The sequence below is a fragment of the Hemiscyllium ocellatum genome (assembly GCF_020745735.1).
Source record: "Hemiscyllium ocellatum isolate sHemOce1 chromosome 40 unlocalized genomic scaffold, sHemOce1.pat.X.cur. SUPER_40_unloc_4, whole genome shotgun sequence".
NCBI lineage: Eukaryota > Metazoa > Chordata > Chondrichthyes > Orectolobiformes > Hemiscylliidae > Hemiscyllium > Hemiscyllium ocellatum.
Window position 1 is genome coordinate 199,723 of NW_026867532.1, and position 51,967 is coordinate 251,689.

General features: G+C 56.1%; 2 protein-coding genes across 2 annotated transcripts; one reads left to right on the forward strand and one right to left on the reverse strand.

Annotated features, from left to right (window-relative positions):
• The first annotated feature begins 28,895 nt into the window (after positions 1-28,895).
• med19b (mediator complex subunit 19b) lies at positions 28,896-40,612 on the forward strand. Its single transcript, XM_060822271.1, has 6 exons — positions 28,896-29,231; positions 31,101-31,223; positions 31,457-31,590; positions 32,403-32,499; positions 39,391-39,485; positions 40,244-40,612. Exons 1-6 carry the CDS (start codon positions 28,985-28,987, stop codon positions 40,310-40,312), a joined length of 765 nt encoding a protein of 254 aa, XP_060678254.1. The 5' UTR covers positions 28,896-28,984; the 3' UTR covers positions 40,313-40,612.
• Positions 35,327-40,325, reverse strand: LOC132808831 (uncharacterized). The gene is made up of 2 exons (XM_060822270.1): positions 40,244-40,325; positions 35,327-39,485 (listed from the first exon to the last, which is right to left on the reverse strand). The coding sequence occupies exon 2, from the start codon at positions 39,280-39,282 to the stop codon at positions 37,564-37,566; it is 1,719 nt and encodes a 572-aa protein (XP_060678253.1). The 5' UTR covers positions 39,283-39,485; positions 40,244-40,325; the 3' UTR covers positions 35,327-37,563.
• Positions 40,613-51,967: the final 11,355 nt, after the last annotated feature.

Genomic DNA, 51,967 nt, shown 5'->3' on the forward strand with positions numbered 1-51,967 from the left:
TGGGTGTGTGTCGGTGTGTGACGGTGTGTCGGTGTGTGACAGTGTGTCGGTGTGTGACAGTGTCGGTGTGTGACAGTGTGTCGGTGTGTGACAGTGTGTCGGTGTGTGACAGTGTCGGTGTGTGACAGTGTCGGTGTGTGACAGTGTGTCGGTGTGTGACAGTGTCGGTGTGTGACAGTGTGTGACAGTGTCGGTGTGTGACAGTGTGTCGGTGTGTGACAGTGTCGGTGTGTGACAGTGTGTCGGTGTGTGACAGTGTGTCGGTGTGTGACAGTGTCGGTGTGTGACAGTGTGTCGGTGTGTGACAGTGTGTCGGTGTGTGACTGTCGGTGTGTGACAGTGTCGGTGTGTGACAGTGTGTCGGTGTGTGACAGTGTGTCGGTGTGTGACAGTGTGTCGGTGTGTGACAGTGTCGGTGTGTGACAGTGTGTCGGTGTGTGACAGTGTCGGTGTGTGACAGTGTCGTGTGTGACAGTGTGTCGGTGTGTGACAGTGTGTCGGTGTGTGACAGTGTCGGTGTGTGACAGTGTGTCGGTGTGTGACAGTGTCGGTGTGTGACAGAGTGTCGGTGTGTGACAGTGTCGGTGTGTGACAGTGTGTCGGTGTGTGACAGTGTCGGTGTGTGACAGTGTGTCGGTGTGTGACAGTGTCGGTGTGTGTCGGTGTGTGACAGTGTCGGTGTGTGACAGTGTGTGACAGGTGTCGGTGTGTGACAGTGTGTGTGACAGTGTTGACAGTGTCGGTGTGTGACAGTGTGTCGGTGTGTGACAGTGTCGGTGTGTGACAGTGTCGGTGTGTGACAGTGTGTCGGTGTGTGACAGTGTGTCGGTGTGTGACAGTGTGTCGGTGTGTGACAGTGTCGGTGTGTGACAGTGTGTCGGTGTGTGACAGTGTCGGTGTGTGACAGTGTCGGTGTGTGACAGTGTGTCGGTGTGTGACAGTGTGTCGGTGTGTGACAGTGTGTCGGTGTGTGACAGTGTGTCGGTGTGTGACAGTGTCGGTGTGTGACAGTGTGTCGGTGTGTGACAGTGTCGGTGTGTGACAGTGTGTCGGTGTGTGACAGTGTCGGTGTGTGACAGTGTCGGTGTGTGACAGTGTGTCGGTGTGTGACAGTGTCGGTGTGTGACAGTGTGTCGGTGTGTGACAGTGTGTCGGTGTGTGACAGTGTCGGTGTGTGACAGTGTGGTGTGACAGTGTCGGTGTGTGACAGTGTGTCGTGTGTGACAGTGTCGGTGTGTGACAGTGTCGGTGTGTGACAGTGTGTCGGTGTGTGACAGTGTCGGTGTGTGACAGTGTGTGACAGTGTGTCGGTGTGTGACAGTGTGTCGGTGTGTGACAGTGTCGGTGTGTGACAGTGTGTGACAGTGTCGGTGTGTGACAGTGTCGGTGTGTGACAGTGTGTCGGTGTGTGACAGTGTGTCGGTGTGTGACAGTGTCGGTGTGTGACAGTGTCGGTGTGTGACAGTGTGTCGGTGTGTGACAGTGTGTCGGTGTGTGACAGTGTCGGTGTGTGACAGTGTGTCGGTGTGTGACAGTGTCGGTGTGTGACAGTGTCGGTGTGTGACAGTGTGTCGGTGTGTGACAGTGTCGGTGTGTGACAGTGTCGGTGTGTGACAGTGTGTCGGTGTGTGACAGTGTGTCGGTGTGTGACAGTGTGTCGGTGTGTGACAGTGTCGGTGTGTGACAGTGTGTCGGTGTGTGACAGTGTGTCGGTGTGTGACAGTGTGTCGGTGTGTGACAGTGTCGGTGTGTGACAGTGTCGGTGTGTGACAGTGTGTCGGTGTGTGACAGTGTGTCGGTGTGTGACAGTGTGTCGGTGTGTGACAGTGTCGGTGTGTGACAGTGTGTCGGTGTGTGACAGTGTGACGGTGTGTGACAGTGTCGGTGTGTGACAGTGTGTCGGTGTGTGACAGTGTCGGTGTGTGACAGTGTGTGACAGTGTCGGTGTGTGACAGTGTGTCGGTGTGTGACAGTGTCGGTGTGTGACAGTGTGTCGGTGTGTGACAGTGTGTCGGTGTGTGACAGTGTCGGTGTGTGACAGTGTGAGTGTCGGTGTGTGACAGTGTGTCGGTGTGTGACAGTGTCGGTGTGTGACAGTGTCGGTGTGTGACAGTGTGTCGGTGTGTGACAGTGGGTCGGTGTGTGACAGTGTGTCGGTGTGTGACAGTGTCGGTGTGTGACAGTGTGTCGGTGTGTGACAGTGTCGGTGTGTGACAGTGTGTCGGTGTGTGACAGTGTGTCGGTGTGTGACAGTGTGTCGGTGTGTGACAGTGTGTCGGTGTGTGACAGTGTCGGTGTGTGACAGTGTGTCGGTGTGTGACAGTGTGTCGTGTGTGACAGTGTCGGTGTGTGACAGTGTGTCGGTGTGTGACAGTGTCGGTGTGTGACAGTGTGTCGGTGTGTGACACAGTGTCGGTGTGTGACAGTGTGTCGGTGTGTGACAGTGTCGGTGTGTGACAGTGTCGGTGTGTGACAGTGTGTCGGTGTGTGACAGTGTGACGGTGTGTGACAGTGTGTCGGTGTGTGACAGTGTGTCGGTGTGTGACAGTGTCGGTGTGTGACAGTGTGTCGGTGTGTGACAGTGTCGGTGTGTGACAGTGTGTCGGTGTGTGACAGTGTCGGTGTGTGACAGTGTGTGTGTGTGTGACAGTGTCGGTGTGTGACAGTGTCGGTGTGTGACAGTGTCGTGTGTGACAGTGTGTCGTGTGTGACAGTGTGCGGTGTGTGACAGTGTGTGACAGTGTCGGTGTGTGACAGTGTGTCGGTGTGTGACAGTGTGTCGGTGTGTGACAGTGTCGGTGTGTGACAGTGTGTCGGTGTGTGACAGTGTGTCGGTGTGTGACAGTGTCGGTGTGTGACAGTGTGGCGGTGTGTGACAGTGTGTCGGTGTGTGACTGTGTCGGTGTGTGACAGTGTGTGTCGGTGTGTGACAGTGTCGGTGTGTGACAGTGTCGGTGTGAGACAGTGTCGGTGTGTGACAGTGTGACGGTGTGTGACAGTGTCGGTGTGTGACAGTGTCGGTGTGTGACAGTGTGTGTGTGTGACGGTGTGTCGGGGTGTGACACAGTGTCGGTGTGTGACAGTGTGTCGTGTGTGACAGTGTCGGTGTGTGACGGTGTCGGTGTGTGACAGTGTGACGGTGTGTGACAGTGTCGGTGTGTGACAGTGTCGGTGTGTGACAGTGTGTCGTGTGTGACAGTGTCGGTGTGTGACAGTGTGTCGGTGTGTGACAGTGTGTCGGTGTGTGACAGTGTCGGTGTGTGACAGTGTCGGTGTGTGACAGGTGTGTCGGTGTGTGACAGTGTCGGTGTGTGACAGTGTGTCGGTGTGTGACAGTGTCGGTGTGTGACAGTGTCGGTGTGTGACAGTGTCGGTGTGTGACAGTGTGTCGGTGTGTGACAGTGTCGGTGTGTGACAGTGTCGGTGTGTGACAGTGTCGGTGTGTGACGGTGTGTCGGTGTGTGACAGTGTCGGTGTGTGACGGTGTGTGACAGTGTCGGTGTGTGACAGTGTGTCGGTGTGTGACAGTGTCGGTGTGTGACAGTGTCGGTGTGTGACAGTGTCGGTGTGTGACGGTGTGTCGGTGTGTGACAGTGTCGGTGTGTGACGGTGTGTGACAGTGTCGGTGTGTGACAGTGTCGGTGTGTGACAGTGTGTCGGTGTGTGACAGTGTGTCGGTGTGTGACAGTGTGTCGGTGTGTGACAGTGTGTCGGTGTGTGACAGTGTGTCGGTGTGTGACAGTGTCGGTGTGTGACAGTGTCGGTGTGTGACAGTGTGTCGGTGTGTGACAGTGTCGGTGTGTGACAGTGTCGGTGTGTGACAGTGTGTCGGAGTGTGACAGTGTCGGTGTGTGACAGTGTGACGGTGTGTGACAGTGTCGGTGTGTGACGTGTGTCGGTGTGTGTCGGTGTGTGACGGTGTGTCGTGTGGTGACAGTGTCGGTGTGTGACAGTGTGTCGGTGTGTGACGGTGTCGGTGTGTGACGGTGTCGGTGTGTGACGGTGTCGGTGTGTGACGGTGTGTCGGTGTGTGACAGTGTCGGTGTGTGACAGTGTGTGACGGTGTGTGACAGTGGTGTGTGGTACAGTGTGACGGTGTGTGACAGTGTCGGTGTGTGACAGTGTGTCGGTGTGTGACAGTGTGTCGTGTGTGACAGTGTCGGTGTGTGTCAGTGTGTGACGGTGTGTGCGGGTGTCGGTGTGTGACAGTGTCGGTGTGTGACAGTGTCGGTGTGTGTCGGTGTGTCGGTGTGTCGGTGTGTCGGTGTGTGACAGTGTCGGTGTGTGACAGTGTCGGTGTGTGACAGTGTGTGACGGTGTGTGACAGTGTCGGTGTGTGACGTGTGTCGGTGTGTGACAGTGTCGGTGTGTGACAGTGTCGGTGTGTGACAGTGTCGGTGTGTGACGTGTGTCGGTGTGTGACGGTGTGTCGGTGTGTGACGGTGTGTCGGTGTGTGACGTGTGTCGGTGTGTGACAGTGTCGGTGTGTGACGTGTGTCGGTGTGTGACAGTGTGGGTGTGTGTGGTGTTTGACAGTGTGTCGGTGTGTGACGGTGTGTCGGTGTGTGACGTGTGTCGGTGTGTGACAGTGTCGGTGTGTGACGTGTGTCGGTGTGTGACAGTGTGTCGGTGTGAGACGGTGTGTCGGTGTGTGACAGTGTGTCGGTGTGTGACGTGTGTCGGTGTGTGACGGTGTGTCGGTGTGTGACTGTGTCGGTGTGTGACGGTGTCTGTGTGTGACGGGGTGTGTCGGTGTGTGACGTGTGTCGGTGTGTGACGTGTGTCGGTGTGTGACAGTGACGGTGTGTGACGTGTGTGTGTGACGGTGTGACGGTGTGTGACGGTGTCGGTGTGTGACGGTGTGTCGGTGTGTGACGGTGTGACGGTGTGTGACAGTGTGACGGTGTGTGACGGTGTGTCGGTGTGTGACGGTGTGTCGGTGTGTGACAGTGTGTCGGTGTGTGACAGTGTGTCGGTGGTTGTGTGGTGTGACAGTGTGTCGGTGTGTGACAGTGTGTCGGAGTGTGACAGTGTGTCGGTGTGTGACAGTGTGTCGGTGTGTGACTGTGTCGGTGTGTGACGGTGTCGGTGTGTGACAGTGTCGGTGTGTGACAGTGTCGGTGTGTGACGGTGTGTCGGTGTGTGACGGTGTGACGGTGTGTGACAGTGTGACGGTGTGTGACGGTGTCGGTGTGTGACAGTGTCGGTGTGTGACAGTGTGTCGGTGTGTGACAGTGTCGGTGTGTGACGGTGTGTCGGTGTGTGACAGTGTCGGTGTGTGACGTGTGTCGGTGTGTGACGTGTGTCGGTGTGTGACAGTGTCGGTGTGTGTCAGTGTCGGTGTGTGACAGTGTGTCGGTGTGTGACAGTGTCGGTGTGTGACGGTGTGTCGGTGTGTGACAGTGTGTCGGTGTGTGACAGTGTGTCGGTGTGTGACGGTGTGTCGGTGTGTGGGTGTGTCGGTGTGTGACAGTGTCGGTGTGTGACAGTGTGTCGGTGTGTGACAGTGTGTCGGTGTGTGACAGTGTCGGTGTGTGACGGTGTGTCGGTGTGTGACGGTGTGTCGGTGGGTGACAGTGTCGGTGTGTGACGGTGTGTCGGTGTGTGACAGTGTGTCGGTGTGTGACAGTGTGTCGGTGTGTGACAGTGTCGGTGTGTGACAGTGTCTGTGTGACAGTGTGTGACAGTGTCGGTGTGTGACAGTGTGTCGGTGTGTGACAGTGTCGGTGTGTGACGGTGTGTCGGTGTGTGACAGTGTGTCGGTGTGTGACAGTGTGTCGGTGTGTGACAGTGTGTCGTGTGTGACAGTGTGTCGGTGTGTGACAGTGTCGGTGTGTGACAGTGTGTCGGTGTGTGACACAGTGTCGGTGTGTGACAGTGTGTGACAGTGTCGGTGTGTGACAGTGTCGGTGTGTGACAGTGTCGGTGTGTGACAGTGTGTCGGTGTGTGACGGTGTGTGGGTGTGTGACGGTGTGTCGGTGTGTGACAGTGTCGGTGTGTGACGGTGTGTCGGTGTGTGACGTGTGTCGGTGTGTGACGGTGTGTGACAGTGTGTCGGTGTGTGTCAGTGTGTCGGTGTGTGACGGAGTGTCGGTGTGTGACAGTGTGTCGGTGTGTGACAGTGTCGGTGTGTCGGTGTGTGACGGTGTGTCGGTGTGTGACGTGTGTCGGTGTGTGACGGTGTGTGACGGTGTGTGACGGTGTCGGTGTGTGACGGTGTGACGGTGTGTGACAGTGTGTCGGTGTGTGACAGTGTGTGTCGGTGTGTGACGGTGTGTCGGTGTGTGACAGTGTGTGTCGGTGTGTGACAGTGTCGGTGTGTGACGTGTGTCGGTGTGTGACGGAGTGTCGGTGTGTGACGGAGTGTCGGTGTGTGACGGAGTGTCGGTGTGTGACGGTGTGTCGGTGTGTGACTGTGTCGGTGTGTGACAGTGTGTCGGTGTGTGACAGTGTGTCGGTGTGTGACAGTGTGTCGGTGTGTGACAGTGTCGGTGTGTGACAGTGTGTCGGTGTGTGACAGTGTGTCGGTGTGTGACGGTGTCGGTGTGTGACGGTGTGTCGGTGTGTGACAGTGTGTCGGTGTGTGACAGTGTGTCGGTGTGTGACAGTGTGTCGGTGTGTGACAGTGTCGGTGTGTGACAGTGTGTCGGTGTGTGACACAGTGTCGGTGTGTGACGGTGTCGGTGTGTGACGGTGTGTCGGTGTGTGACAGTGTGTCGGTGTGTGACAGTGTGTCGGTGTGTGACGGTGTGTGACAGTGTGTCGGTGTGTGACAGTGTGTGACAGTGTCGGTGTGTGACAGTGTCGGTGTGTGACAGTGTCGGTGTGTGACAGAGTGTCGGTGTGTGACAGTGTGTCGGTGTGTGACGGCGTGTCGGTGTGTGACAGTGTGTCGGTGTGTGACAGTGTGTCGGTGTGTGACAGTGTGTGTCGGTGTGTGTCGGTGTGTGACGGTGTGTCGGTGTGTGACAGTGTGTCGGTGTGTGACACAGTGTCGGTGTGTGACAGTGTGTCGGTGTGTGACAGTGTGTGACAGTGTCGGTGTGTGACAGTGTCGGTGTGTGACAGTGTCGGTGTGTGACAGTGTGTCGGTGTGTGACGGCGTGTCGGTGTGTGACAGTGTGTCGGTGTGTGACAGTGTGTGTCGGTGTGTGACAGTGTGTCGGTGTGTGACAGTGTCGGTGTGTGACAGTGTCGGTGTGTGACGGTGTCGGTGTGTGACGGTGTGTCGGTGTGTGACGGTGTGTCGGTGTGTGACGGTGTGTCGGTGTGTGACGGTGTGTCGGTGTGTGACAGTGTCGGTGTGTGACAGTGTCGGTGTGTGACAGTGTGTCGGTGTGTGACAGTGTGTCGGTGTGTGACAGTGTGTCGGTGTGTGACAGTGCGTGTCGGTGTGTGACGGTGTGTCGGTGTGTGACGGTGTCGGTGTGTGACGGTGTGTCGGTGTGTGACAGTGTCGGTGTGTGACCGTGTCGGTGTGTGACGGTGTGTCGGTGTGTGACAGTGTGTCGGTGTGTGACGGTGTCGGTGTGTGACGGTGTCGGTGTGTGACAGTGTGTCGGTGTGTGACAGTGTGACGGTGTGTGACGGTGTGTCGGTGTGTGACAGTGTGTCGGTGTGTGACAGTGTCGGTGTGTGACGGAGTGTCGGTGTGTGACAGTGTGTCGGTGTGTGACGGTGTCGGTGTGTGACAGTGTCGGTGTGTGACGTGTGTCGGTGTGTGACAGTGTGTCGGTGTGTGACGGTGTGACGGTGTGTGACGGTGTGACGGTGTGTGACAGTGTGACGGTGTGTGACGGTGTCGGTGTGTGACGGTGTGACGGTGTGTGACGGTGTGACGGTGTGTGACAGTGTCGGTGTGTGACAGTGTGTCGGTGTGTGACAGTGTGTCGGTGTGTGACAGTGTCGGTGTGTGACGGTGTGACGGTGTGTGACGGTGTGTCGGTGTGTGACGGTGTGTCGGTGTGTGACGGTGTCGGTGTGTGACGTGTGTCGGTGTGTGACAGTGTGTCGGTGTGTGACAGTGTGTCGGTGTGTGTGACTGTGTCGGTGTGTGACAGTGTGTCGGTGTGTGTCAGTGTGTGACTGTGTCGGTGTGTGACAGTGTCGGTGTGTGTCAGTGTCGGTGTGTGACAGTGTGTCGGTGTGTGACGGTGTGTCGGTGTGTGACGGTGTGTCGTTGTGTGACAGTGTGTCGGTGTGTGACTGTGTCGGTGTGTGACTGTGTCGGTGTGTGTCGGTGTGTCGGTGTGACAGTGTGTCGGTGTGTGTGTCGGTGTGTGGTGTGTGACAGTGTCGGGGTGTGTCGGTGTGTCGGTGTGTGACGGTGTGTCGGTGTGTGAGTGTGTGTCGGTGTGTGACGGTGTCGGTGTGTGACTGTGTGTCGGTGTGTGACGGTGTGTCGGTGTGTGACGGTGTCTGTGTGTGACAGTGTCGGTGTGTGACCGTGTGTCGGTGTGTGACAGTGTGTGTGTCGGTGTGTGACGGTGTGTGACAGTGTGTGTGTGACGGTGTGTCGGTGTGTGACGGTGTGTCGGTGTGTGACGGTGTGTGTCGGTGTGTGACGTGTGTCGGTGTGTGACGGTGTGTCGGTGTGTGACAGTGTGTCGGTGTGTGACTGTGTCGGTGTGTGACAGTGTCGGTGTGTGACAGTGTGTCGGTGTGTGACAGTGTGTCGGTGTGTGACAGTGTCGGTGTGTGACGGTGTGTCGGTGTGTGACGGTGTGTCGGTGTGTGACGTGTGTCGGTGTGTGACGGTGTCGGTGTGTGACGGTGTGTCGGTGTGTGACGTGTGTCGGTGTGTGACAGTGTGTCGGTGTGTGACACAGTGTCGGTGTGTGACAGTGTGTCGGAGTGTGACAGTGTGTCGTGTGTGACAGTGTCGGTGTGTGACAGTGTCGGTGTGTGACAGTGTCGGTGTGTGACGGTGTGTCGGTGTGTGACGGTGTGACGGTGTGTGACGGTGTGTCGGTGTGTGACAGTGTGTCGGTGTGTGTCAGTGTGTCGGTGTGTGACAGTGTGTCGGTGTGTGACAGTGTGTCGGTGTGTGACAGTGTGTGTGTCGGTGTGTGACTGTGTCGGTGTGTGACAGTGTCGGTGTGTGACGTGTGTCGGTGTGTGACGGTGTGTCGGTGTGTGACGTGTGTCGGTGTGTGACAGTGTCGGTGTGTGACGGTGTGTCGGTGTGTGACGTGTGTCGGTGTGTGACGGTGTGTCGGTGTGTGACGGTGTGTCGGTGTGTGACAGTGTGTGTCGGAGTGTGACAGTGTGTCGGTGTGTGACAGTGTGTCGGTGTGTGACAGTGTCGGTGTGTGACGGTGTCGGTGTGTGACGTGTGTCGGTGTGTGACAGTGTGTCGGTGTGTGACAGTGTGTGTCGGTGTGTGACGGTGTGTCGGTGTGTGACAGTGTGTGTCGGTGTGTGACAGTGTCGGTGTGTGACAGAGTGTCGGTGTGTGACAGTGTGTCGGTGTGTGACAGTGTCGGTGTGTGACAGTTTGTCGGTGTGTGAGACAGTGTGTCGGTGTGTGACCGTGTCGGTGTGTGACAGTGTGTCGGTGTGTGACAGAGTGTCGGTGTGTGACAGTGTGTCGGTGTGTGACAGTGTCGGTGTGTGACAGTGTGTCGGTGTGTGACACAGTGTCGGTGTGTGACGGTGTCGGTGTGTGACGGTGTGACGGTGTGTGACAGTGTGTCGGTGTGTGACAGTGTGTCGGTGTGTGACAGTGTGTCGGTGTGTGACAGTGTCGGTGTGTGACAGTGTGTCGGTGTGTGACACAGTGTCGGTGTGTGTCGGTGTCGGTGTGTGCGTGTGTCGGTGTGTGACAGTGTGTCGGTGTGTGACAGTGTGTCGGTGTGTGACGGTGTGTGACAGTGTGTCGGTGTGTGACAGTGTCGGTGTGTGACAGTGTGTGTCGGTGTGTGACAGAGTGTCGGTGTGTGACAGTGTGTCGGTGTGTGACGGTGTGACGGTGTGTGACAGAGTGTCGGTGTGTGACTGTGTCGGTGTGTGACGGTGTGTCGGTGTGTGTCGGTGTGTGACGGTGTGTCGGTGTGTGTGACAGTGTGTCGGTGTGTGACAGTGTGTCGGTGTGTGACGTGTGTCGGTGTGTGACAGTGTGTCGGTGTGTGACAGTGTCGGTGTGTGTCAGTGTGTCGGTGTGTGACGGTGTGTCGGTGTGTGACAGTGTGTCGGTGTGTGACGTGTGTCGGTGTGTGACAGTGTGTCGGTGTGTGACAGTGTCGGTGTGTGACGTGTGTCGGTGTGTGACAGGTGTGTGTGTGACAGTGTGTCGGTGTGTGACTGTGTCGGTGTGTGACAGTGTGTCGGTGTGTGACAGTGTCGGTGTGTGACGTGTGTCGGTGTGTGTGTGTCGGTGTGTGACGGTGTGTCGGTGTGTGACGTGTGTCGGTGTGTGACAGTGTCGGTGTGTGACAGTGTGTCGGTGTGTGACTGTGTCGGTGTGTGACAGTGTGTCGGTGTGTGACGGGGTGTCGGTGTGTGACAGAGTGTCGGTGTGTGACAGTGTGTCGGTGTGTGACAGTGTCGGTGTGTGACGTGTGTCGGTGTGTGACGGTGTGACGGTGTGTGACAGTGTCGGTGTGTGTCAGTGTGACGGTGTGTCAGTGTCGGTGTGTGACGGTGTGTCGGTGTGTGACGGTGTGTCGGTGTGTGACAGTGTGACGGTGTGTGACAGTGTCGGGGTGTGACAGTGTCGGTGTGTGTCGGTGTGACGGTGTGTGACGGTGTGACGGTGTGTGACGGTGTGTCGGTGTGTGACTGTGTCGGTGTGTGACAGTGTGTTGGTGTGTGTCAGTGTGTCGGTGTGTGACAGTGTCGGTGTGTGACAGTGTCGGTGTGTGACAGTGTGTGGGTGTGTGACAGTGTGTCGGTGTGTGACAGTGTGTGACAGTGTCAGTGTGTGACAGTGTCGGTGTGTGACAGTGTGTCGGTGTGTGACAGTGTCGGTGTGTGACAGTGTGTCGGTGTGTGACGTGTGTCGGTGTGTGACAGTGTGTGACAGTGTGTCGTGTGTGACAGTGTCGGTGTGTGAGTGTGTCGGTGTGTGACAGTGTCGGTGTGTGACAGTGTGTCGGTGTGTGACAGTGTGTCGGTGTGTGACAGTGTCGGTGTGTGACAGTGTCGGTGTGTGACAGTGTGTCGGTGTGTGACAGTGTCGGTGTGTGACAGTGTGTGTCGGTGTGTGACTGTGTCGGTGTGTGACAGTGTCGTGTGTGACAGTGTGCGGTGTGTGACAGTGTCGGTGTGTGACAGTGTGTCGGTGTGTGACAGTGTGACGGTGTGTGACTGTGTCGGTGTGTGACAGTGTCGGTGTGTGACAGTGTGTCGGTGTGTGACAGTGTGTCGGTGTGTGACAGAGTGTCGGTGTGTGACAGTGTGTCGGTGTGTGACAGTGTCGGTGTGTGACAGTGTCGGTGTGTGACAGTGTGACGGTGTGTGACAGTGTCGGTGTGTGACAGTGTCGGTGTGTGACAGTGTGTCGGTGTGTGACAGAGTGTCGGTGTGTGACAGAGTGTCGGTGTGTGACAGTGTGACGGTGTGTGACAGTGTCGGTGTGTGACAGTGTGTCGGTGTGTGACAGTGTGTCGGTGTGTGACAGTGTCGGTGTGTGACAGTGTGACGGTGTGTGACAGTGTCGGTGTGTGACAGTGTCGGTGTGTGACAGTGTCGGTGTGTGACAGTGTGTCGGTGTGTGACAGTGTCGGTGTGTGACAGTGTCGGTGTGTGACAGTGTCGGTGTGTGACGGTGTGTGTCGGTGTGTGACAGTGTCGGTGTGTGACAGTGTCGGTGTGTGACAGTGTCGGTGTGTGACAGTGTGTCGGTGTGTGATAGAGTGTCGGTGTGTGACAGAGTGTCGGTGTGTGACAGTGTGACGGTGTGTGACAGTGTGTCGGTGTGTGACAGTGTCGGTGTGTGACAGTGTCGGTGTGTGACAGTGTGTCGGTGTGTGACAGTGTCGGTGTGTGACAGTGTGTCGGTGTGTGACAGTGTCGGTGTGTGACAGTGTGACGGTGTGTGACAGTGTCGGTGTGTGACAGTGTGTCGGTGTGTGACACAGTGTCGGTGTGTGACGGTGTGTCGGTGTGTGACAGTGTCGGTGTGTGACAGTGTGTCGGTGTGTGACAGTGTCGGTGTGTGACAGTGTCGGTGTGTGACAGTGTCGGTGTGTGACGGTGTGTGTCGGTGTGTGACAGTGTCGGTGTGTGACAGTGTGTGACGGTGTGTGACAGTGTCGGTGTGTGACACAGTGTGACGGTGTGTGACAGTGTCGGTGTGTGACAGTGTGTCGGTGTGTGACAGTGTGTCGGTGTGTGACAGTGTCGGTGTGTGACAGTGTGTGACGGTGTGTGACAGTGTCGGTGTGTGACAGTGTCGGTGTGTGACAGTGTCGGTGTGTGACAGTGTCGGTGTGTGACAGTGTGTCGGTGTGTGTCGGTGTGTGACAGTGTCGGTGTGTGACAGTGTCGGTGTGTGACAGTGTGTGACGGTGTGTGACAGTGTCGGTGTGTGACAGTGTCGGTGTGTGACAGTGTCGGTGTGTGACAGTGTGTCGGTGTGTGACAGTGTCGGTGTGTGACAGTGTCGGTGTGTGATAGTGTGTCGGTGTGTGACAGTGTGTCGGTGTGTGACAGTGTGACGGTGTGTGACAGTGTCGGTGTGTGACAGTGTGTCGGTGTGTGACACAGTGTCGGTGTGTGACAGTGTGTCGGTGTGTGACAGTGTCGGTGTGTGACAGTGTCGGTGTGTGACAGTGTGACGGTGTGTGACAGTGTGTCGGTGTGTGACAGTGTCGGTGTGTGACAGTGTGTGACAGTGTCGGTGTGTGACAGTGTGTCGGTGTGTGACAGAGTGTCGGTGTGTGACAGTGTGACGGTGTGTGACAGTGTGTCGGTGTGTGACAGTGTCGGTGTGTGACAGTGTGTGTCGGTGTGTGACAGTGTGTCGGTGTGTGACAGTGTCGGTGTGTGACAGTGTGTGACAGTGTCGGTGTGTGACAGTGTGTCGGTGTGTGACAGTGTCGGTGTGTGACGGTGTGTGACAGTGTCGGTGTGTGACAGTGTGTGACAGTGTCGGTGTGTGACAGTGTGACGGTGTGTGACAGTGTCGGGGTGTGACAGTGTCGGTGTGTGACAGTGTGTCGGTGTGTGACAGTGTCGGTGTGAGACAGTGTCGGTGTGTGACAGTGTCGGTGTGTGACAGTGTGTCGGTGTGTGACAGTGTGTCGGTGTGTGACAGTGTCGGTGTGTGACAGTGTGTCGGTGTGTGACAGTGTGTGACAGTGTCGGTGTGTGACAGTGTGTCGGTGTGTGACAGTGTCGGTGTGTGACGGTGTGTGACAGTGTCGGTGTGTGACAGTGTGTGACAGTGTCGGTGTGTGACCGTGTCGGTGTGTGACAGTGTCGGTGTGTGCCAGTGTGTCGGTGTGTGTGTCGGTGTGTGACAGTGTGTCTGTGTGTGACAGTGTGTCGGTGTGTGACAGTGAGTCGGTGTGTGACAGTGTGTCGGTGTGTGGGCGTGTCGGTGTGTGACAGTGTGTCGGTGTGTGACGTGTGTCGGTGTGTGACAGTGACGGTGTGTGACAGTGTGACGGTGTGTGACAGTGTCGGTGAGTGACAGTGTGTCGGTGTGTGACAGTGTCGGTGTGTGACAGTGTGTCGGTGTGTGACAGTGTGTCGGTGTGTGACACAGTGTCGGTGTGTGACAGTGTGTCGGTGTGAGACAGTGTCGGTGTGTGACAGTGTCGGTGTGTGACAGTGTGACGGTGTGTGACAGTGTGGCGGTGTGTGACAGTGTGTCGGTGTGTGACGTGTGTCGGTGTGTGACAGTGTGACGGTGTGTGACAGTGTCGGTGTGTGACAGTGTCGGTGTGTGACAGTGTGTCGGTGTGTGACAGTGTCGGTGTGTGACAGTGTCGGTGTGTGACAGTGTGTCGGTGTGTGACAGTGTGTCGGTGTGTGACAGTGTGTCGGTGTGTGACAGTGTGTCGGTGTGTGACAGTGTCGGTGTGTGACAGTGTGTCGGTGTGTGACAGTGTGTCGGTGTGTGACAGTGTCGGTGTGTGACAGTGTGTCGGTGTGTGACGGTGTGACGGTGTGTGACTGTGTCGGTGTGTGACAGTGTGTCGGTGTGTGACAGTGTGTCGGTGTGTGACTGTGTGTCGGTGTGTGACAGTGTGACGGTGTGTGACAGTGTCGGTGTGTGACAGTGTGTCGGTGTGTGACAGTGTGACGGTGTGTGACGGTGTCGGTGTGTGACGGTGTCGGTGTGTGACGGTGTGTCGGTGTGTGACGGTGTGACGGTGTGTGACGGTGTGACGGTGTGTGACAGTGTGTCGGTGTGGGACAGTGTGTCGGTGTGTGACAGTGTGTGACGGTGTGTCGGTGTGTGAGTGTGTCGGTGTGTGACAGTGTCTGTGTGACGGTGTGTGACGGTGTGACGGTGTGTGACAGAGTGTCGGTGTGTGACAGTGTGTCGGTGTGTGACCGTGTCGGTGTGTGACGGGGTGTCGGTGTGTGACAGTGTGTCGGTGTGTGACTGTGTCGGTGTGTGACAGTGTGTCGGTGTGTGACAGTGTGTCGTGTGTGTGACAGTGTCGTGTGTGACAGTGTGTCGGTGTGTGACGTGTGTCGGTGTGTGACAGTGTGTCGGTGTGTGACAGTGACGGTGTGTGACAGTGTCGGTGTGTGACAGTGTGACGGTGTGTGACAGTGTCGGTGTGTGACAGTGTGTCGGTGTGTGACAGTGGGTCGGTGTGTGACACAGTGTCGGTGTGTGACACAGTGTCGGTGTGTGACACAGTGTCGGTGTGTGACGTGTGTCGGTGTGTGACAGTGTCGGTGTGTGACGTGTGTCGGTGTGTGACAGTGTCGGTGTGTGACAGTGTCGGTGTGTGACAGTGTGTGTCGGTGTGTGACAGTGTCGGTGTGTGACAGTGTGTGTCGGTGTGTGACAGTGTCGGTGTGTGACAGTGTGTCGGTGTGTGACGGTGTGTGACAGTGTGTCGGTGTGTGACAGTGTGTGACAGTGTCGGTGTGTGACAGTGTCGGTGTGTGACAGTGTCGGTGTGTGACAGAGTGTCGGTGTGTGACGGTGTGTCGGTGTGTGACGGCGTGTCGGTGTGTGACAGAGTGTCGGTGTGTGACAGTGTGTCGGTGTGTGACAGTGTGTGTCGGTGTGTGACAGTGTGTCGGTGTGTGACACAGTGTCGGTGTGTGACAGTGTGTCGGTGTGTGACAGTGTGTGACAGTGTCGGTGTGTGACAGTGTGTCGGTGTGTGACGGCGTGTCGGTGTGTGACAGCGTGTCGGTGTGTGACAGTGTGTGTCGGTGTGTGACAGTGTGTCGGTGTGTGACAGTGTGTCGGTGTGTGACTGTGTCGGTGTGTGACGGTGTGTCGGTGTGTGACGGTGTGCCGGTGTGTGACGGTGTGTCGGTGTGTGACAGTGTCGGTGTGTGACCGTGTGTGTCGGTGTGTGACAGTGTGTCGGTGTGTGACAGTGTCGGAGTGTGACAGTGTGTCGGTGTGTGACAGTGTGTCGGTGTGTGACAGTGTCGGTGTGTGACAGTGTGTCGGTGTGTGACACAGTGTCGGTGTGTGACGGTGTGTCGGTGTGTGACGGTGTGTCGGTGTGTGACAGTGTCTCGGTGTGTGACAGTGTCGGTGTGTGACGGCGTGTCGGTGTGTGACGGTGTGTGACAGTGTGTCGGTGTGTGACAGTGTCGGTGTGTGACTGTGTGTCGGTGTGTGACGGTGTGTCGGTGTGTGACAGTGTCGGTGTGTGACAGTGTGTGACAGTGTCGGTGTGTGACAGTGTGTCGGTGTGTGACAGTGTCGGTGTGTGACAGTGTCGTTGTGTGACAGTGTCGGTGTGTGACAGAGTGTCGGTGTGTGACAGTGTGTCGGTGTGTGACAGTGTCGGTGTGTGACAGTGTCGGTGTGTGACAGTGTGTCGGTGTGTGACAGTGTGTCGGTGTGTGACAGCGTCGGTGTGTGACAGTGTCGGTGTGTGACAGTGTGTCGGTGTGTGACAGCGTCGGTGTGTGACAGTGTCGGTGTGTGACAGTGTCGGTGTGTGACAGTGTCGGTGTGTGACAGTGTGTCGGTGTGTGACAGTGTCGGTGTGTGACAGTGTCGGTGTGTGATAGTGTGTCGGTGTGTGACAGTGTGTCGGTGTGTGACAGTGTCGGTGTGTGACAGTGTGACGGTGTGTGACAGTGTCGGTGTGTGACAGTGTGTCGGTGTGTGACACAGTGTCGGTGTGTGACAGTGTGTCGGTGTGTGACAGTGTCGGTGTGTGACAGTGTCGGTGTGTGACAGTGTGACGGTGTGTGACAGTGTGTCGGTGTGTGACAGTGTCGGTGTGTGACAGTGTGTGACAGTGTCGGTGTGTGACAGTGTGTCGGTGTGTGACAGTGTCGGTGTGTGACAGAGTCGGTGTGTGACAGTGTGTCGGTGTGTGACAGTGTCGGTGTGTGACAGTGTGTGACAGTGTCGGTGTGTGACAGTGTGTCGGTGTGTGACAGTGTCGGTGTGTGACAGTGTGTGACAGTGTCGGTGTGTGACAGTGTGTCGGTGTGTGCCAGTGTCGGTGTGTGTCGGTGTGTGACAGTGTCGGTGTGTGACAGTGTGTGACAGTGTCGGTGTGTGACAGTGAGTCGGTGTGTGACAGTGTCGGTGTGTGACAGTGTCGGTGTGTGACAGTGTGTCGATGTGTGACAGTGTCTGTGTGTGACAGTGTGTCGGTGTGTGACAGTGTGTCGGTGTGTGACAGTGTCGGTGTGTGACAGTGTGTCGGTGTGTGACAGTGTCGGTGTGTGACAGTGTGTCGGTGTGTGACAGTGTGTCGGTGTGTGACAGTGTGACGGTGTGTGACAGTGTGACGGTGTGTGACAGTGTCGGTGTGTGACAGTGTGACGGTGTGTGACAGTGTGTCGGTGTGTGACAGTGTGTCGGTGTGTGACACAGTGTCGGTGTGTGACAGTGTGTCGGTGTGTGACAGTGTCGGTGTGTGACAGTGTCGGTGTGTGACAGTGTGACGGTGTGTGACAGAGTGTCGGTGTGTGACAGTGTGTCGGTGTGTGACAGTGTCGGTGTGTGACAGAGTGTCGGTGTGTGACGGTGTGACGGTGTGTGACAGTGTCGGTGTGTGACAGTGTCGGTGTGTGACGTGTGTCGGTGTGTGACAGTGTCGGTGTGTGACAGTGTCTGTGTGTGACAGTGTCGGTGTGTGACAGTGTGTCGGTGTGTGACGTGTGTCGGTGTGTGACAGTGTCGGTGTGTGACAGTGTGTCGGTGTGTGACAGTGTCGGTGTGTGACAGTGTCGGTGTGTGACAGTGTGTCGGTGTGTGACAGTGTCGGTGTGTGACAGTGTCGGTGTGTGACAGTGTCGGTGTGTGAGTGTGTCGGTGTGTGACAGTGTGTCGGTGTGTGACAGTGTGTCGGTGTGTGTCAGTGTCGGTGTGTGACAGTGTGACGGTGTGTGACAGTGTCGGTGTGTGACAGTGTGTGTCGGTGTGTGACAGTGTGACGGTGTGTGACAGTGTCGGTGTGTGACTGTGTCGGTGTGTGACAGTGTCGGTGTGTGACAGTGTGTCGGTGTGTGACAGTGTGTCGGTGTGTGACAGTGTGACTGTGTGTGACAGTGTGTCGGTGTGTGACGTGTGTCGGTGTGTGACAGAGTGTCGGTGTGTGACAGTGTGTCGGTGTGTGACAGTGTGTCGGTGTGACAGTGTCGGTGTGTGACAGTGTCGGTGTGTGACAGTGTCGGTGTGTGACAGAGTGTCGGTGTGTGACAGTGTGTCGTGTGTGACAGTGTCGGTGTGTGACCGTGTCGGTGTGTGACAGTGAGTCGGTGTGTGACAGTGTGTCGGTGTGTGACAGCGTCGGTGTGTGACAGTGTCGGTGTGTGACAGTGTGTCGGTGTGTGACAGCGTCGGTGTGTGACAGCGTCGGTGTGTGACAGTGTCGGTGTGTGACTGTGTCGGTGTGTGACAGTGTGTCGGTGTGTGACAGTGTCGGTGTGTGACAGTGTCGGTGTGTGATAGTGTGTCGGTGTGTGACAGTGTGTCGGTGTGTGACAGTGTGTCGGTGTGTGACAGTGTGACGGTGTGTGACAGTGTCGGTGTGTGACAGTGTGTCGGTGTGTGACAGTGTGTCGGTGTGTGACAGTGTGTCGGTGCGTGACAGTGTCGGTGTGTGACAGTGTCGGTGTGTGACAGTGTGACGGTGTGTGACAGTGTGTCGGTGTGTGACAGTGTCGGTGTGTGACAGTGTGTGACAGTGTCGGTGTGTGACAGTGTGTCGGTGTGTGACAGTGTCGGTGTGTGACAGTGTGTCGGTGTGTGACAGTGTCGGTGTGTGACAGTGTGTCAGTGTCGGTGTGTGACAGTGTGTCGGTGTGTGACAGTGTCGGTGTGTGACAGTGTGGTGACAGTGTCGGTGTGTGACAGTGTGTCGGTGTGTGACAGTGTCGGTGTGTGACGGTGTGTGACAGTGTCGGTGTGTGACAGTGTGTGACAGTGTCGGTGTGTGACAGTGTGTCGGTGTGTGACAGTGTCGGTGTGTGACAGTGTGTCGGTGTGTGACAGTGTGTCGATGTGTGACAGTGTCGGTGTGTGACAGTGTGTCGGTGTGTGACAGTGTGTCGGTGTGTGACAGTGTCGGTGTGTGACAGTGTGTCGGTGTGTGACAGTGTCGGTGTGTGACAGTGTGTCGGTGTGAGACAGTGTGTCGGTGTGTGACAGTGTGACGGTGTGTGACAGTGTGACGGTGTGTGACAGTGTCGGTGTGTGACTGTGTGACGGTGTGTGACAGTGTCGGTGTGTGACAGTGTGTCGGTGTGTGACAGTGTCGGTGTGTGACAGTGTGTCGGTGTGTGACAGTGTCGGTGTGTGACAGTGTCGGTGTGTGACAGTGTGACGGTGTGTGACAGAGTGTCGGTGTGTGACAGTGTCGTGTGTGACAGTGTGTCGGTGTGTGACAGAGTGTCGGTGTGTGACAGAGTGACGGTGTGTGACAGTGTGACGGTGTGTGACAGTGTCGGTGTGTGACAGTGTGACGGTGTGTGACAGTGTGACGGTGTGTGACAGTGTCGGTGTGTGACAGTGTCGGTGTGTGACAGTGTCGGTGTGTGACAGTGTGTCGGTGTGTGACAGTGTCGGTGTGTGACAGTGTGACGGTGTGTGACAGTGTCGGTGTGTGACAGTGTGTCGCTGTGTGACAGTGTGTCGGTGTGTGACAGTGTCCGTGTGTGACAGTGTGTCGGTGTGTGACAGTGTCGGTGTGTGACAGTGTCGGTGTGTGACAGTGTCGGTGTGTGACGGTGTGTGTCGGTGTGTGACAGTGTCGGTGTGTGTCAGTGTCGGTGTGTGACAGTGTGACGGTGTGTGACTGTGTCGGTGTGTGACGGTGTGACGGTGTGTGACAGTGTCGGTGTGTGACTGTGTGTCGGTGTGTGACCGTGTCGGTGTGTGACAGTGTCGGTGTGTGACGGTGTGTCGGTGTGTGACGTGTGTCGGTGTGTGACAGTGTGTCGTGTGTGACAGTGTCGGTGTGTGACAGTGTGTCGGTGTGTGACTGTGTCGGTGTGTGACAGAGTGTCGGTGTGTGACAGTGTGACGGTGTGTGACAGTGTCGGTGTGTGACAGTGTCGGTGTGTGACAGTGTCGGTGTGTGACAGTGTCGGTGTGTGACGGTGTGTGACAGTGTCGGTGTGTGACAGTGTCGATGTGTGACAGTGTCGGTGTGTGACAGAGTGTCGGTGTGTGACAGTGTGACGGTGTGTGACAGTGTCGGTGTGTGACAGTGTCGGTGTGTGACAGAGTGTCGGTGTGTGACAGTGTGACGGTGTGTGACAGTGTCGGTGTGTGACAGTGTCGGTGTGTGACAGTGTCGGTGTGTGACAGTGTCGATGTGTGACAGTGTCGGTGTGTGACAGAGTGTCGGTGTGTGACAGTGTGACGGTGTGTGACAGTGTCGGTGTGTGACAGTGTCGGTGTGTGACAGTGTGTCGGTGTGTGACAGTGTGTCGGTGTGTGACAGTGTCGGTGTGTGACAGTGTGACGGTGTGTGACAGTGTGTCGGTGTGTGACAGTGTCGGTGTGTGACAGTGTCGGTGTGTGACAGTGTGACGGTGTGTGACAGTGTCGGTGTGTGACAGTGTGTCGGTGTGTGACACAGTGTCGGTGTGTGACGTGTGTCGGTGTGTGACAGTGTGTCGGTGTGTGACAGTGTGTCGGTGTGTGACAGTGTCGGTGTGTGACAGTGTCGGTGTGTGACAGTGTGACGGTGTGTGACAGTGTGACGGTGTGTGACAGTGTGTCGGTGTGTGACAGTGTGTCGGTGTGTGACAGTGTCGGTGTGTGACAGAGTGTCGGTGTGTGACAGTGTGACGGTGTGTGACAGTGTCGGTGTGTGACAGTGTCGGTGTGTGACAGAGTGTCGGTGTGTGACAGTGTGTCGGTGTGTGACAGTGTGTCGGTGTGTGACAGTGTCGGTGTGTGACAGTGTCGGTGTGTGACAGTGTGACGGTGTGTGACAGTGTGTCGGTGTGTGACAGTGTCTGTGTGTGACAGTGTCGGTGTGTGACGTGTGTCGGTGTGTGACAGTGTCGGTGTGTGACAGTGTGTCGGTGTGTGACAGTGTCGGTGTGTGACAGTGTGTCGGTGTGTGACAGTGTGTCGGTGTGTGACAGTGTCGGTGTGTGACAGTGTCGGTGTGTGACAGTGTCGGTGTGTGACAGTGTGACGGTGTGTGACAGTGTGACGGTGTGTGACAGTGTCGGTGTGTGACAGTGTGTCGGTGTGTGACGTGTGTCGGTGTGTGACGGTGTGACGGTGTGTGACAGTGTGACGGTGTGTGACAGTGTCGGTGTGTGACAGTGTCGGTGTGTGACAGAGTGTCGGTGTGTGACAGTGTCGGTGTGTGACAGTGTGTCGGTGTGTGACAGTGTCGGTGTGTGACAGTGTCGGTGTGTGACAGTGTCGGTGTGTGACAGTGTGTGTCGGTGTGTGACAGTGTCGGTGTGTAACAGTGTCGGTGTGTGACAGTGTGTGTCGGTGTGTGACAGTGTCGGTGTGTGACAGAGAGTCGGTGTGTGACAGTGTGTCGGTGTGTGTCAGTGTGTGACAGTGTCGGTGTGTGACCGTGTCGGTGTGTGACAGTGACGGTGTGTGACGGTGTGTGACAGTGTCGGTGTGTGACAGAGTGTCGGTGTGTGACAGTGTGTGACGGTGTGTGACAGTGTCGGTGTATGACAGTGTGTGACGGTGTGTGACAGTGACGGTGTGTGACGGTGTGTGACAGTGTCGGTGTGTGCCAGTGTGTGACCGTGTGTGACAGTGTCGGTGTGTGACGGTGTGTGACAGTGTCGGTGTGTGACAGTGTCGGTGTGTGACAGAGTGTCGGTGTGTGACAGTGTGTGACGGTGTGTGACAGTGTCGGTGTGTGACAGTGTGTCGGTGTGTGTCGGTGTGTGACAGTGTCGGTGTGTGTCAGTGTCGGTGTGTGACAGTGTGTCGGTGTGTGTCGGTGTGTGACAGTGTCGGTGTGTGACAGTGTGTGACGGTGTGTGACTGTGTCGGTGTGTGACAGTGTGTGTCGGTGTGTGACAGTGTCTGTGTGTGACTGTGTGTCGGTGTGTGACAGTGTCGGTGTGTGACAGTGTGTCGGTGTGTGACAGTGTCGGTGTGTGACAGTGTGTCGGTGTGTGACAGAGTGTCGGTGTGTGACAGTGTGACGGTGTGTGACAGTGTGTCGGTGTGTGACAGTGTGTCAGTGTGTGACAGTGTCTGTGTGTGACAGTGTCGGTGTGTGACGGTGTGTGTCGGTGTGTGACAGTGTCGGTGTGTGACAGTGTCGGTGTGTGACAGTGTGTGACGGTGTGTGACAGTGTGTGTCGGTGTGTGACAGTGTCGGTGTGTGACAGTGTGTGACGGTGTGTGACAGTGTCGGTGTGTGACAGTGTGTGACGGTGTGTGACAGTGTCGGTGTGTGACAGTGTCGGTGTGTGTGACAGTGTCGGTGTGTGACGGCGTGTCGGTGTGTGACGGCGTGTCGGTGTGTGACAGTGTCGGTGTGTGACGGCGTGTCGGTGTGTGACGGCGTGTCGGTGTGTGACGGCGTGTCGGTGTGTGACAGTGCGTGTCGGTGTGTGACAGTGTGTGACAGTGTGTGACGGTGTGTGACAGTGTGTGACGGTGTGTGACGGTGTGTGACGGTGTGTGTCGGTGTGTGACAGTGTGTCGGTGTGTGACAGTGTCGGTGTGTGACGTGTGTCGGTGTGTGACAGTGTCGGTGTGTGACGGTGTGTCGGTGTGTGACGGTGTGTCGGTGTGTGACAGAGTGTCGGTGTGTGACAGTGTGTGACGGTGTGTGACGGTGTGTGACGGTGTGTGTGTGACAGTGTGTCGGTGTGTGACAGTGTGTCGGTGGGTGACAGTGTGTCGGTGTGTGACAGTGTGTCGGTGTGTGACACAGTGTCGGTGTGTAACAGTGTGTCGGTGTGTGACGGCGTGTCGGTGTGTGACGGTGAGTCGGTGTGTGACGGTGTGTCGGTGTGTGACAGTGTCGGTGTGTGACAGTGTGTCGTGTGTGACAGTGTCGGTGTGTGACGGTGTGTCTGTGTGTGACGGCGTGTCGGTGTGTGACGGTGTCGGTGTGTGACGGGGTGTCGGTGTGTGACGGTGTGTCGGTGTGTGACAGTGTGTCGGTGTGTGACACAGTGTCGGTGTGTGACAGTGTGTGACAGTGTCGGTGTGTGACAGTGTCGGTGTGTGACAGTGTCGGTGTGTGACAGTGTCGGTGTGTGACGGCGTGTCGGTGTGTGACGGCGTGTCGGTGTGTGACAGCGTGTCGGTGTGTGACAGTGTGTCGGTGTGTGACAGTGTGTGACGGTGTGTGACAGTGTGTCGGTGTGTGACGGCGTGTCGGTGTGTGACGGTGTGTGACAGTGTCGGTGTGTGACACAGTGTCGGTGTGTGACACAGTGTCGGTGTGTGACACAGTGTCGGTGTGTGACACAGTGTCGGTGTGTGACAGTGTGTCGGTGTGTGACAGTGTGTCGGTGTGTGACAGTGTGTCGGTGTGTGACAGTGTGTGCGTGTGTGACAGTGTCGGTGTGTGACAGTGTCGGTGTGTGACAGTGTCGGTGTGTGACAGTGTCGGTGTGTGACGGCGTGTCGGTGTGTGACGGCGTGTCGGTGTGTGACGGCGTGTCGGTGTGTGACAGTGTGTCGGTGTGTGACAGTGTGTCGGTGTGTGACAGTGTGTGACGGTGTGTGACAGTGTGTCGGTGTGTGACGGCGTGTCGGTGTGTGACGGTGTGTGACAGTGTCGGTGTGTGACACAGTGTCGGTGTGTGACACAGTGTCGGTGTGTGACACAGTGTCGGTGTGTGACAGTGTGTCGGTGTGTGACAGTGTGTCGGTGTGTGACAGTGTGTCGGTGTGTGACAGTGTGTGACAGTGTCAGTGTGTGACAGTGTCAGTGTGTGACAGTGTCGGTGTGTGACAGTGTCGGTGTGTGACAGTGTCGGTGTGTGACGGCGTGTCGGTGTGTGACAGTGTGTCGGTGTGTGACAGTGTGTGACGGTGTGTGACAGTGTGTCGGTGTGTGACGGCGTGTCGGTGTGTGACGGTGTGTGACAGTGTCGGTGTGTGACACAGTGTCGGTGTGTGACACAGTGTCGGTGTGTGACACAGTGTCGGTGTGTGACACAGTGTCGGTGTGTGACAGTGTGTCGGTGTGTGACAGTGTGTCGGTGTGTGACAGTGTGTGACAGTGTCAGTGTGTGACAGTGTCAGTGTGTGACAGTGTCGGTGTGTGACAGTGTCGGTGTGTGACAGTGTCGGTGTGTGACGGCGTGTCGGTGTGTGACGGCGTGTCGGTGTGTGACGGCGTGTCGGTGTGTGACGGCGTGTCGGTGTGTGACAGTGTGTCGGTGTGTGACGGCGTGTCGGTGTGTGACGGTGTGTGACAGTGTCGGTGTGTGACACAGTGTCGGTGTGTGACACAGTGTCGGTGTGTGACAGTGTGTCGGTGTGTGACAGTGTCGGTGTGTGACAGTGTGTCGGTGTGTGACAGTGTGTGACAGTGTCGGTGTGTGACAGTGTCGGTGTGTGACAGTGTGTGACAGTGTGTCGGTGTGTGACAGTGTGTCGGTGTGTGACAGTGTGTCGGTGTGTGACAGTGTGTCGGTGTGTGACAGTGTCGGTGTGTGACGGTGTCGGTGTGTGACAGTGTGTCGGTGTGTGACAGTGTCGGTGTGTGACAGTGTGTCGGTGTGTGACAGTGTCGGTGTGTGACAGCGTGTCGGTGTGTGACGGCGTGTCGGTGTGTGACGGCGTGTCGGTGTGTGACGGCGTGTCGGTGTGTGACGGCGTGTCGGTGTGTGACGGTGTGTGACAGTGTCGGTGTGTGACAGTGTGTCGGTGTGTGACAGTGTGTGACAGTGTCGGTGTGTGACAGCGTGTCGGTGTGTGACAGCGTGTCGGTGTGTGACGGCGTGTCGGTGTGTGACGGCGTGTCGGTGTGTGACGGCGTGTCGGTGTGTGACGGCGTGTCGGTGTGTGACGGTGTGTGACAGTGTCGGTGTGTGACAGTGTGTCGGTGTGTGACAGTGTGTGACAGTGTCGGTGTGTGACAGTGTGTCGGTGTGTGACGGTGTGTGACAGTGTCGGTGTGTGACGGTGTGTCGGTGTGTGACAGTGTGTCGGTGTGTGACGGTGTGTCGGTGTGTGACGGCGTGACGGTGTGTGACAGTGTGTCGGTGTGTGACGGTGTGTGACAGTGTGTCGGTGTGTGACAGTGTGTCGGTGTGTGACAGTGTGTGACAGTGTCGGTGTGTGACGGCGTGTCGGTGTGTGACGGCGTGTCGGTGTGTGATGGCGTGTCGGTGTGTGACGGTGTCGGTGTGTGACGGTGTCGGTGTGTGACGGTGTCGGTGTGTGACGGCGTGTGACAGTGTCGGTGTGTGACGGTGTCGGTGTGTGACAGTGTGTGACAGTGTCGGTGTGTGACGGTGTGTCGGTGTGTGACAGTGTCGGTGTGTGACAGTGTCGGTGTGTGACGGTGTGTCGGTGTGTGACGGTGTGTGACAGTGTGTCGGTGTGTGACAGTGTGTGACAGTGTGTCGGTGTGTGACGGCGTGTCGGTGTGTGACGGCGTGTCGGTGTGTGACGGCGTGTCGGTGTGTGACGGTGTCGGTGTGTGACGGTGTCGGTGTGTGACGGCGTGTGACAGTGTCGGTGTGTGACGGTGTCGGTGTGTGACAGTGTGTGACAGTGTCGGTGTGTGACGGTGTGTCGGTGTGTGACAGTGTGTCGGTGTGTGACAGTGTCGGTGTGTGACGGTGTGTCGGTGTGTGACAGTGTGTCGGTGTGTGACAGTGTGTCGGTGTGTGACAGTGTGTCGGTGTGTGACACAGTGTCGGTGTGTGACGGTGTCGGTGTGTGACGGTGTGTGACGGTGTCGGTGTGTGACGGTGTCGGTGTGTGACGGTGTCGGTGTGTGACAGGGTGTCGGTGTGTGACAGGGTGTCGGTGTGTGACGGCGTGTCGGTGTGTGACGGCGTGTCGGTGTGTGACGGCGTGTCGGTGTGTGTCGGTGTGTGACAGCGTGTCGGTATGACGTGTCTCAGCGTGTCGGTGTGTGACGTGTGACAGAGTCTCGGTGTGTGGCAGCGTTTTGGTGTGTGACAGCGTGTCGGTGTGTGACGGCGTGTCGGTGTGTGTCGGTGTGTGACAGCGTGTCGGTGTGTGTTGGTGTGTGACAGCGTGTCGGTGTGTGACGGCGTGTCGGTGTGTGACGGCGTGTCGGTGTGTGACGGCGTGTCGGTGTGTGACGGCGTGTCGGTGTGTGACGGCGTGTCGGTGTGTGGCGGCGTGTCGGTGTGTGACGGCGTGTCGGTGTGTGACGGCGTGTCGGTGTGTGTCGGTGTGTGACGGCGTGTCGGTGTGTGACGGCGTGTCGGTGTGTGACGGCGTGTCGGTGTGTGGCAGCGTGTCGGTGTGTGACGGTGTGTGGCAGCGTGTCGGTGTGTGACGGTGTGTAACAGCGTGTCGGTGTGTGTCGGTGTGTGACAGCGTGTCGGTGTGTGACAGCGTTATACACTGACACACTGTAATACACTGACACTCTGTCATACACTGACACTATTATTATAGCCTCAAATATTATCGTCACTGCAGTATCAGAGGCTCAAAGTATTCGAGTCACTGGAATACTCGAGCCTCAGAATACCAATCTCAGTGTTATAATGTGTTACAGTCACTCGAATATTAGAATCCCTATAATTATGAGTCTCAGAATATAAGTACACGAGTCTCCAAGTCCTACATTGAGTAGCAGCTAAGAGAGTCGAGTTTCAGACTACAAGTGTGTCAGAGTACTAGGTTCCTCTTTGGGTAAGTCAGAACAACTGGGAGGTGGAGTTGTCTCACAGTCCTACAGTCTCTGAGCGTTCGAGTCTCCGAGAATTCGAACATCAGAGAACGTGAGCCAGAGTATCTCCTGGTTAACGTCTTCACATCCTTCCTATAGTGTGGCGACTAAAACTGCACTCAATACTCCAAATGTGGCCAAACTGAAGTTTGACACAATATGCGACCTGACTTGCCAATGTTTTGTTGTCATTCATTCACAGGCTCTGGGAAGGCCTTTGTTTATAAGAGGCCTATATCTATTGCCCATCGCCGTGGGCAGTTAAGAGTCAGACACATTGGTGTGGGTCTGGAGTCACACAGAGGCCAGACCAGGTAAGGACAGCAGTTTCCTTACTTCGAATGGATGAGTGAACCGGATTGACATTCAGTGTGGTCATCATTCGGGTTGTAGAGATGTACAGCACGGAAACAGACCCTTCGGTCCAACCTGTCCATGCCGACCAGATATCCCAACCCAATCTAGTCCCACCTGCCAGCACCCGGCCCATATCCCCCCAAACCCTTCCTATCCATATCCCCATCCAAATGCCTCTTAAATGCTGTAATTGTACCAGCCCCCACCACATCCTCTGGCAGCTCATTCCATACACGTACCACCCTCTGGGGTAAAAAGTTGCCCCTTAGGTCTCTTTTATGTCTTTCCCCTCTCACCCTAAACCTATGCCCCTCTAGTTCTGGACTCCCCCAGCCCAGGGAAAAGACTTTGTCTATTTACCCTATCCAAGCCCCTCATGATTTTATAAACCTCTATAAGGTCACCCCTCAGCCTCCGATGCTCCAGGGAAAACAGCCCCAGCCTGTTCAGCCTCTCCCTGTAGCTCAGACCCTCCAACCCTGGCAACATCCTTGTAAATCTTTCCTGAACCCTTTCAAGTTTCACAACATCTTTCCGATAGGAAGGAGACCAGAATTGCACCCAATATTCCAACAGTGGCCTAACCAATGTCCTGTACAGCCGCAACATGTCCTCCCAACTCCTGTACTCAATACTCTGACCAATAAAGGAAAGCATACCAAACGCTGCCTTCACTATCCTATCTATCTGCGACTCCACTTTCAAGCAGCTATGAAGATCCTTATTGAATCAAGTTTCAAAATCTAACGGGGCAAGATTCAAAGATTACCCGAGTGTCTGGATTAACAGCCAAGCAGTAAGACCGCCAGGCGATCAGCACTCTGCCTCTACCACCCTCACAGACAGTCAATTCCAGATTCCCATCACCCTCTGGCTGACCTTCTCATCTCCTCCCTCCCTCCAGCCCTTTACCTTTAAACCTATGGCTGCCTGGTCATCGACCCCCCCCCGCCCCCCAAGCCAGGGGGAAAGGTTTCTTCATGCCCACCCGGTCTATGCCCCTCATAATTGATACGACTCAGTAATGTCCCCTTCCCAGACTCCTCCGCTCCAAGGAAGACAACCCCAGCCTGGTCCAGTCTCGCTTGGTCAATGAAAACCCTCCAGGCCAGGGCAATGGTGATCCTCTTCGGCGGTCCCCACTCCGGCCCTGCTACCCCACCCGGCCTTACAGTGTAGACTTCAGAACTGCCCGCGACGCTCTGGCAGTGATCTAACCCAGGGTTTTACCCATCCCCCTGTTTCTGAATGGTCATTTTTCTCTGGGTGACAGGGAACTATTGGCGAAGTTTTTGATCCATCATCAACGTTTCAGTCCGTCAGACCTGGAGATGACGGGGAAACAGGCCATTCAGCCCATCCAGCTGGTTCCGCCACCCACCCATGGTTCTCAGCCCCATTCTCCTGCCTTCTCCCTGTAACCCTTGATCCTATTAATGATCAAACATCTTAAAATATGCTCCAGTGACTGGGCCTCCTCCTGTTGGTGTCAGGGGTGAGGCTTTCATTTTAAATTACCCCTATTTTCCCTTTAATAAGGTCAAAGGGCGCCACTGGCAATCCCCGCCCCATTCCTGTCCCTCTATTGGTCGGCGTCGTACATGACTGGCGTCGGTCTCGACCAATCAGCGTGCGGGATGGACCTCACTAGACAGGAGGTTACGGGACCCCCTGATTGGACGAGTCGGACGTCCATCAGGGCCCAGGTTTCGTCCGGTTGGACAGGAGACAGACGCCCGGAGTACGCCGCCCCACGTCCTCAAACCCGCGTCTCCGATTGGGTGCTCGCCGGCGCGGCTGGTCATTGGACGGTCCCACCGCCGTCGCGTCCCACGACCCTGATTCGACGAGAGGGACCAACCCGCGTCGTCCCATTGGACAGGCGGGGAACCCGCCCACTCCCGCATTGGATGGGTCGAATGTCGGTCGAGGTGCGTGCAGGGAAGCTACCGGGGTCCAATTGGATAGGAGCGACGCCATTCAGCCAGGGGGCGGGAGGAAGGGTGGGTGCCGCGCTCCGATAGGACGAAGCGGACGTCCGTCGACACGCCGCATCCGCCCCGCAGGGTGGTCACGTGAGAGGGAGAAAAACAAAGATGGCGACCGGGGACCGATAAGGCGACGGAGCCCGACGGTGGTGGTTGTCTTTCGACCGGGAGGTGCCATGGACGCCATGAACACTCTCTTCTCGCAGAGCGACTCATCACTGTTGGGCACCACCTCGCCGGCCATGAGCTCGTTCGCTAAGCAACAGACGGTGTCGGTACCTGGAGGGGGCCCGAGCGCGGGGCCGGGGCCTGGGCCGGGCCCGCCACCGGCCGCCGCGGGGATGGACGACCCGCTTCGGAAAACGGGCGGGGCCGGGGGCGGGGTCCTCCACGAGCCCTTCTACATCATGAGGGAGTTGCCAGGTAACGGAGGCCCGATGGGCGGGTGGCCGGGCCAATGGGAGGGCTCCGGAGTGAAGGGCGCTCGGCCAATGGGAATGATTCTGCTCTGAGCGCTCGGCCAATTGGGAGGGAGAGGGGGGGTGGGACGCTCGTGGGCGCCTGGCCAATGGAAGGGCTCGGCTGGGCGGACCGGACTCTGTTGGTACGCCGGCCAATCAGAGGGCGGCGGTGTGGTCACTCAGCCAATGGGAGCATCGCCCTTTGTTGGGAGCAGGGCCAATGGAGGGGCTGCGCTCGGGCTGTTGAGCCAATTGGATGGCACCTTTCTAACACTGGGAGGAAGTGTCACAACACAACCCCATTCACCCCCCAGCGCCCTGTGTTACTGACTGTATCTCCCCTGGTGTTAATCCAGCTCCCTCACACTGTCACTCAGTAACCCCTCTCCCCCCAGCGCCCTGAGTTACTGACTGTATCTCTCCTGATGTTAATCCAGCTCCCTCACACTGTCACTCAGTAACCCCTCTCCCCCCAGCGCCCTGTGTTACTGACTGTATCACACCTGATGTTAATCCAGCTCCCTCACACTGTCACTCAGTAACCCCTCTCCCCCCCAGCGCCCTGTGTTACTGACTGTATCTCTCCTGATGTTAATCCAGCTCCCTCACACTGTCACTCAGTAACCCCTCTCCCCCCAGTGCCCTGTGTTACTGACTGTATCACACCTGATGTTAATCCAGCTCCCTCACACTGTCACTCAGTAACCCCTCTCCCCCCAGTGCCCTGTGTTACTGACTGTATCTCTCCTGATGTTAATCCAGCTCCCTCACACTGTCACTCAGTAACCCCTCTTCCCCCCCCCCAGGGCCCTGTGTTACTGACTGTATCTCTCCTGATGTTAATCCAGCTCCCTCACACTGTCACTCAGTAACCCCTCTCCCCCCCAGCGCCCTGTGTTACTGACTGTATCTCTCCTGATGTTAATCCAGCTCCCTCACACTGTCACTCAGTAACCCCTCTCCCCCCAGTGCCCTGTGTTACTGACTGTATCTCTCCTGATGTTAATCCAGCTTCCTCACACTGTCACTCAGTAACCCCTCTCCCCCCCCCCAGCGCCCTGTGTTACTGACTGTATCTCTCCTGATGTTAATCCAGCTCCCTCACACTGTCACTCAGTAACCCCTCCCCCCCCCAGCGCCCTGTGTTACTGACTGTATCTCTCCTGATGTTAATCCAGCTCCCTCACACTGTCACTCAGTAACCCCTCTCCCCCCAGCGCCCTGTGTTACTGACTGTATCTCTCCTGATGTTAATCCAGCTCCCACACACTGTCACTCAGTAACCCCTCTCCCCCCAGTGCCCTGTGTTACTGACTGTATCTCTCCTGATGTTAATCCAGCTCCCTCACACTGTCACTCACTAACCCCTCTCACCCCCCAGTGCCCTGTGTTACTGACTGTATCTCTCCTGATGTTAATCCAGCTCCCTCACACTGTCACTCAGTAACCCCTCTCCCCCCCAGCGCCCTGTGTTACTGACTGTATCTCTCCTGATGTTAATCCAGCTCCCTCACACTGTCACTCAGTAACCCCTCTCCCCACCCAGCGCCCTGTGTTACTGACTGTATCTCTCCTGATGTTAATCCAGCTCCCTCACACTGTCACTCAGTAACCCCTCTCACCCCCCAGTGCCCTGTGTTACTGACTGTATCTCTCCTGATGTTAATCCAGCTCCCTCACACTGTCACTCAGTAACCCATCTCCCCCCAGAGCCCTGTGTTACTGACTGTATCGCCCCATTGCAGTAGTTTGCGTTTGATCGTTTCTGTGTGCAGAATTGACCAGAGTTTCACTCAAAATTCTGAATGTTTTGCTTTTACTTGTTTTGCAGGGGGAACAGACCTCACTGGGAGCACAAATCTCATTACTCACTACAATCTGGAACATGCTTATAACAAATTCTGTGGGAAGAAGGTGAAAGATAAACTGAGCAATTTCCTGCCAGACCTGCCGGGTATGTTATGGAGAGATGTAGGTTTGGCCAACTGAAATCTGGCATTTACTATGTCCTGATTCACATCAAATTCGTAAATATGGGCTCTATTTGACCCTGGGAACTGGCTATCAGAGTAGGCTAACCAGCCCGCGATTCAGGGCCGAGTTTGTGACGTTAGAGTCCAGCAGTTTTGACCGAAGCTAATCCGACTGTAGTCTGGGCCCTCACTCTCCCCTCCGTCTCTCCTGCAGGAATGATCGATATGCCTGGTTCACAAGACAACAGCAGTCTGCGCTCTCTCATTGACAAACAACCAATCTGCGGCAACTCCTTTAACCTTCTGACTGGCACCTTGCTGACCGGTTTCAGACTGCACACCGGCCCGGTAAGGAACACCAGCGCCGCGAGGTCATACCGCAGTCTTCCCCCGGTGATTACCGCGCCAAGTTCACTGTCACTCTGTGTCTCCCGCTGTTCACCGTCACCATGCCAAGACTAGTGTCTGTCTGTGTTCACTTTACCCCTTCTGTGCATTCCTCTGACTGGGTTTATTGAGACAGTGTGTGTTTCTCTCTCTCTCTCTCTCTCTCTCTAATTCTGTTTGTGTTCACTGTCAGTCCCTCAGGGTATGCCTTCCTCTATTTTTTTCACTCACTTTCTGTTCACTGTCTCTCTCGGGATGTCTCTCTCTCTCTCTCTTTTTCTCTCTGTTCACTGACACTCTGTATCTGTGTCTCTCAGTTCAGTGTTACTCCCTCAGGGTTATGTCTATGTGTCTCCATTTCTCTTCCCTAGTACACTCAGGGTGAGTCTTTTGTTTATCTATCAGTCCGTCCACCTCCGTCCCTCTTCGTTGTCAGCTCCTCAGGGTGGGGGGGGTGTGTGTGTTCCTCTCCTGATTCCCCCACCCTCGGTGCTGCTCCCCTCTCGATGCCAGGGTCTCTTTCCTCTCTCGTACTAACCAAGGAACCGTGGATACCGGAAACGTGCAACAAAAATACACAAACTGCTGGAGGAACTCAGCAGGTCTGACAGCATCTGTGGGGAGGAAGCAGAGTTAACGGTTCGAGTCCAGTGCCCCTTCTTCAGAGCTGTGCCTTCCCTCTCCAACAGATGGGGCCAGACCTGCTGAGTTTCTCCAGCAACGTTTATTTCGGTCCCTTTCCCCTCCTGACTGCCTTTCCTGTCCCCCTTCAGCTGCCCGAACAATACCGACTGATGCACATCCAGCCTCCAAAGAAGAAAAGCAAACATAAACACAAACACAGCCGGACTCAAGACCCGGTTCCACCAGGTAGGTAACTGGGCAATGGCTTGTGGGATACAGGAGGTGTCCTCCCATTGGCGTCAGGTGGGAAGTGGCTTGTGGGGTACGGGAGGAGTCATCCCATTGGCGTCAGGTGGGAAGTGGCTTGCGGGGTACGGGAGGAGTCATCCCATTGGCGTCAGGTGGGAAGTGGCTTGCGGGGTACGGGAGGAGTCATCCCATTGGCGTCAGGTGGGAAGTGGCTTGCGGGGTACGGGAGGAGTCATCCCATTGGCGTCAGGTGGGAAGTGGCTTGCGGGGTACGGGAGGAGTCATCCCATTGGCGTCAGGTGGGAAGTGGCTTGCGGGGTACGGGAGGAGTCATCCCATTGGCGTCAGGTGGGAAGTGGCTTGCGGGGTACGGGAGGAGTCATCCCATTGGCGTCAGGTGGGAAGTGGCTTGCGGGGTACGGGAGGAGTCATCCCATTGGCGTCAGGTGGGAAGTGGCTTGCGGGGTACGGGAGGAGTCATCCCATTGGCGTCAGGTGGGAAGTGGCTTGCGGGGTACGGGAGGAGTCATCCCATTGGCGTCAGGTGGGAAGTGGCTTGCGGGGTACGGGAGGAGTCATCCCATTGGCGTCAGGTGGGAAGTGGCTTGCGGGGTACGGGAGGAGTCATCCCATTGGCGTCAGGTGGGAAGTGGCTTGCGGGGTACGGGAGGAGTCATCCCATTGGCGTCAGGTGGGAAGTGGCTTGCGGGGTACGGGAGGAGTCATCCCATTGGCGTCAGGTGGGAAGTGGCTTGCGGGGTACGGGAGGAGTCATCCCATTGGCGTCAGGTGGGAAGTGGCTTGCGGGGTACGGGAGGAGTCATCCCATTGGCGTCAGGTGGGAAGTGGCTTGCGGGGTACGGGAGGAGTCATCCCATTGGCGTCAGGTGGGAAGTGGCTTGCGGGGTACGGGAGGAGTCATCCCATTGGCGTCAGGTGGGAAGTGGCTTGCGGGGTACGGGAGGAGTCATCCCATTGGCGTCAGGTGGGAAGTGGCTTGCGGGGTACGGGAGGAGTCATCCCATTGGCGTCAGGTGGGAAGTGGCTTGCGGGGTACGGGAGGAGTCATCCCATTGGCGTCAGGTGGGAAGTGGCTTGCGGGGTACGGGAGGAGTCATCCCATTGGCGTCAGGTGGGAAGTGGCTTGTGGGATACGGGAGGAGTCATCCCATTGGCGTCAGGTGGGAAGTGGCTTGTGGGGTACGGGAGGAGTCATCCCATTGGCGTCAGGTGGGAAGTGGCTTGTGGGGTACGGGAGGAGTCATCCCATTGGCGTCAGGTGGGAAGTGGCTTGTGGGGTACGGGAGGAGTCCTCCCATTGGCGTCAGGTGGGAAGTGGCTTGTGGGATACAGGAGGAGTCATCCCATTGGCGTCAGGTGGGAAGTGGCTTGTGGGATACAGGAGGAGTCATCCCATTGGCGTCAGGTGGGAAGTGGCTTGTGGGTTACAGGAGGAGTCCTCCCATTGGCGTCAGGTGGGAAGTGGCTTGTGGGATACAGGAGGAGTCATCCCATTGGCGTCAGGTGGGAAGTGGCTTGTGGGATACATTCATCCCTGCCCCATAGGCAGGTACAGTAGTTGCTGTAGAATGATGATAGCCCGTTGTTTCTGTGCCAACCCATTGTGAGTGACTCAGTATATGAGGATTCTCAAAAATTGCTGCACGTTGTGTGATCGTTGGTGACCATCCCCCACTTCTGACCTCACGATGGAGGGAAGGTCATCGATGAAGCAGCTGAAGATGGTTGGGGCCTAGGACACTTCCCTGAGGAACCCCTGCAGAGATGTCCTGGAGCTGAGATGTCTGACCCCCCAACAACCCCGACCATCCTCCTGTGTGTGCCCGGTGTGACTCTACCCAGCGGAGAGTTTGCCCCCCGATACCAGTTTTGCCAGGGCTCCCTGACGCCCCACACTCGGTGGAAGGCAGCCTTGATGTCAAGGGCTGTCCCTCTCTCCCCCTCCCCTCTGGAATCCCGCCCTTTTGTCCGTGTGTGTGTGTCCGTGTGTGTGTGACCCAAGGCTGGAATGGGGTCAGGAGCTGAGTGGGGCCTGGGGGGGCCTGGACTGGGCCTCACTGAGCAGGTTATTGCTGAGCTGGTGCTGACTGGGAGCAGTGTCGATGTCCCCTTCCATCATGTTACTGAGAGGAGACTGACGGGGCGGGTTGGATTTGTCCTGCTTTTTATATACGGGACACACCGGGCCAACTGTCCCCATTGTCGGGTAGATTCCAGTGTTGGAACCGGACTGGAACAGATTGTGCTCCAGAACTTGCTGCTCCCCTAGCCAATCTTCAGTACTGTTGTGAGAATGTCGTCATAGCCTGTGCAGTAGCCAGTGTCTCCAAGGTTCTTTATATCACGTGGAGTGAATTGAATTGACTGTAGATGAGAGATCCGTTATTTTTAAGCTGTGCCGTAATTCTAGCTACTTCCACAAGGAGGCAAGTCCTCCGAGCATCCATTCCGATGGGACCTGACGGGATCCTTAGCATTTCAATATGATCACCTCAGGTTTGGTCGATCCTGCAGTGGATGCAGGCATGGCCCGGCCTTCTCAGATAAATTCCAGCAGGCCAGGCATCAATTGACTGGGTTCTCCCAACCGCGTCATTCTGTTAAAGCCAGGTGACCATTATCTGGCCGTAATATGGTGGCATCTGCTGGAACCTGCCACTGGTGGGTGACAATGTACACGCGCTAACTCTGAAACGTGCCTGGGCATGGTTTTCCCCATGCCCCCTGGGCTCTCAGCGTCCCCTCACCCCTTCCACACGTGTCCCAGCTACCAATGCCATCCTAATCCCCTTTCCCCCACTGTCCTGGATCCTATTTATTCCTCTGCACACGCAGGTCAAACGAGGCCTAAACATTTGCAGGTCTTGCGAAAAAAGAATCTTTTGCTGTTCTTTTTTATTTTAAAACAGACACAAGTGGTATTGGAAAATGTCTGCTGACAGGCTCAAGAGTTCATAGAATAGAATCCCTCCGAGACAGACCCTTCGGCCCAACCAGTGTGTGCTGACCATGAGCCCAAACTAAACTGGTCCCACCTTGGCTAATATCCCTCCAAAAATCATCTCCTCACAAACTTCTCCAGGTGGCTTTGAAACGTTGTAACTGTATTCACACCTACCCCTTTCCTAAGAACAAAGAAAATTTCACAGCCCAGGGACAGGCCCTTCGGCCCTCCCAAGCCTGAGCTGATCCACAGGTACCGTCTAAACCTGTCGGTCACTTCCTAAGCATCTGCTCCCCACCCACTCATGCATCTGTCCAGACGCAGCTTAAATGAATCTCCCGTGCCTGCCTCTACCACCTCTGCTGGCAACGCGTTCCAAACACCCACCACCCTCTGTGTGGGAAGTACTTACCGCGTGTAGCCCCCTTAAACTTTCCACCTCTCACCTTGAAAGCGTGACCTCCCGTTATTGAATCCTTCACCCTGGGAAAAAGCTTGTCTCTATCCATCCTGTCTATACCCTTCAGGATTTTGTAAACCTCAATCAGGGTCCCCCCTCAAGCTCCTTTTTTCTAGTGAAAATAAACCTCACCTACGCAACCTCTCTTCATAGCTAGCACCTTCCATACCAGGCAACATCCTCGTAAACCTTCTCCGCACCCTCTCCAAAGTGTCCACATCCTTTTGGGAATGTGGCGCCCAGAACTGTACACAGTATTCTAAATGCGGCCAAACCAAAGTCTTGTACAATTTTAACATGACCTGCCAGCTCTTATACCCAATACCCCGTCCGATGAATGCAAGCATGCTATATGCCTTCTTAACCACTCTATCCACCTGTGCAGCAACCTTCAGGGTACAATGGACCTGAACTCCCAGATCTCTCTGTTCATCAACGTTTCCCCAAGGCTCTTCTGTTCATTGTATAATTCGCTGCAGAATTAGACTTGCCTAAATGCATCACCTCACATTTGTCTGGATTGAAAGCCATCTGCCACTTTTCTGCCCAACTCTAATCTATCTATACCCTCCTGTATTCTCTGACAGTCCCTTATGCTTTCTGCTACTCCCCCAATCTTCGCGCCATCTGCAAACTTGCTGATCATACCAACAGTGCCCTCTTCCAGATTATTTATGTATATCACAAACAACAGTGGCCCCAGCACTGACCCCTGTGGAACACCACTGGCAGTTCAATCTGCATACGAACCACCCTTTAATTTAAAAAAAAATTGCATCTCATCTTTTTCTTAAATCTTTCTCCTCTCATCTTAAATATGCACCTAATCTCATAATCACCCAACCCTAGTGAAAAAGGCACCCTATCAGTAGTCCTTGTATTTCGGTAAGGTCACCTGTCAACCTTCTACACTCTAGTGGAGAAAGAAACAAAAGTCTCCTTATAACGTTTTTGCTGTGGAAACAGTCTGCACCGCCCCTCTGAAAACCATCCCACACAGACCCACTCCCCTGCTGTACATTTCCCACGGCCAATCCACCCTAAGCTGCCCACGTTTGGACTGAGAGAGAGGGAACCCACACAGACAAGGGGTGAAGAATGTGCAAACTCCACACAGACAGATGCCCGGGAGGGGTGCAGACGAACCTGTGTTCCTGGTGCTGTGAGGCAGCAGGGCTAACCACTGAGCCACCCCTTCTCCCTTGTTGTTCTCTCCACCTTTTGAGGCATTGTATCAGGTGCCTCCTGGACGTCCACGTACACCACGACACCACCAGCATTGCCCTGAATTGATCCCCTCTCGTTATCTCACCGCGATGTTCCTGCAGGTTAATTACACATCACACCGGGTTTCCTCAGTTAATCTGTGTGGTTGAGTTTTGACCTGACTGTGGAAACCTCCCTGTGCCAGGAGCTGAGCTAACTGCTGTTTAGTTGTTGTGATTATACTCACACATCCTTCCTTGAACATTTGAAATTCTGCAGTAGCCAGGCCCTAGCTGTTGTTTTATGATGACTGCAAAGTCGTGGGCTGAGATTGCCACACGTGCTGCTTGTCCTCTCTCGGATTTGCCCACCCCCAGATTCAGACAGGCAGGCTGTCAGGAATCTCCACCCTGATCAGTTCGGAATCATTCTAGGCCATGGGGAGTGGGGGGATGGTGTGGGATACTGGGGGAGTCTGTCCTGTGTCCATGGGGAGTGGGGGGATGGTGTGGGATACTGGGGGAGTCTGCCCTGTGTCCATGGGGAGTGGGGGAATGGTGTGGGATACTGGAGGAGTCTGCCCTGTGTCCATGCGGAGTGGGGAGATGGATTGTGGGATACTGGGGGAGTCTGTCCTGTGTCCATGGGGAGTGGGGAGATGGATTGTGGGATACTGGGGGAGTCTGTCCTGTGTCCATGGAGAGTGGGGGATGGATTGTGGGATACTGGGGGAGTCTGCCCTGTGTCCATGGGGAGATGGATTGTGGGATACTGGGGGAGTCTGTCCTGTGTCCATGGGGAGTGGGAGATGGATTGTGGGATACTGGGGGAGTCTGTCCTGTGTCCATGGGGAGTGGGAGATGGATTGTGGGATACTGGGGGAGTCTGTCCTGTGTCCATGGGGAGTGGGGGATGGATTGTGGGATACTGGAGGAGTCTGTCCTGTGTCCATGGGGAGTGGGAGATGGATTGTGGGATACTGGGGGAGTCTGTCCTGTGTCCATGGGGAGTGGGAGATGGATTGTGGGATACTGGGGGAGTCTGTCCTGTGTCCATGGGGAGTGGGAGATGGATTGTGGGATACTGGGGGAGTCTGTCCTGTGTCCATGGGGAGCGGGGAGATGGATTTTGGGATACAGGGGGAGTCTGTCCTGTGTCCATGGGGAGCGGGGAGATGGATTGTGGGATACTGGGGGAGTCTGTCCTGTGTCCATGGGGAGCGGGGAGATGGATTGTGGAATACTGGGGGAGTCTGTCCTGTGTCCATGGAGAGATGGATTGTGGGATACTGGAGGAGTCTGTCCTGTGTCCATGGGGGGATGGATTGTGGGATACTGGGGGAGTCTGTCCTGTGTCCATGGGGAGATGGATTGTGGGATACTGGGGTAGTCTGTCCTGTGTCCATGGGGAGATGGATTGTGGGATACTGGGGGAGTCTGTCCTGTGTCCATGGGGAGTGGGGGATGGTGTGGGATACTGGAGGAGTCTGTCCTGTGTCCATGGGGGGATGGATTGTGGGATACTGGGGGAGTCTGTCCTGTGTCCATGGGGAGATGGTGTGGGATACTGGAGGAGTCTGTCCTGTGTCCATGGGGAGATGGATTGTGGGATACTGGGGGAGTCTGCCCTGTGTCCATGGGGAGTGGGGGATGGTGTGGGATACTGGGGGAGTCTGCCCTGTGTCCATGCGGAGTGGGGGAATGGTGTGGGATACTGGAGGAGTCTGCCCTGTGTCCATGGGGAGTGGGGAGATGGATTGTGGGATACTGGGGGAGTCTGTCCTGTGTCCATGGAGAGTGGGGGATGGATTGTGGGATACTGGGGGAGTCTGCCCTGTGTCCATGGGGAGATGGATTGTGGGATACTGGGGGAGTCTGTCCTGTGTCCATGGGGAGTGGGAGATGGATTGTGGGATACTGGGGGAGTCTGTCCTGTGTCCATGGGGAGTGGGAGATGGATTGTGGGATACTGGGGGAGTCTGTCCTGTGTCCATGGGGAGTGGGGGATGGATTGTGGGATACTGGAGGAGTCTGTCCTGTGTCCATGGGGAGTGGGAGATGGATTGTGGGATACTGGGGGAGTCTGTCCTGTGTCCATGGGGAGTGGGGGATGGATTGTGGGATACTGGAGGAGTCTGTCCTGTGTCCATGGGGAGTGGGAGATGGATTGTGGGATATTGGAGGAGTCTGTCCTGTGTCCATTGAGCTAGTGTATTTGATTTTGACCTTGTTCTCCCTTCTCCCCCCCCCCCCCTCAGAAACACCCTCTGACTCCGATCACAAGAAGAAGAAGAAAAAAAAGGACGATGATCCTGACCGGAAGAAGAAAAAGAAAGAGAAGAAAAAGAAGAAGGTGAGGAGGCCAGTGTCAGTCCGACAGGGACCGGGGTGGGGTGAGGGGGGGTCACAGGAGGGGGTGTGTCAGGGACCGGGGTGGTGAGGGGGGGGTCACAGGAGGGGGTGTGTCAGGGACTGGGGTGGTGAGGGGGGGGGGTCACAGGAGGGGGTGTGTCAGGGACCGGGGTGGTGAGGGGGTGGGGGGGGGGTCACAGGAGGGGGTGTGTCAGGGACCGGGGTGGTGAGGGGGGCGGGTCTCAGGAGGGGGGGTGTTAGGCACTGGAATGGTGGGGGTGGGGGGGGGGGGGTCACGGCAGGGAGTGGGGACGGTGCTGCTGACCCTGTGGGGCCTTCCGTTTCCCCTGACTGGATCGCTTCGTGTGGACCCATGACGCAGGGACACTGCCTTGGGGTTGTGCCTTATCCCTGGGGGAGAAGGGGAGCTGACCTCTCTCTCTCTCTCTCTTCCCCCCCCCCCCCACATTTCCTGTCCAACTGGACCACTCTCAAAGGGGCTGAACCTTCACTCCCGTCCCACCCTGTTTGAGGGAGCGACACTCACAGGGGACGGCCGGACTGGTGGGACAGGACCCTCCAGAGTCTAACTCCCCCCCCCCCTCTCCACGGTGCTCAGCAGCGACCGCATCGCGCCCACAAACTCCCCAGGGTGGGTGAGTGTCGGGGGGGGGAGCTAAGCGTTGGGAATACTGCAGCCAGGATCTCGGGGGGGGGAGTGCTGTGTGACCTGATTGTGTTGTCTGTGTGTGTGTGTAGAACCGTCACAGCCCGGAGCACCCCGCCATGAGCAGTTCACAGCCCAGCAGCAGCAGCAGCATGCGGTAGACGCTGTCAGATTCCTACCTCGGGGTCTGGCCCCTCTGGATTACAGCGGTGCAGACAGAGAGATGCTGACCTGTTGGACCAACGCTCGTGGAGAGAGGGAGAGAGCAACGTGAGATGCAGCAAGTGTCTGGGTTCAAGAGGGAGAGGAATAGAGAGAGAGAGAGAGAGAGAGGGAGGATGACCAGCAAACATGAGAGGGGAACATCGACTGAAATGCCCCCGATGGTGGGTTTGTCTAAATGTTGTTGTCTTTTTCCAATTTAATTTTCCTTTGTACAATAAATTTTTTTTTTAATTGTTCACTATGTCTGCTACTATTCACAGTTGTTTCCAGTGTCAGCTCCCAGGGACAGGGACAGCACGGGGGGGTTAGATACAGTGTAGGGCTCCCTCTACATTCCCCTGACAGTGTGTCCCCCTCCCACTTTATACCCAGTATCAGCATCCAGCGCTCCCAGGGACAGGGACTGCACGGGGTGGGGTTAGATACAGTGTAGGGCTCCCTCTACATCCCCCTGACAGTGTGTCCCCCCTCCCACTTTATACCCAGTGTCAGCATCCAGCGCTCCCAGGGACAGGGACAGCACAGGGGGGGTTAGATACAGTGTAGGGCTCCCTCTACATCCCCCTGACAGTGTGTCCCCCCTCCCACCTTATACCCAGTGTCAGCATCCAGCCCTCCCAGGGACAGGGACAGCACGGGGGGGTTAGATACAGTGTAGGGCTCCCTCTACATCCCCCTGACAGTGTGTCCCCCCTCCCACTGTATACCCAGTGTCAGCGCTCTGTGCAACATTAAACACTGAAGGGTTTTTCTCTCCGTTTCGTAAAAGGGGAATATTTGGGGAAGACGGTGGAAGGGTACCTGTCACAAACCCCAGGGTCCTGGAGCGGGGGGGGGGAGGGGAGGGGAGGGGGGTGAGGAAGATGTCGCTTGTCTTTTGTTGCAGGGTTTTGTTGTGGTCTGAATTGGGGAAGGCAGTGGGCTGCAGAGTCAGTCGAGATGTTCTGATCGAGGAGTACTAGATAAGGTGCGGGGTGGGGAATCCAGCAAGGAGATGGGGGAAGAGGAGGGCTGAACTCTCCCTATCGCCGGAGTGCTTGGGGACAATTTGGGGAGACCTCTACTTTTTAGTTTTAAGAGTCGAGGGAGCTTTACTCTGTATCTAACCCCGTGCTGTCCCTGTCCCTGGGAGTGTTTGATGGGGGACAGTGTAGAAGGAGCTTTACTCTATCTAACCCCGTGCTGTCCCTGTCCGGGGAGTATTTGATGGGGGGACAGTGTAGAGGGAGCTTTACTCTGTATCTAACCCCGGGCTGTCCCTGTCCCTGGGAGTATTTGATGGGGGACAGTGTAGAGGGGGCTTTACTCTGTATCTAACCCCGTGCTGTCCCTGTCCCTGGGAGTGTTTGATGGGGGACAGTGTAGAAGGAGCTTTACTCTATCTAACCCCGTGCTGTCCCTGTCCTGGGAGTATTTGATGGGGGGACAGTGTAGAGGGAGCTTTACTCTGTATCTAACCCCGGGCTGTCCCTGTCCCTGGGAGTGTTTGATGGGGGGATGGTGTAGAGGGAGCTTTACTCTGTATCTAACCCTGTGCTGTCCCTGTCCCTGGGAGTGTTTGATGGGGACAGTGTAGAGGGGGCTCTACTCTGTATCTAACCCCGTGCTGTCCCTGTCCCTGGGAGTGTTTGATGGGGGGATGGTGTAGAGGGAGCTTTACTCTGTATCTAACCCCGTGCTGTCCCTGTCCTGGGAGTGTTTGATGGGGGGACGGTGTAGAGGGAGCTTTAATCTGTATCTAACCCCGGAGGCCAGGGTGGAACTAACTAGTTTCCGTTTTGAAAGAGCGGTCTCTGTCCCAATCGATGAATTAGTTTCCTGTTGGAAGGTCTAAGAATGACGATGGAGGTTTGTCCCACTGCAGTGATGATAGTTACAGAGGGAGGGATAACCCCCTCCCCAGAAAACGACTCCAGGGAGCAGGGCTGTGGGAGTTGCCATCATCTTCTGACTGGATTCTCCTGCTGTCCAGAACCCTATAAGCAACATTGCACTGCTGTGTGGATATCTGAACAGCAGAGGCAACGTTGATAGGGTTGTGGCCTCCAGGGGAAGTAAGCGTCTTCGTTCCTGCAGTTTGCTCGCGTTGACCAGGCCAGGGATGGAGGAGGGATCCGGGGTCCCATTCAGGGGAACAACCGCGTCGGCCAACTGCCTATTATCCTGGCCCGAGCCGAGCTCCCAGTCCGTCGCAAAGGGGCTTGCGTCTCTGGGCCAGAGCTAGAATAGTCCGGGCCTATGGAAATAGGCTCCTGTCGCTACCAACAATAGGTGCAGGAGTAGGCCATTCTGCCCTTCGAGCCTGCACTGCCATTCAACATGATCATGGCTGATCATCCTTCATCAGTAACCTGTCCCTGCCTTATCTCCATAGATAGCCTTTGATCCCACTATCCTTGAGAGCTCTATCGAACTCTTTCTTAAATGAATCCAGAGACTGGGCCTCCACTGCCCTCTGGGGCAGAGCATTCCACACAGCCACCACTCTCTGGGTGAAGAAGTTTCTCCCCATCTCTGTCCTAAATGGTCTACCCCGTATTTTTAAGCTGTGTCCTCTGGTTTGGCACTCACCCATCAGCAGAAACATGTTTCCTGCCTCCAGAGTGTCCAATCCTTTGATAATCTTATATGTCTCAATCAGATCCCCTCTCAGTCTTCTAAACTCAAGGGTATAGAAGCCCAGTCGCTCCAGTCTTTCAGTGTAAGGTAATCCTGCCATTCCAGGAATTGACCTCGTGAACCTACGCTGCACTCCCTCAATAGCCAGAATGTCTTTCCTCAAATTTGGAGACCAGAACTGCACACAGTACTCCAGGTGTGCTCTCTCTGTACAAAGAGAGCAGTCTGGGCCTACGGGAATAGGCTCCAATCTCTACTGGTTCAGAGACAGCAGTCTGAGCCTACGGGAATAGGCTGCTTTCACTGCCGGTTCAGAGACAGTCTGGGCCTACAGGAATAGGCTCCTTTTGCTACCAGTTCAGGGATAGTAATCTGGGCCTACAGAAATAGGCTCCTTTCACTACCGGTTCAGAGATTGTAGTCTGGGCCGATAGGAATAGGCTCCTACACCCTTCCCCAGTTCAGAGATAGTAGTCTGGGCCTCCAGGAATAGGCTCCTACACCCTTCCCCAGTTCAGAGATAGTAGTCTGGGCCTATAGGAATAGGCTCCTACACCCTTCCCCAGTTCTGAGATTGTGGTCTGGGCCTACAGGAATAGGCTGCTATTGCTACCAGTTCCGGGATAGTAGTCTGGGCCTATGGGAATAGGCTCCCATTGCTACCGGTTCAGAGAGAGAGAGCGGTCTGGAAGGCTTCTCTCACCGAGTTAGTAAACGGTTTTGGTCACATTTCTGACATCCACGTCCATTTTTATCCTTTGCCCCTGGAACGGAAGGGCCGACAAACAGTTCTCACCCACCTAACTGCTGTTGGAATGGTCACCATGAGGGGAGCTGACGGGCGGGGGGGAGGGGAGGGGGGAGGCTTTGTGAAACGACCCTCTCGCGAGAGGGGTAAGTGGGCGGTTCAGTCTCACACCGTCCGACGCCCTTTTAATATTGCACTGCCTTCTCATACCCACAGCAGCACAACCAGAAAAGGGCACCGGCCAACTAGGCAAAGGTCCCCCCCCACCTCGCCACGCTCCCCACCCCCCCAGCCCCCACACAAAAACCCCTCCTAGTCCCGGGGTCGGGGGGCCGCGTTGCGGGTGGAGAAGGGGGTTTCGGGGCGTGCGTCCGGCTCCTGGGAGGTCTGACCTTGCGTTTTCCCTCCCCCTCACCCCGGCCGCTGGGCACACCGTTTCCAAAGCGCGCTTCCTGACCCCGGAGAGGACGGGGAAAACGGGGGGAGAAACGCGTTGGTTTCCAGGGGTCAGCACAAAGGAACCCCTCCGAGCTGGGGGCTCTGGCGATGACGGGTTCAGAGACCTGATGGTCGTGGTTAACCCCAGGGTCGGCGTCTGGGCTGTCACCAGGATCGGCGATTACCACCCCCTCCGGCCTCACTGCCCCACTGCCCCTCCCTATCTCTGTAACCCCCCTCCACATCTCTGTAACCCCCCACACCCCCTCCCTATCTCTGTAACCCCCTACAGCCCCTCCCTATCTCCGTAATCCCCTCCAGCCCCTACACCTTCTCCCTATCTCTGTAACCCTCTCCGGCCCCTACACCCCCTCCCTATCTCTGTAACCGCCTACACCCCCTCCCTATCTCTGTAACCCCCCTCCAGCCCCTACACCCCCTCCCTATCTCTGTAACCCCCTACACCCACTCCCTATCTCTGTAACCCCCTCCAGCCCCTACACCCCCTCCCTATCTCTGTAACCCCCCTCCAGCCCCTACACCCCCTCCCTATCTCTGTAACCCCCCTCCAGCCCCTACACCCCCTCCCTATCTCTGTAACCCCCCTCCAGCCCCTACACCCCCTCCCTATCTCTGTAACCCCCCTCCAGCCCCTACACCCCCTCCCTATCTCTGTAACCCCCCTCCAGCCCCTACACCCCCTCCCTATCTCTGTAACCCCCCTCCAGCCCCTACACCCCCTCCCTATCTCTGTAACCCCCCTCCAGCCCCTAGACCCCCTCCCTATCTCTGTAACCCCCCTCCAGCCCCTAGACCCCCTCCCTATCTCTGTAACCCCCCTCCAGCCCCTACACCCCCTCCCTATCTCTGTAACCCCCCTCCAGCCCCTACACCCCCTCCCTATCTCTGTAACCCCCCTCCAGCCCCTACACCCCCTCCCTATCTCTGTAACCCCCCTCCAGCCCCTACACCCCCTCCCTATCTCTGTAACCCCCTCCAGCCCCCTACACCCCCTTCCTATCTCTGTAACCCCCCTACACCCCCTCCCTATCTCTGTAACCCCCCCCCAAATCATTTCTAATGCTTTTCCCTCTTCTAGTCAACAGCACCACAGGTGTGTTGCGGTGTGCAAGTAGACCATTCGGCCCATGTCATTGTCTGCACTGATTCTATCCCCTTGGTGCTAATCTCCCGCCTTTACCCATATCACTCCACACCATCCAACGCCATCGTCCTAGAGATGTACAGCACGGAAACAGACCCTTCGGCCCGACAGGTCCATGCTGACCCAGATATCCCAACCCAATCTAGTCCCACCTGCCAGCACCCGGCCCATATCCCCCCAAACCCTCCCTATCCATATCCCCATCCAAATGCCTCTTAAATGTTGTCATTGTACCAGCCCCCACCACATCCTCTGGCAGCTCATTCCACACACGTACCACCCTCTGGGGGAAAAAGTTGCCCCTTAGGTCCCTTTTATATCTTTCCCCTCTCACCCTAAACCTATGCCCCTCTAGTTCTGGACTCCCCCCACCCCAGGGAAAAGACATTGCCTATTTACCCTATCCATGCCCCTCATGATTTTATAAACCTCTATAAGGTCACCCCTCAGCCTCCGACGCTCCAGGGAAAACAGCCCCAGCCTGTTCAGCCTCTCCCTGTAGCTCAGACCCTCCAACTTTGAAAACCCACCCCCACATTTTCCAGTCGTGCATTTCACCCTCAAAACTACTGAGAGATTTTCCTCTCACTCATTTGCACGTCACCAAACCTGCGCCCTTCTCGTTCCTTTTACGAGCGGGAACAGTTTTCTCCCGCCCTCCTCTGTCCAGCTCCCTCGCCAGTCCGCAAACGAAACTCGGACAAATACAGCGGGAAGCATTTTCCCATCCTCTCGAATGGCTAACAGTTACCACCTGGATGCATGGACCCTGGATTCTCTTCTGTCCTTTGGCCGTTGTGCTTCACCACCAGGGAAAGGGGCTCTCGTCGAATTGGGGCTTTCTCAATCAGGAAGGGGCTTCCGATGAAATCGATCTCCTCCCCGGACAGCTCCTCTGCGCTCTCTCTCTCTCTCTCTCTCTCTCTCTCGGCACGATCCAAATCTCTGCAAGTGGAGACCCCTCGACTCCGGACGGTGTGGATCCCAGGCAGTGGTCAAGGAATCCCGGAGCGTTCGTCCAGTTCCCTGGGAATGGCCCTACGCAAAACAAGACAATAGGGGTTTTGGGTGATAAATTGCTTCTTGAGATAGCACATCTGATACTTGAGAAGATGGAGGTTATCTCAGATTACACCAGGATCTAGACCAGATGGGCCAATGGGCTGAGAAGTGGCAGATGGAGTTTAATTCAGATAAATGTGAGGTGCTGCATTTTGGGAAAGCAAATCTTAGCAGGACTTATACACTTAATGGCAAGGTCCCAGGGAGTGTTGCTGAACACAGAGACCTTGGAGCGCAGGTTCATAGCTCCTTGAAAGTGGAGTCGCAGGTAGATAGGATAGTGAAGGCAGCGTTTGGTATGCTTTCCTTTATTGGTCAGAGTATTGAGTACAGGAGTTGGGAGGGTCATGTTGCGGCTGTACAGGACATTGGTTAGGCCCCTGTTGGAATATTGGGTGCAATTCTGGTCTCCTTCCTATCGGAAAGATGTTGTGAAACTTGAAAGGGTTCAGGAAAGATTTACAAGGATGTTGCCAGGGTTGGAGGGTCTGAGCTACAGGAGAGGCTGAACAGGCTGGGGCTGTTTTCCCTGGAGCGTCGGAGGCTGAGGGGTGACCTTATAGAGGTTTATAAAATCATGAGGGACATGGATAGGGTAAATAGGCAAAGTCTTTTCCCTGGGGTGGGGGAGTCCAGAACTAGAGGGGCATAGGTTTAGGGTGAGAGGGGAAAGATATAAAAGGGACCTAAGGGGTAACTTTTTCCCCCAGAGGGTGGTACGTGTATGGAATGAGCTGCCAGAGGATGTGGTGGGGGCTGGTACAATGACAACATTTAAGAGGCATTTGGATGGGGATATGGATAGGAAGGGTTTGGGGGGATATGGGCCGGGTGCTGGCAGGTGGGACTAGATTGGGTTGGGATATCTGGGTCAGCGTGGACGGGTTGGGCCGAAGGGTCTGTTTCCGTGCTGTACATCTCTATGGCCCATCGAGCCCACACCAACCCTTTCTGGCGAGCATCCCACCCAGACCCAGACCCATCCCATGGCTAACCCACCTCGCCTGCCCATCCCTGGACACTGTGGGGTGATGTCCCATGGCCAGTCCACCCGAACCCACACATCTTTGGACTAGTGGGAGGAACCCCATGCAGACGCGGTGGGGGGTGGGGAATGTTCACACTCCCCACAGACAGTGTGCCTGAGGTTGGAATCAGACCCGGGTCCCTGGCACCGTGAGGCAGCAGTGCTAACTCCTGCAGATATAGGAAGGGTCATTATAGACCCGTGAACCTTCCTTCTGTGGTAGGAGAGGTTTAGAAGAGATGGGATTTATAATCACCTAGCAAGCAACAATTTGATTAGAAATATAGTCAACATGGTTTCGTCAAGGGCAGGTCATGTCTCACAACCCCCAGTGCGTTTTTTGAGAAGGTGACCAAGCGTGTAGATGAGGGTAGGGCAGTTGCTGTGGTGTACATGGACTTCAGTAAAGTCTTTGGTAAGATTCCACATGGTAGGCTGCTGGAGAAAATGTAGGGGCATGGGACTGAGGGCGATTTGGATTACCACCCCTTCCACCCCGACCTCAAGTTCACCTGGACTGTCTCAGACTCCTCCCTCCCCTTCCTAGACCTTTCCATTTCTATCTCGGGCGACCGAATCAACACAGACATCTACTATAAACCGACCGACCCCCACAGCTACCTGGACTACACCTCCTCCCACCCTGCCCCCTGTAAAAACGCCATCCCATATTCCCAATTCCTTCGTCTCCGCCGTATCTGCTCCCAGGAGGACCAGTTCCAACACCGCACAGCCCAGATGGCCTCCTTCTTCAAGGACCGCAGATTCCCCCCAGACGTGATCGACGATGCCCTCCACCGCATCTCCTCCACTTCCCGCTCCTCTGCCCTTGAGTCCCGCTCCTCCAACCGCCACCAAGACAGAACCCCACTGGTTCTCACCTACCACCCCACCAACCTCCGTATACAACGTATCATCCGCCGCCATTTCCGCCACCTCCAAACGGACCCCACCACCAGGGATATATTTCCCTCCCCGCCCCTATCAGCGTTCCGAAAAGACCACTCCCTCCGCGACTCCCTCGTCAGGTCCACACCCCCCCAACCAACCCAACCTCCACTCCCGGCACCTTCCCCTGCAACCGCAGGAAATGTAAAACTTGCGCCCACACCTCCACACTCACTTCTCTCCAAGGCCCCAAGGGATCCTTCCATATCCGCCACAAATTCACCTGCACCTCTACACACATCATCTATTGCATCCGCTGCACCCAATGTGGCCGCCTCCATATTGGGGAGACAGGCCGCCTACTTGCGGAACATTTCAGAGAACACCTCTGGGACGCCCGGACCAACCAACCCAACCACCCCGTGGCTCAACACTTCAACTCCCCTCCCACTTCACCAAGGATATGCAGGTCCTTGGACTCCTCCATCACCAGACCATAGCAACACGACGGTTGGAGGAAGAGCGCCTCATCTTCCGCCTGGGAACCCTCCAGCCACAAGGGATGAACTCGGATTTCTCCAGTTTCCTCATTTCCCCTCCCCCCCACCTTGTCTCAGTCCCAACCCTCGAACTCAGCACCGCCTTCCTAACCTGCAATCTTCTTCCTGACCCCTCCGCCCCCACTCCAGCCTATCACCCTCACCTTGACCTCCTTCCACCTATCGCATTCCCAACGCCCCTCCCCCCAAATTCCCTCCTCCCTACCTTTTATCTCAGCCTGCTGGACACACTTTCCTCATTCCTGAAGAAGGGCTTATGCCCGAAACGTGGATTCTCCTGCTCCTTGGATGCTGCCTGACCTGCTGCGCTTTTCCAGCAACACATTTTCAGCTCTGATCTCCAGCATCTGCAGACCTCACTTCCTTCCTGGAGGGTGGTCTTCCATCCACACTCCTAATTCACCACCCCCTCCTTCCCCTCCTCCAAACACCCCCAGCACCTGGGGGCGTTGCGGGATGTGACACCATCACCAGAAGGACCCTTCCATGGGGTTTGAGCCTTTGAGTAGCCCAATTCCCTCTTCCCCCATCCCCTCCCCTCCCCCACCCAAGGCACCAATTCCCACCAATGACTGATCTCACTCCCCTAATCCCGCCATATCCCTTTATCAATGAGAGCTCTCCCCCCTTGGCCTCAATCCTCTTTTCTAGGGCAGAGTAGTCTGGGTGAAGACGTTGCCTGAGATCTGCCATCGAGGTGAGGGACAACTACGCGACCTCCCGACCCCTCCAGGCTACGTGTTGACCAATAAAGGCGAGCAGACCAAATGTCATCTTCACCCCCTCCCCCCACAACCGTCTACCTGCGACTCCAAGGAGCTAAGAACCTTACCTCTTTCCCAAATTGCCTTCCCTAATACCCACTGAACTCGGCATGTTCGCTTTTCACGATTCCTGCTGTGGTATCCCGGAATTCCCTCCCTCAGGGCATTGTGGGTCGACCCACAGCACGTTCAAGATGGCCGCTCACCCTCACCACCTTCTGAAGGTGGGGGGGGGGGCAACTAGGGACTGGGCAGTAACTACTGGACCCAGCCAGCACCGCCCAGTTCCCAGGAATGCTCCAACAGTGTTCTGATGAGTGTCCAACTGTACTCCCGAGCTGGTGAAGGCATTTAGTGGTGGGATTTTACAACATGGAACATTCCAGCCCTCGACGTTGAGCCCACCTGTCAAACCAATCTGAAGCCCATCTAACCCACACTAGTCCATTCTTGTCTGGATTGAGGTGAGAGTGTGGTGCTGGGAAATCACAGCAGGTCAGGCAGCATCCGAGGAGCAGGAGAATTGACGTTTCGGGCAAAAGCCCTTCATCAGGAATGAGGCCGGGAGCCTTCGGGATGGAGAGATCAATGGGACGGGGGTGGGGGAAGGTAGCTGAGAGTGTAGTAGGTGGATGGAGGTGGGGGTAAAGGTGATAGGTCAGAGAGGAGGGTGGGGTGGATAGATGGGAAGGGAGATAGGCAGGTAGGACAGGTCATGGGGACGGTGCTGAGCTGGAAGGTTGGAACTAGGGTGAGGTGGGGGAAGGGGAAATGAGGAAACTGTTGAAGTCCACATTGATGCCCTGGGGTTGAAGTGTTCCGAGGCGGAAGATGAGGCGTTCTTCCTCCAGGCGCTGGTGGTGAGGGAGCGGCGGTGAAGGAGGCCCAGGACCTCCATGTCCTCGGCAAAGTGGGAGGGGGGAGTTGAAATGTTAGGCCACGGGGCGGTGTGGTTGATTGGTGCGGGTGTCTCGGAGATGTTCCCTAAAGCGCTCTGTTAGGAGGCGCCCAGTCTCCCCAATGTAGAGGAGACCCCATCGGGAGCAACGGACACAATAAACGATATTGGTGGATGTGCAGGTAAAACGCTGATGGATGTGGAAGGCTCCTTTAGGGCCTTGGATGGAGGTGAGGGAGGAGGTGTGGGCACAGGCTTTACAATTCTCGTCCCTGTGCCTCTCCAATGCCCTTAAAGCTGGTGAGTCTACTCCTGTTGCGGGCAGTGCGATCCACACCCCCTCCTACTCCCTGAGTAAAGAACCGACCTCTAACATCTGTCCTGTATCTATCACCCCTCAGTTTAAAGCTGTGCCCCCTCGTGCTAGCCATCACCCTCTCTGGCTCTCCCTGTCCACCCTATCTAACCCTCTGATTATCTTATACGTCTCGATTAAGTCACCTCTCAACTGAAAACAGCCTCAGGTCCCTCAGCCTTTCCTCATAAGACCTTCCCTCCCTCCATCTCCTCTGCACCCTTTCCAAAGCTTCCACCTCCTTCCTATCACGCGGTGACCAGAACTGTACGCAATACCCCAAGTGCGGCCGCACCAGAGTTTTGTACAGCCGCAGCGTGACCTCGTGGCTCCGAAACTCAATCCCTCTCCCCATCTTTTATTCCTGATACATCGATATATTTTGAGGCTGGTGTTGAGTTGGGGGAGAGGCAGCTGGAAATGAGAGGGGGAGATGGAGGTGGAGAATGGAGCAGATAGGTGGGAAGGAAAATGGACCTCCGACTCAGCACTGCCCTCTGGAACGGTCCAACCTGTCCACCTCCCGTCCCTCATCCATCTGCTCCGAACCCCCCATCCCCACTCCGAATTATCACCTTCAACCCACCTTCATCCACCTTCCCCAACCCCTCCCTCACATTTCTCTCTCTGCCCCCGTGACCCACAAACCTCATTCCTGAAGAAGGACTGATGCCCGGAACGTCGACTCTCCTGCTCCTCGGATGCTGCCTGGCCGGCTGTGATTTTCCAGCGTCCCACACTGTCCGACTCGGATCTCCAGGGGCTGTAGTCCTCGCTTTCTCCTGGGATAAAAGCCAAACTCACCCTGTTGGTAACCTGAACATTGACGGTGCAGTGTGTCATTCCCAGATTTATCCTCTCACATCTCCCTCCGCACGCAATCCCACCTGGCTCTCTCTCTCGCTCTCTTCCACCTGACCAGGTCATCACATCCAGGGAAAGGAGTTACAAACTCCTAGTGTGTAAGGTCAAGAGAGAGAGAGAGAGGTGGGGGAGTGAGAGAGAGAGAGTGTGGGGGAGTGAGAGAGAGAGAGTGTGGGGGAGAGAGAGAGAGAGAGTGTGGGGCG

What these genes read in the sequence shown, in the direction of transcription:
- med19b (XM_060822271.1), top strand. Translation starts at nt 28,985, where the DNA reads ATGGACGCCATGAACACTCTCTTCTCGCAGAGCGACTCATCACTGTTG. An exon ending in TCAAGACCCGGTTCCACCAG is followed by an intron (nt 32,500 to 39,390) that starts GTAGGTAACTGG and finishes CCCCCCCCTCAG; the next exon opens with AAACACCCTCTGACTCCGAT. An exon ending in AAGAGAAGAAAAAGAAGAAG is followed by an intron (nt 39,486 to 40,243) that starts GTGAGGAGGCCA and finishes GTGTGTGTGTAG; the next exon opens with AACCGTCACAGCCCGGAGCA.
- LOC132808831 (XM_060822270.1), bottom strand. Translation starts at nt 39,282, where the DNA reads ATGGACACAGGACAGACTCCTCCAGTATCCCACAATCCATCCCCCACT.